Genomic DNA, 72,089 nt, shown 5'->3' on the forward strand with positions numbered 1-72,089 from the left:
AATATCTGTCAATATTTCCATGCTGCTGTTGTCTCCTCTGCCATTCTCTTTGACCTAGTCAGTTTCACTCATTTACCATCATTTTATAGAGTTTTAAGAGGGAATAGAGATAAATGAAAGTGTCTAACCCACCAGTGTATTGGTCAGAGAATATAATTTATTCTAGTTATTTAAAGCAGAAATATTATTTTCAGGATATTCAGTGCTGAGGCAGATTTATTGCAATAGTCCCAATTTTGCATCTTTCCTTAACAATGTGACTTTGTAACTCCTCCTATTCAGGAGTTGAATCTATTTCCATACCCCTTGAATTCTGGCTAGCCTTTTGACTTGCTTTGGCCAATGAAATGTGCTAGAAATGATGTGCCATTTCTAAGCCTGATCCTCAAGGGTCCTTGCACACTTTGTTTTTCCACTTGGAACTCCATGAAAACAATCCAGGCTAGTCTGCTGGCAGATGAAAGCCCACATGGAGCAGTGATGATATGAGACCAGTCAGCCTCTAGCTAACCATCAGCTGATCACAAATACATAAGCAAGCTCAGTCAGGTCAGCGAAGCTCAAGCTAGACCAGTAGAACTGGCCAACTGACCCATGGATTAATGAGCAAAAATAAATGATTATTGTTTTAAGCTTCTGTATTTGGGATGTTTTTTTATACGGCATTATTGTAGCAATAGATGATGATACAAGTAGCTTACATGATTGGGAGAGCTGAATTAGACTCTAGGGCCAAGATTCTTAGGAAGGCAGGTAGGTAGCATCCTTTGATCTGACCATGACATCTGGTTTTTTAAGTGGTCAGAGAATGAATGCTTCCAAATCTGCAGAGTTGGCAATTCTAGAAAAATCTGTGTCCCTGTAGGTGCCTTTGTAGGATGGTAATTTAAGATAATGAATAATCAGTGAAGAAAAGGAAGGCAATTCTTAGATAACAGAATCATCAGCAGTGAAGGTGTTAAAATGAAAGAAATTTTATGATGCTAGATTTTGTTCCGTGTCTTGTTCAGCAGATGTCCAACATATTATTATGATAGCCTGCAGTGGTTTATACCTCACTGAGAATTACTATACTCAACCATAGCCTTATATGGCTAGGAGTCCCTCAGGCGCGCACGACACACACACACACACACACACACACACACACACACACACACACACACACACAGTCTAAGCTGTAGAGCGAATCTAGAGTCTTTCCAAAAGGTGCCCTATGGATTCAAAATGCAGACACTTCTTTGTCAACAAAGGCAATCCGTAGCTATGGGTGTGAGGGCAAATTGCACTTGGCTCAGTGCTGAGTCTTAATCACAGACTCTGTTTATTCTTACTGACATTAATGTACAATATCGGCAATTTTGCTTCTGAAACAGAATTTCTTGATTTTGCCTTTTTTTTTTTTTTAAATTGTGCAATCACAAATCCATTCAAAGGAGGAGAAAGAAGTTAATGCCTATGGAAAAACACCAAAGAAAATGGTTCTCAGACTGATTGCTTTCTGGCAAAGGCTGAGCTCAGGATTTACCAAGGAAACGCCAGGTAAGTGTGAGCCTAGAGGAAGAGCTCAAGAGCTTTACCTAGCCTGGAAATTGAATTTTCAAGTTACCTTGTAAGGTATTTCAGAGAAAATTATGTATGCAAATACAGGCTGAAATGTTAAGAAAATGGTAGTTTCTAAAACTGCTTTACTCTGAAACAATAAGGAAATAGGAGAGAGACAACAGACAGCAAGTAATTTGCCTTTTTGGGAACCAATATTGAGAAAAAGTTAGTTAAATCTTCCCCAAGATTGTCTGGCCTGGATTCAGCTATCTGGGGCGGAACAAAAGAGAAAGTGAAAGGTCCTCTAGATCAGGTGTTTCCCAGGATGGAATTTAAAAGCAGCTCCCTTATCCTGTCTGCTTTTGTCTTAGATCAAACTTTCTGGCACTAGATTTAAAAGCATCTTCAGAATAGGAGGGTGCTCACATTAGCCCCTTCCTTGCTTCCTTCTTTCTATTCATTTCCTGTGGTCTTTGTGTCTGTCCCCCCAAATTGATTGCAATCAGATTTGAAGGCAGGGGCTGTGTCTCAACTCATCTTTGTATATTTTCTTTCAACCTTTGTTGTCTGACAATGTTTTTGTTTATATATAATACATTTTTGTTTGTTAAATAAAATTAAACATAGAGAGGCAAATACATATATCCAATGTTTCAATTGCTGCTGAGGAAATGAAGATTATTAGATTTGTGATGTGATTGACTTCATGTTATTAATAGAATGATTTGTATTTCAAGTGCAAATAAAGTTGCTTTAAAGGACTTTGATATGTATTTCTCTCAAAGAAGGAACAGCCTTAGTGTGATATATATAAATGAAAGTGAATTTAGAAAGGTTCTATGGAAGGAATTAGTTATGTAAAGAGGATAGCCCCTAATGATAGTTACCAATGTCTTAAAGTTTCCATATCGTTATAAGCTGAATAAAATGCTTTTCATCTTTATAGCTACTGCTAATGGTGTTAGATTCATGAGGGGGGAAGTGTCTGTGAATGATCTCACTATAATATATCATTTTTCTTTCTTTTCTTCATCTTTCTTTTACCCTAACTTATGGTATAGTATTACACTCTTCCACACCTTTTTTTTTTTTTAGATCCCACCCTGTTAGGTCTGCTAAGAGGGGACACTAGTGCCTGAATGTACTCTTTTTTCTCTCAATAACACCTTATCAATAACCTTTTACTCCAGGGTGGGCAGTTCAGTGCAGTCTCCACCCCCTCCCCTTTTTTCTTTTTGGTATCCCCAAAGGCAGCCTCATTTTGTCCCTTCAGAGGCACCAGCACCAGCTAAGCAGTGACCCCTTCTCAGAGCTGACCAACTCCATGAGGCCTCTTCAGCAAACCTCAGTGTTCAACTAATTTCAACATTTTCCTTCTGTTCTTCCAGCCTCAGGGGAGGGAGCTGCTTCCTGGAATTACTATCTTTTCTTTCTCCTTTTAGCTTTTAAAGTTCTCCAGGAACTAATTAACCAATAGCTTACATTAAGTTTTCTTTGTTGAAATGCTTCTGGCAGTTTCTGTTTTCCTGGCTGGATCCTGATGAATATGGTACTTAAGACCCGAAGGGGGTCCAACTCCACAGGGGTCCATCCCTGGACCTGCTGGGTCAGAAGGTCTGAAGGAGCAGAGCAGCCTGCACTGGCATGTGGACCTGCTGCAGAGCCGGTTCTTACTCTGGATCCTAAAGAAACCATGATGCATTTAACTAGTCTCCTGCAGATGGATATTTATGCTGTTTCTAACTTTTGTTACTGCAGACAATGCAGCAAATAACCTCAAATAAAGATTTTTCACATATGGGCAAGAATATCTCTAAGATAGTTACAAAAGTGGAATTGCTGAGTTAAAAGGATTGCCCAGCCCTAACCGGTTTGGCTCAGTGGATAGAGCGTCGGCCTGCAGACTGAAAGGTCCCAGGTTCGATTCCGGTCAAGGGCATGTACCTTGGTTGCAGGCACATCCCCAGTGGGGGGTGTGCAGGAGGCAGCTGATCGATGTTTCTCTCTCATCAATATTTCTAACTCTCTATCCCTCTCCCTTCCTCTCTGTAAAAAAGTCAATAAAATGTAAAAAAATAAAAAAATAAAAATAAAAGGATTGCCCAATTACTTTTTTTTTTTGCTTTTTTCCCTCAATTATTCTTCATAGAGGTTGTACCAATCTAGTCTCTTGAAGGCAATAAACAAATTTATTTGTGTGAGAAACAGAGAAATTAACAAATGGATGAGGGAGTCAGGTATAGCAGGCACCCTTGTCCCAGTAAGAGGGCCTTAACTGGTGGAAGAGAGCTCATCTAAGTACAGAGTGAGATGTATCACTTGAGGAACTACTTTCCGGCTTAGACTCCATGGACTTCCCTTTGGAGACAAGGGAGGATAAAATACAAGTGTTAAAGTTCTTTTCAATACTTTGGTACTCACCTAATAGAGGGTAACACAGAAAAGGGAGAGAGGCTTGCCACAGATCACCAACAGGGCTGAGCTGTCTGAGGAGGTTTCATGCTGTGCCCAGGGACACTCAGTACCTAGCAAGTGTGGCTGTGCTGGCCAGCAGCAAGAATGACATCTACAGACGTGTGGCTATCGGAATAACACAGCTATTTGATACAGTTTACGTGGTAGCTATAAGCAAACGGGAGACACTTTCTAGGGACTCCCCAAAACGCTTGGGGTGGAACTTTCTAGGGTACTGGGTCTGTTTCCTGCAGTATCAGAGAGTGTAAGAGCAGGCAAAACAGGCTACAAACTCTCATTTGCTAAGGTTGTCCCTTTTTTTCCATTTCTACATCTTTGTCTCAAAAAACTGGGGTAGGCTTTCATTTAAAAATAAACTAGTCTTCTCCCTATAAGACGTTTTAGCAAATTCAGGTTGTGACTCAGTTATTTTTCCCATCTTCGGTTTGATTTTTCTTGTCGTTTACTCCCTGTTCAGTGGAGCTCTACTACCGCAGTTATCATTGCTCTTGTTTAGTAGACAGGCTACACCCCGCATGCTTGCTTTCACTGATGTCACCATGGCACCACTTGGTCACAAAGCTGTGTTCAACCACAGCTCCGTCTTCCCTGCTCTGTAAGATCTGGGCTGCCTTTTGTTTTATGTTCCACAGTGTCTTGTTTGTGCCATTCTTAATTTACACGGTAGAGATGCTATCATCACCAATTAACATTTTTCAAGGGCCCCCTGCATGCACGGCACATTGGGACTAATTTAATATTCTCTTTGTTGCAGATATAGCAGGTGGATCCTTCAAATGGATTTTTAAGTATCTCAGTGATGATGAAGAACAGAGGCATCACTCAGGATTCGGGTAGACAAGCCTTTGCAGAACATGCTTTAAATAGAGCATCAAGGATTGGTATTAATATTTGAAAGTTTCCTTCGGCCAACAAATGACAAAAGTAAAAGACACTGCATTCGTTGCTCCTGGAAGAAGTCTTACCCCAGTCCATTCAGACATCTGCCCTTCATTTGTGGCATTTCCCTCTTTACTTATTTCAGCCCTTCTGATCTTCAAGGCTGAGTCTAAATATTTCTCCCTGAGGCATTTTCTCATTATCTCTGCCCTTGGGGTGACTCCCTCCTCCGATTCCGATAGCCCTTATCACTTATACCAGTCATTTGGAAATTTACCACATGATGCATTATACTCTTTTTTTAAAAAAAATATATTTTATTGAGTTTTTACAGTGAGGAAAGGAGAGAGATAGTTAGAAACATCGACCAGCTGCCTCCTACACACTCCCCACTGGGGATGTGCCCGCAACCAAGGTACATGCCCTTGACCGGAATCGAACCTGGGACCTTTCAGTCTGCAGGCCAATGCTCTATCCACTGAGCCAAACCGGTTTCGGCGATGCATTATACTCTTATTTAATGAATACTTGTTAATACTCCTCAAGTATATTAGAGAACTGTCTACACCATTTCTTTCTTTCCCATTCTCAGGGTCTGCACGGTGTTCTGTCAATCATAGAATATATTAAAGTCTATTAAAATGAAACCGAATTTTTTAAAAAAAGAGTGGGAGGGGAGACAGTGAGACTCACAAGCATCATTAATGTAAGAGTTATATGTACATTTTTTTTTTTTGAGGGGGTATTGGAGGAGGCAAGAACACCACTGGAAATCAGCAGTTTGTCTTTCAAGATATAATAAATGCTTTTTTTTTTTTTTTTTGCCTTGCCTAAGCTGTATTTATTTTTTGGCCTAGCCCTTTCGATGTGGCAGTTAAGTAGTCTACCATGGCTTTTGGTTAGCAGTGGTTCTCAACCTTGACTGCACATTAGAATCACCTGGGAATCTTTTTTTAAAATCCTGGTTTCTGGGCCCCATCTTCCGGAAATTCTGTTTGTTACTAACGTTGTGGCCCCACGCCATAACAAAGAAACAGAATTTCCGGAGGAAGAGGCCCAGAAATCAGGATTTTAAAAAGATTCCCAGGTGATTCTAATGTGCAGCCAAGGTTGAGAACCACTGGGTTGTAGGAACTGATATTCAGAAGAACAGACCTCATCATTTTCCCTTCAGAAAAACAAACGTTCGGTTCCGTCAAACATTTTGGAATGAAGAACACACCCTTATGCCTTATGACGTCAGGAACCTGGCCCCGCGAGGCCTGCGACTCACGAATCCCACCACCCCCGACACCCATTGTTGCGCGGGAACCGCAATACCCGCAGCCGCGAGCTGTTTCCCAGACGAAGCTCCCGCGGGGCCCCGCCCACCGCGCTCCCGGGAACCTCATTGGCCGGCCCTCCGCCCGCCATCGCGATTAGCCCTCGGGATTTGGCACGGGAGGCGGGAGTCCCCCTTCCGGGCATCGATTGGTGAAATATTCATGACGGCAAGCAGTTTTCCAAGTTTCTATTGGTCCTTAGGCCTCCGAGTGGGCGGGGAAAGGCAGAGCGACGGGGCTCAAGGAGGGAAGCGCGGAATGCGCCGGCGCGTAGTCGGGGACGCCGGGCCGAGGGTTTTGCTAGGAAACCGACTGTTGTTGCCCCGCCCCCTCGGGGCTTTTGGTCCCGTTAACTGTCGGGGTGCGGGGGGCTCCAGTGCCGGGCGACATGCCGGTGCGCTTCAAGGTGAGGCCGAGGTCCGCGGGCCCGAAGGCTGATGGGGGGGAGCCATGGCGGGGCGGGTGCGAGGCGTGGCGGCCTCGCTGGCTTTCTGCGCCGCGCCCCTCGGCCCCTGCGGAACCTGCCAGGCTGGGCGCCTGCCTGCCACAGCCCTGGAGGATGCTCATCTCCTCTTACCGAGCTCCCTCTCCGCTCGCACTCGCTTCCGACTTACCATGTGGTCCAGTTGGATGGTGTTGAGATGGGTTGGGAGGCTCCGTGGAGATGGAGAGCACCTTCGAGTGGGCTTCAGATTGGGACACTGGGGGCCCACCTCCCAGTTTAGCGTTTAACGCCCCTTCCCTTGGAAACTTGAAAGTGCGTCTATCTTTTAAAGGCTTGAGAAATGGGACCTTGACAGGACGACAGGGTGTGAGGATACACATCATTCATAGTCGTGCCTTTGGTTCGTTAAAATGTCTAGGTAGCTGACAGCGTCAAGCACCCTTCAACATAACGGCTTGGCCAAGCTTTCCACAAACCCCGACTGTCTTAGCTTTGTATCTTAAGGGTTTGTATCCAGATGGGGAGGGGGATTTGTCTTTCTTCTATTGACTTGGCAGAATTTTCAAAGGGACTAGGCATAATGCAGACTATTGTGTCCTCCTCGAGACCTTAATTAGGGTAATTATAGTGGTGAGGCTTTAGATTGTCACTGTTATTAGAAAAGAGCTCAGGCTTTGGAATCAGGGTAGCTGTTCTGAGTCTCAGATTCCTGCTAGCATCTGCCTCCAGTGGTTGCGAGGATTAAAGGATATAACGCCTGTGAACTGCTTAGCACAGGGCCGGGTCAATATTAGCTATTGTGAAGGTGCTCTTCTTTGTTTATCAATCTTAAGTCTTGCAAACCTTTTTAGAGGTTCAGAAATGATTTTTACTGATGCCTTCTTTAAAACAACGCTCTTAATGACATTGTACTCCAATTGTACTTTGCATTGCAGGGGCTGAGTGAATACCAGAGGAACTTTCTGTGGAAAAAGTCGTACTTATCAGAGTCCTGTAACGCCTCAGTGGGTCGAAGGCACCCATGGGCTGGACTTAGATCAGATCAATTAGGTAAGTTGGGGGAAACGGATAGTCATTATTACTTGAATAAGCCTTGGGGTAAGTTTGCAAAGTGATTACAAAATTGTGAAGCATTGGATCAGTTGGCCTGGTTGACTTATGCATTTGTTTATATAACAAATATATATATATATTTTTAGGATTTACTATAGGCCAGGACCATTCCTAGCTTCTAGGGAAATAGTCTCTAACTAGACATTCTAACTTCCCTACATTCCTTAAATGTAGGGAAGAGCAGAACAAGTAACTTATTAAAAAAGCTAGGGGATTTCAGGTCGTTTTTAAAAATTGTAGGCGAGCATGACAGATACCTTTGGGGAGGGATGGATTGGAGAAAATATACTTTAGATTCGCTGTTTGAGCTGATATATGAAAACAGAGTAGACAAGCTTGGGGAGAAGTGTTCCCAAGGTATTGAGGAATTGAAGCGTAGATAGATTATGTTGCCCAAGGCTCACAGCTAGTAAATGATGGGACTATGATTTGAAATCAAGTCTGTACTGTTCACAACCATTAGTTCAGAGGCCACATTCTTGTCATCATACATGCTTCCTCCCTTTATACCAAGGAAGTCAGTGCCCTGGGCCAAGGTTTCCCAGAGCCTGGCAGAGGAGAAAAGAGAGGGACTGACTTTATTCTACCTGCTTCCTTAATTCTTCCTCGCTAGAGTATAAAATCTCTGAGAGCAGCACTTTGAGTCTGTCTTCACCACCTTGTTACCACGCAGTACCTGACACACTCTAGTTCTTATTATCACTAATTTCTGAATGAATGAATAAGCCTGAAGTGTGAATCCACATTAGCTGTGTGACCTTGGCAAATTTGGCCTATTTCACCAAGTGAGACTTAGGAAGCACATTGCACAGGACTGCTGGGAGGGATTAAATGAGCTGTTGCCTGTTAAGGGTCAGACCCATATATACAGATGAATGCTTGGTGCCTCATATGTGACATGTGGAAGTGCCTGATGTGTGGCCGGTAAGTTCCTCAAATGTTGGGTGTTTTAAGCCAGGAGAAGGAAAGGCTTATGAGTACGTGCCAGGCCTGGGAAATTAGTAAAATGAGGGTGTTCCCAGGATTAGGTTTGGGAAATAAAGGGAAGAGTTGAATAGAAGGGTGGCTCTTTTAGGGATCCTTTGAAGTGTCGGAATCTTTGCCCAGAGCCTGACTTCAAAGGCTGGATGTCCCTGTTTCTTGTGCAGGGTGATGCTCATAATCCTCTCCAAATGATGAGAAGCTCCACAAATTTGATTAGATAAGAATCCAAAATAAATCTCTCTTACATTGTGGATGCTCCACTGAGGGTCTAGAGGGAAATTGGGTAACCAAATAGTTGCCTCCATGTCCTTTTAACTTAGATGAGGTATGTTTGAGGGTTGAGAGGTAATGAAATGATACTTTGGAGAATGATCTATATGAATAAAAGGGTAATATGCTAATTAGACTAGGAGACCTTCTGGAAGACCTTCCAGACATCCTTCCGGACAAAGCCATGGTGGTGGGGCCAAGGCAGAGGCAGTTAGGGATGATCAGGCTGGCAGGCAGAGTGGTTAGGGGCAATCAGGCAGGTAGGCAGGCAGGTGAGTGGTTAGGAGCCAGCAGTCCCAGATTGTGAGAGGGTGCAGGCCAGGCTGAGGAACACCCCACCTCCCCCCCAACCCCCCAGCACGAATTTTGTGCACCGGGCCACTAGTACATTATAAAAGGAGGAGTGGTCTAGGGAGGCATGTTAATGTTAGGTAAGGGGGAGGGCCTGAGTTGAGAACTCCAGGATGTTCATAAAGGAAAGCGGGAGGTTTGCCAGGAACAACAGTAGTGTTACCTAGGACTGGCTGGGTGTTCTGTTAACAAGTATATTTTTTCCCCATAGTGTATTTTTGCTGGTGCTGGGAGATAAGGGGAGGCCACTTGAAAATCTTCTCCATTTATTTTGTTCTTCTACCAGAAGCGCCTGTCTGTGTTAAAGCAGAGAAAAGTCTAGTGGGCTTCAAACTTCAAGCTTTCATACCCCTAAAAGAACTTAAAAGGTCTTTATATTCCTTCACATTTTTAAGTTGATATTTAATTTTTTTTATTGTAATGTGATAAAGTTTCAAAAAATGTGATTTCTGGTATATTAAATATTGTACATGTATTTGACATATATTTTGTTAAAACTGGAGCTTCCACTTTAGCTCATTCAGTTTATGGTAAATGTTCATCATAGATGTAATTGGTAAAGTTAGTCCTTGGCAAAAATAATCAAAATTATTTTCTGTGAGAAAAAAGAGGTCAAACTTTTCAATCCACATAAATGAGTAATATGCATATATGCATTTCACATGATGACCCTCCACACCTGAATTTTAATTTAAGATAGGCAGATGGAAAAGCTGTGGAACTGGGTGAAATAAGGCGTGGCTCCTTTGTTATTTCTAATCGCTGCCTTCTTTGCTTTGCTGCCAGGGGTTATGTTTTCTTGAATTGTCCCTTTGTTTTCCTTCCCTACCTGTGAGATATTTTTTATTCCCCGAGGCTGGTTGAGAGGTATGTCTGTCTTTTATGAAGCGGGAAAGGGGTGATTACGAAAGGTGTGGTGAGAAATAAAACTATAGATGGCAGATGCATCTCTTAGGAAGATCACTGTCAGGAAGTAACATATGGAAGTTAGGATCTGGAAAATGATTTCCTTAAGCTGCCCATTTCTGTTTACCCTCTCCCCCCACCTTCAGAATATCTATATATGCCTCCAGGCATATGTGCACCCATTTTGAAGACTACTGGTCTAGGGGAGCCTTGAAAGGGTGGGGACTCTGTCTGTGGCCAATGGTCGGAACATCCACGATAGAGGCTAAAGAACTATGTGTTTGTTTGTTTTTTACCTCATGCGGATTTTCTGTCCACCTCCTTCTCCTTCCCTTCCCTTCTAGTCTTATCTTTCTTCCTCACTCTGTACAATCTTCTTTCTATTTAAAGAATGGCACCAAACTGGGGCAGTATCTTAGTGTCTGTCATTCCACCGAGCTCCTCTTACCTCGCAGCAGGTTAAGTTTTTGGACATTTGTTGCCAGACAGAAATATAGAGAAATAGTATCTTAGCTCTTGTTAAAAGGGTTCATTCTCTTTAATTCTCAGGAAATCAAGGCAAATGTAGAACCAAGATCCATCATAATGACACCTCATCCCTTCTCATCTTGGTCTGCTGTGCATAAGAGAAGCTTTGTGAAAAGTTCCACATTTTGACAGTCCCAGGGCCCATTGTTTTGTTAAGTAGCACAGGAAAGAAATTAGAAACGGAGCAGCATGTGCCGCTTGACTTGCCAGGCCATCACGTTGTGGCTCTAGTGACTTGTGTGAGGATAACTTGAACATTGTGACCCCAATTTTAATATTTTCTATGGCCAAACTTTTAATATTTCTTTAAAGCAAAATTAAAGATTTTATGTTGAAAAACTATGCTTGGATTCTCAGCTGAATTTTATATTTCATTTCATCTCTCATAAGTGTTATTAAAAGTTATCTTTGTAACCTTATGCTTTGGTATCTGCTACTTTTGTATACTCTATTTTGTAGGAATCACAAAAGAGCCAAGTTTTATTTCAAAAAGAAGAGTCCCTCAAAATGACCCACAGATTTCAAAATTTCTTGAGTGGAATGGAGCTACCTCAGAGAACAGTGTGGCTGTGTCACCAGAACCTGAAGCCCCAGGAGCACCGGCCTCACACGGGGCAGAACATAAAGATGTTAACCAAGAAAGGGTTCTTGCACTAGAAGCCACCAAGGTTCCCAAGAGAACCACGTGTCACTCTCCAGACTCCAGAGCTGAAAGGGCTTCAGATATCGTGGAAGATAATACGGATGCAGTAATAAACCACATACCAGTTAATGAAAATGTGGAACAGGATAGTTGTACCAAGCTTCTCTCAGAAAAAACAGATAATAGGGTAAGTATATTCACTGTATTTCTTTCAAAAGCATATAATATTTTTGTAGCTTTCATCATTTCAGTATTATTACATTTAATGCTTAAAATTTTTCTGTTGTTTTTTGTCTATAGCAGAGTTAACAAGAGGCTACTGACTTTATTGTGAATTCTGTTCTTCTTTTCTTTAATTCTTTATTGTTTAAAGTATTACATATGTCTCCTTCCCCCCCCTCCCCCCCATTGACCTCTCCTCATCACTCCCAATCCCCAGTACATGCCCTCACCCCGCTAGTGTCTGTGTCCATTGATTATGCTTATATGCATGCATACAAGTTCTTTGGTTGATCTCTTACCCCCCACTTCCACCCTCCCCTGCCTTCTCTATTCTTATTAGCTACTTTGTACTGGTTATACCAAGGTATTTCTTCACTGGGTGGACAGCTTGCTTTGGATTTTATTCATCATATATCAGAACCTGAGTCCTAAGGGAGAGACCAAGTTGAGACAGAGAAGGGGAGTAGGTCATTACCTCTGGCAGGGATGGTGAGCTGACTTCTACCTAGGCTCTTTTCAATTTATTATTGTATACCAGGAAGAAAAAAACAAACAGAATCTCAATTGATGAAATGCAAAAGAAAGGAGAGTTTTGGCTGGATCTCAAAGATCTTGCAGTTCTCTCTTATGTCATAGCTGGCCTGCAGAAGGTCCCTGGGAGCACATAAGCAGAGGCTGCAGGGACCTGTGCAGGCATTTCACTGCCTCCCACGTTTTTCTCCATTGCACTGTGCTGCTTCCCCATTTCATGTCCACTGCTGACTGGAACCACGGAGAGGCACTTAGAAGTGCTGGAGAAGAATCCATGGCTTGTGAAAACCAGGGTGCATAGGGGAATCAAGGAAGGTGATGTGTAAAGCTGGTTAACAGGGGGAAGCGGTGTCCCAGAAGCAATGTGTTGGTGAAGCAAGAGGCTGTTGTTTCTCAGTAAATGGATTTAATTATAAATAATTGGTAGGAAGGAACTGAGAGTTTTTAATCTTTTTCTGGGATGCATAATAATTTCTTGACAGTATTAAAGGAATTTTGAATAGTTTGACAATTTAAAAGGTATATTACCAGTTGAGAAAAGTTGCACAACAATGTGGTTATAATTAATAATGCTGTACTGTAAACTTAATTTGTTAAGGGTGAATTTCATGTTATGTTTTTTTAACCACAGTAAAAAAGAAAAACGTGAATGGAAATTTTTAATGACTTTGGGTGGGATTGTTTTTCCCTAACAGTTGGATAGATTTCTGCAGAAGAAAGCTGGACTGACTGTTTCTCCTTCACAAAGTGCCTTGAGAAATTCTGAATATCAAAGGCAGTTTGTTTGGAAGACCCCTAAAGAAACTGCGCCAGTGTTTGCAGCCAATCAGGTAGTTCAATGGATGTAATATATTTTTGAATACCATCATTTATTCTAATTATGCAGATTTACATAGAACTAATTGCTAAAAGAAATTAGATACTTAAGTAGGCCTGGAGGTAGGTTCTAGAGAAGTGAAAATGAGAGTCTTGCTAAAAATCATTTGATTACTTCTGATTCATACTATATTGTCCTAGGCTACTGATGATCATTGTTGCCAGATGTACTATATATGCGAAGCATGAGACAGGGTAATGAAAACTTTTTTTTCAACTGATAAGTTTTTGCATGCTGTGAGTTCTTTTATTTATTTAAAAATTAACTCGGTTTTATTCTAAAATGTGTTTAGTTGACTAATACTTTTTTTGTCTTCTAAAAAAGGCATAACTGCCTTGGATATTTATTTCAATAAATACAAAATATCTTGATAGTAACAGAAGATATACAATTTTATCTTTTTATTAAATGAACAGTAATAGGAATTCACAGTTAACTACATTTATAAAATTCAAAAGCTATAATGATGACTAAATGATATTAGATTCATTGTATCCTTACACAATTTTAGTATTGGATTACCATTACCAATAAATACTCTTGTTTTACTACTGTCATCCTCTAGACCAGTGTTTCTCAACCTTCCTAATGCCGCAACCCTTTAATACAGTTCCTCATGTTGTGGTGACCCCCAATTTCATTCTTACAAATTGAACATAATTAAAGCATAGTGATTACTCACAAAAACAATATGTAATTATATATGTGTTTCCCGATGGTCTTAGGCGATCCCTGTGAAAGGGTCGTTCGACCCCCAAAGGGGTTGCGACCCACAGGCTGAGAGCCACTGCTCTAGACAGTTCTTAGGCCCTTCACTCTTTTATGTTCTTAAATGTACTCCTAGGCCTAGGTAGGAAATACTTCCATTTAGAATATCCTCAGAGGCTCATGACATCTCAGACTTGTTTCTCCTCATATTTGTGTTTTTCTTTATAAACACATACACACACACACACACACACACACACACACACCTCTTTACACATCCTCACATTCATTTTCTCCTGTATCGCAACATTCACTTTAAACCCCTAAGTACTGAGAGGATAGTTAGATTTAGCTAGGCAAGATCATAAGTTATTTTATGCTAAGATAATATCAGTGATTCTATATATTGTGGAAGTTTTGCGCTTATTTACTTGTTACTCAGTTTTTAAAATACCTGAAATTTATATGATATTTTAGGAACATATAAAATAATATAAAATGATATATACCCTTTATGAACCTAGTAAGTAGGATCAATACTTTTGCTGGCTTACAAGTATTCTTGGATAGTAAGTGTACCCCAAAATTACTTAATACCTAAACATTATAAATTCTTCAGTTTTTATAGAGTATGTCACCTTTAAAATAGAGATGATTCCAATTAAAGTCCCATTAACCACTTTTACATATTTCAATGAGACTATTGTATAGAAATGTTCTTTTTCATAGGATTAGAAATTTAATGTAAATCACTAGCAATACTATAGTAGTTTTATTGCTTTTATTATGAGGGTTTCAAATAATATTGGGGGGAAGCAAATACCCTTTGTTACTTCAAAGCATATCAGTTTCAGGGTCTGTGGACTGAAGAGCTCTTTGAAGAAATGAAATGCTTGCTGATGGGAACCTCTAAAGGAGCTGTTTAGTTCTGTTTTATCAGACTCCTGTTTTCTGAAAGGATGTCTTATATTAATATGTAAAGGAGTAAGCAATATTTGGCAGAAAACTACTTGAGATTATATTGTATCTTAAAAAGATACACTGTTTGGATTCAATTTCTATGAAGATGTACTATTCAGAGTTATAAAGAAATAATATTATTTGAGCTTCTGTCTTTTTCATTTGCTTTCCTTGTAAACAGTAGTAATATACTATAAAATTGAAACCATATTATGAAGTATTAAGATAAAAGGAAACATTTAAAAATAGGAACATAATAATTATGTGACTTTTCCCTTGCCTTAAACTAAAAATAAGCAAAGAAACAAAAACTGAACAAATGAACATACCAGACATTCAAAATATTCAGCATTTTCTATTGCAGGAAGAAAAAAATACATCTTGAGGGGAAAAAGAATGGTAGAGTTGACAATAGAGTTGCCTTGTTAAAACTAATTTCTATGTTCATATTATTAAAATACGAGAGGCCTAGTGCATTAATTCATGCACTGATGGGGTCCCTCAGCCTGGCCTGTACCCTCTTGCAATCCAGGACCCCTCGTAGGATGTTGGACTGCCAGTTTTGGCCCGGTCCCTGCAGGCCAGGCCAAGAGAACCCCACTGGTGCATGAATCCATGCACTGGGCCTCTAGTATGCATATAAGATCTTTGGTTAACTTCTTCCTGCCCTCTCCCCTCCCCTTTTCCCTCTGAGATTCATCAGTCTGTTCCATGTTTCCATGTCTATGCGTTGAGTGTCTGCCCTCTGGTGGTCAGTGCACGTCATAGCTACCAAACTGATGGGAGACTTGGGGGAGAAAAGATAGAAAAGATATGATGCATTATTTTTCTTGGCTTAAGCATTATTTTGATTACAATAGCTATTATTCAGAACATAGTAGTAGTGAATATAGAAAGTTGATCTTTGGATTTTTTCCCAGTTTTATTGAGGTATAATTGACAAAAATGATATATTTATGTGTACAATATAACCATGCACGATTTTGTGTGCACTGGGCCTTTAGTTATATATTAATCCCTTATTAATATATGATTTTTAAATATTTTCTCCCATTTCATAAGGGGTTTTTTTTTGGTCAGTGGTTTCCTTTGATGTATAAAAGCTTTTTAGTTTGATGTAGTCCCATTTTTTTATTTTTAATTGTTTGGTAAGAATTCGGGTTTCTCTGTAATTTAATGTTTAACATGTTATATTCAATTTTCTTTTATATACATAACATACATAATTTTACATAAATGTATAAATGTAATATAGAAATATTATAAAAGATTGATATCCTGAATATGTAAATATATAACAAAGTATACAGGCAAGAACACTTAAAATCATCCCCTCTGAAATGATCACTGAAATAATCATTGTATGTATTTCAATGTGTTTTTAGCCTTGTTCTGGAGATATATATATATATATATATACACACAAGATCATCTATAATAATGAAAACATAATATGCTAATTAGACTGGACAGCCAAGCGACCTTCCGGATGTCCTTACGGATGAAGCCTCAGTGGCAAGGGTCAAGGCAGAGGCAGATAGGGGCAATCAGGCAGGCAGGCGAGCAGTTAAGGATGATCAGGCAGGCAGGCAGAGGTGGTTAGGGGCAATCAGGTAGGCAGGTGAGCAGTTAGGAGTGATCAGGCAGGCAGGCGAACAGTTAACACATTGTTTGCGGGTAGTTGGTGGCGCGGGCCATTTTTGCTAATTTTTTGTGCAAATGGCAACATTCAGTAAAATTACGATAACTTTAGTTTACGTATTTATACGTTACCCGCATTCTACCGTTAGTCTATAAAAAACATATTAATACGTGTCCCGCGCTCTACTACACTGGTAGAATGTATAAATACGTAAAACGTGTAAACACGTTTCCTGCATACAATGTGTTAACTATTGTAACTTGCACTGCTATGAACATAGGGTTACAAATATTCTTTCTAATTGGTGTTTCAGGTCTCTTAGGATATATTTCTAGAAGTGGGATCACTGGGTCAAATGGGAGCTCCATTTTTAATTTTTTTTTTTTAGGAAACTCCATACTGTTTTCCATAATGGCTACACCAATTGCATTTCTACCAGCAGTGTACTAGGATTCCCTTTTCTCCACATCCTTGCTAGCTCTTGTCATTTGTTGATTTGTTGATGGTAGCCATTCTGACAGGTGAAAGGTGATACCTCATTGTCATTTTAATTTTCATCTCTCTGATGATCAGTGACTTTGAGCATTTTTTTCATATGTCTTTTGGCCATCTGTATGTCCTCTTTGGAGAAGTGTCTATTTAGGTCCTTTGCCCATTTTTTAATTGGATTGTCTTCCTTTTGTTAAATTGTATAAGTTCATTATATATTTTGGATTGAACCCTTTATCAGATGTATCATTGCCAAATATGTTCTCCCGTATAGTGGGCTTCCTTTTCATTTTGTTGATGGTTTCTTTTGCTCTGCAGAAGCTTTTTATTTTGATGTAGTCCCAATTGTTTATGTTCTCCTTAGTTTCCCTTGTCCTAGGAGAGGTATCCACAAACATTAGAGATGGCTGAGATTTTGCTGCCTATGTTTTCTTCTAGGATTTTTATGGTTTCATTACTTACATTTAAATCTTTTATCCATTTTGAGTTTATTCTTGTGTATGGTGTAAATTGGTGGTCTAGTTTCATTTTTTTTTGAATATATCTGTCCAATTTCCCCAACACCATTTATTGAAGAGGCTGTATTTACTCCATTGTATATTCTTGCCTCCTTTGTCAAAATTAATTGAGTGTAATGGCTTGGGTTGATTTCTGGCGTCTCTGTTCTGTTCCATGGATCTGTATGCCTGTTCTTGGCCAGTACCAGGCTGTTTTGATTATAGTGCCTTTGTAGTATAACTTGATATCTGCTATTGTGATCCCTCCAACTTTGTTCTCCTTTCTCATGATTGCTGTGGCTATTCAGGGTCCATTTTGGTTTCATATACATTTTCGGAGTATTTGTTCTTGATCTGTGAAACATGCTGTTGGTATTATAGATTGCTTTGGGTAGTATGGATGTTTTAATGATGTTAATTCTACCAACCCATGAACACAGTATATTCTTCCACTTGTTTATATCTTCCTCTAGCTCTTTTTTAAATGTCCTGTGGTTTTCTGAGTACAAGTCTTTTACCTCCTTGGTAAAGTTTATTGCTAATTATTTTAGGAATAAACGTTTTTGTTGCAATGGTAAATGCCATCGATTTCTGGGTGTTAATTTTGTATCCTGCTACATTGCCGAATTCATTTATTACATCTAGTATGTATTAGTAGCTTGGAACACTTAAGCTAAAAATAAGCATTTTGCTTATTTTGCTCATTGTCCAATCAATAAGTTCTTTGGTTGATCTCTTCCCACCCACCCATCCACCCACACCTACCCTCTGACATTTGCCAGTCTGTTCCATGTACCCATGACTCTAGTTCTCTTTTATTCATCAGTTTATTTTGTTCATTAGATTCCACATATGAGTGAGATCACATGGTATTTGTCTTTCTCTGACTGGTTTATTTCACTTAGCATAATAATCTCCAGGTCCATCCATGCTGTCACAAAGGGTAAGAGTTTCTTCTTTTGTACAACTACATAGTATTCCATTGTGTAAAATGTACCACAGCTTTTTTATCCACTCATCTACTGATAGGCACTTGGGCTGTTTCTAGATCTTGGCTATTGTAAATAATGCTCCTATGAACATAGGGGAACATATAGTCTTTCTGATTGGTGTTTCAGGATATCCTATATAATAAAAGGGTAATATGCAAATCGACCAAACGGTGGAATGACCGGTTGCTATGATGCACACTGACCACCAGGAGGCAGACGCTCAATGCAGGCGCTACCCCCTGGTGGTCAGTGCGCTCCCACAGGGGGAGTGCTGCTCAGCTAGAAGCTGGGCTCACTGCTCATGGCTGGCGAGTGCAGTGGTGATAGCGGGAGCCTCTCCTGCCTCCGCGGCAGCACTAAGGATGTCTGACTGACAGCTTAGGCGGGGAGCGGGCCTAAGCCGTCAGCCAGACATCCCCCCGAGGGCTCCCGGACTAAGAGAGGGCACAGGCCGGGCTGAGGGATCCTCTGAGTGCATGAATCTCGTGCACTGGGCCTCTAGCTTAGGATATATTTCCAGAAGTGAGATTGCTGGGTCAAAGATAGTTCTACTTTTAATTTTTTGAGGAAACTTCATACTATTTTCTATAGTAGCTACATCAGTCTGCATTCCCACCTACAGTGCACTAGGGTTCCCTTTTCTTCACATCCTTGCCAGCACTTATTTATTTATTTATGTGTCTATTTTTATGCCTCTTTGCCCATTTTCAAATTGGATTATTTTCTTGCTATTGTATTGAGTTCCTAAATATATTTTGAATATTGACCCCTTACGAGATCTAAGGTTTGCACATATTTTCTTCCATTTCATGCGTTGTCTCTCACTCTGTTGTTTTTCTTTGCTGTACAAAAGCTTTTAACTTGATACAATCTCATTTGTCTGTTTCTGCTTTTGTTGCCCTTTGGATTTTATTTAGACATGTGAAATGAAATTACAGAGCCATATATAATTTGGTCTTTTTTATTTCCTGTGATTCAACTTTATGCGTGAAAATTTTTAACCTATTGAAAAACTGAGTTCTGTATAATTAAACAACAAAAAATTAAACTAAACTAATTTTTGTTTTAAGGTTTTCCACAATAAAAGCAAATTCGTTCCACAATTCAAAGGTAACTCAATAATCCATGAAAGTGAATACAAAAGAAATTTCAAGGGTTTGTCTCCTGTGAAAGAACCAAAATTAAGAAATGATTTGAAAGAAAACGGACATTTTGAAACAGTATCTCCTGAAAAAAAGGTACTTATCAACTCTTTAAACAAAACAAAATCCTCATGTTAGACTCACATTTTTTTTTCACTTACTACTACCTGGCATTTTTGTTATTAGCTAGTTCATTAAGTCATTCGTTTGTTCATTAAATGGCAGATGTTCATTGAGCACTTAGTAGGAACTGGGCATTGGATAGCTACTGAGAATACAATGATAACTATGCTAAGTTCTAAGCAGTTCTTGGGCTGTTGGGGAGACAGAAGTGGAAATAGCGAAATGTAATAGAGTGTGATGAATGCTTCACAAGTACAGCAGGTAAGTCTGCTATGTCTGATATCAAATGATTGACCTTACAGTAATGTGGCTCCACAGGTAACAGCAGTTACAGAAACACGTACTTTAAATTAAATAAAAACAAACACACATACACACTAGTATTTTATTTTATTTTTAAAAATACTTTTACTGATTTTTCAGGGAGAGAGAGGAATGGTGAGGGAGGGAGAGAAACATTGATGTGAGAATGGAACATTGATTGGCTGCCTCCTGCATGCTCTCCATTGGGGATTGAGCCCACAACCCAAGCATGTGCTCTGACCAGGAATTGAACCAGCAGCCTTTTGGTGCACTGGACAATGCCCAACCAATTGAGCCACAGCAGCTCATCATATGTATTTTAAATCAAAGTTTTAGCATGCCAAATTATAGCCAGTGTAAGTCACATGCTTTACCTCAGGATATACAAACACCTGCTTCTCTGTGAAATTATAGCTATTTAAGTTGCAGCATCAGGTTGAAGTTATTGTAAATTATAGGTAAACTAGAGGCCCGATGCATGAAATTTGTGCAAAAGTAGGCCTTCCTTCCCCCGGCTGCCGGCACCGGCTTCCCTCTGGCACCCGGGACCTGGGCTTCCCTCACAGCCCCAGCTTCGTCTGGAAGGATGTCTGGTCTAATTAGCATATTACGCTTTTATTATTATAGATGGGATATAAGTCCTGGATTATGTCTGATATTTTATGGGTTCTAAAAGTAGAAATTATATGACTAACAGTAAAACTTTTGGGGCCTATGTTGTTCTTGGAAAGAAAAAAGAGTGGTTAAGTTATTAAGTAAAGCAGTGTGGTAACTTATTAATTGGGGCCTTATATTTAATTATTACATAATTAAATGTAAATTTAGAGTATCAAGGGAAAATGTAAGATCACTGCTCAAAAGGTAGTAATGAAAAGTTTATTTACTTGGGTATTTATTTGTTAATTAAAATTTTTTTTCTAGCCAAGGAGCTAGAAAATGAAACTATATCCTGAGCTATACTTCAAAAAACTAACCTTATAACCTAGTTTCAAAACTTGTTTGTTGATTTCTTGTGATTTCTATGTTATCTTTAGTAGTTAAAGCTTTCTTCTAAAAACAAAATTGTAATACAGTATTCAAGTAAACTTTATAATATTTATGCTTTTAAATTTTTTCATTTTAGTGTAATAAAACAGACGATTCTTTAAAATTAGAAGCAGAAATGGAATCAAAAGACTTAAGCCAGCTTAAAAAGAAGCCCACTCCTTGGAAACATCAAAGGCTTGGGTACGTATTTTATAAGATAAACTAGAGGCCCAGTGCATGAAATTCGTGCATGGGGTATGTGTGTGTCCTCAGGCCAGCCTGCACCCTCTCCAATCTGGGACCCCTCGAGGGATGTCTGACTGCCCATTTAGGCCCGATGGTGGGATTGGGCCTAAATGGGCAGTCGGACAACCCTCTCACAATCCAGGACTGCTGGCTCCCAACTGCTCGCCTGCCTGCCTGCCTGATTGCCCCTAACCGCTTCTGCCTGCCAGCCTGATCACCCCCTAACCCAGCCGTGGGCAAACTACGGCCTGTGGGCCGGATCCGGCCCATTTGAAATGAGTAAAACTAAAAAAAAAAAAAGACCATACCCTTTTATGTAATGATGTTTACTTTGAATTTATATTAGTTCACACAAACACTCCATCCATGCTTTTGTTCCGGCCCTCCGGTCCAGTTTAAGAACCCATTGTGGCCCTCGAGTCAAAAAGTTTGCCCACCCCTGCCCTAACCACTCCTCTACCAGCCGGATCGACGCCCAACTGCTCCCCTGCTGGCTCGATTGCCCCTTACTGCCCTCCCCTGCAGGCCTGGTCACCCCTAACTGCCTTCCCCTGCAGGCCTGGTCCCCCCAACTGTCCTCCCCTGCAGGTCTGGTTCCCCCCAACTGCCTCCCCTGCAGGCCTGGTCCCCCCAACTGCCTTCCCCTGCTGGTCTGATCACCCACAACTGCCCTCCCCTGCTGGCCATCTTGTGTCCACATGGGGCTGGCCATCTTGTGTGTTGGAGTGACGGCCAATTTGCATATCACCTCTTTATTATATAGGATACTGTAGTATTTAGATGATTGGCATGATGAAATATTTACTCTTATTTCTTTTCTGTTAGGAAGGTGAATTCTGAATATAGAGCAAAATTTCTGAGCCCAACCCAGTATTTATATAAAGCTGGGGCATGGACACAAGTGAAGGAAAATATACCAAATCAGGTGAGTCTACATAAGCTCAGTAAGCCCACATTTTCTTTGTAGATTTAGTAATAGAGACAATATAAAGATGTATGATACAATAATAGCAATAGAAGTATCAGGAACTTAAAGCTGTATGTATTAGGATATAATTTATCAGTGTGTTTACTTTTTAAAAATACCAACTAGCTCCGTAGAGATGAATAATGGATTATTATAGTCTTTAAAGTTAAAAATATTTTTACAGTCCATATTTGGTTGTGTTAATAAAGTCAGTTTATAGAATTGTGGTATGATATATTTGATTATTTTATAACATCCAGACTTCTACCTTTGCAACTGAAGATTAATTTTCTAGTTTAGTTTGTCTGACAGTGGAAGCCGCTATCATTGTTTACCATTACAGTCTGTAAGTACAGGGAGGGAGTGGCCTGTGCTGATAGAGGTTTGAGTTACTAATATGGTGTCAGGATACCCTGACATATGGGGGAAATTCTGAGAATCCTAAAGAAAGGTTTGAGGGAAAGAGTAATCCTTGAATTATTAAGTGCTAGTTTAGTACTAACTTCTTATAGTCAAAGGATAAGCAGCAGAGCTTTTTTGGTTATTGTACAGTTAGCATCTTTTAAACCACATCTTGAGGGTTTTCTGCCTTTTCCATGTGAATTAGCTAAATTAAAACATCAGTAAATACTCCCCCTATCATTGTAGAGAGAAGTAATTTGAATGGGGAATGAATCTTTTATTTAACTCGATACTTAAAACCATGGTTAACAATTGCATGTCATCAGCTTCTGGGGGAAGCATTGGCACTTTGAGTTGCTTGCTGGCTTTTTGCACTGTTAGCTCCCAGATTCATGTTCCAGTGACTTCTATGCTCCGAATGTTGTTTCAGGAGGTTTCTTGATTCCTTCCACTATTGCTGCTCTCAACTTCCCTTCTTGAACATGGCTCAGAGGCAATACAGTCAGTAAGAGACAAAGCTTGAAGCTGTCCCAGATTATTATTGGGGACAAATTTTATATATTCACTCTGGTGAGATCAAGTTAAAAATATGTGCATTGAGCAGTTTATAACCATGCCAGACCTTGGCGAGGAGCTCTATATCGAAGGAGTATGGGGTGGGGAATGAGGAGAAGCTGGAGGCAAAGGCAGGACACAGAATGTGGCCATAGAGGACCAGTGTGGTGTTGGCCATTCTACCTGTTCTGTTTTTTTTTTAATATATTTTTTATTGATTTCATAGAGGAAGGGAGAGAGAGAGAGAGAGAGAGAGAGAGAGAGAGAGAGAGAGAGAGAGATAGATATCAATGATGAGAGAGAATCACTGATGAGCTGCCTCCTGCATGCCCCCTACTGTGGATAGAGACCACAACCCAGGCATGTACCCTTGACCAGAATCAAACCTGGGACCCTTCAGTCCACAGGCCGACACTCTATGCCCTGAGCCAAACCAGCTAGGGCCCACCTGTCCTGTTTTTTTAGGTGCTTCACTAAGTTGGTTCATGAGAAGCTCCTTGTTTTGGAAAAATTATCTTAGTCTCTGAGACTTCTTTAAATTAAGATGAGTTGGTATTTAGACATCAGATCTTAATGGACTAATGGGATCCTTAGGTCTGATAGTCCTTATGCTGCCCTGATAGAAGAGAACATTTTTGTTGTTAATTTAAGAACTGTCTTTTTCAAGGTTTCCTATTATGATACTGTGGTGTGACTTTTGGGGAGGAGTTTGTTTCATTAATTGCCATTAGTGGTGATAAATATTTAAATTAGTGGTATAGTTCGCCTTGACCTTTATTGGCAAAATAATTCAAAAAGTAAATTGAGTTAGAATAAGAATTTTTAGTAAAGAGGTCAGTGACCAATGATGGTGATAAAAGTCTATAACCAGGATATAGACTTTAATGTGGCCACGTTTTATTTAAGTCTTAGGTTTTTTGTTTGTTTGTTTATTTGTTTGTTCTTTTTTTGTTACGGGAAGGCATTTATTGTATGTGAAGTGTCTAAACATAAGGTACTCCTTTATTTTTTCACTCCTAACATTTAATGAAGGAATACTATTCACACTCATCAGTGCACTTGGATGCCAATGACTTTGTTATCTTATAATGTTAACTTATTTTTTGGAATCATATTACAATTTTCTAGTCCATATATCATCTTCATTTTCTTCTATGTTGTTTGAGATATTACTTTTAAAATCTATTTATAGTCTAGTCACGGTATATTGTATTCTAAAGTCCCAAATATCTAGTCATATAACATTAAGGTAGTTGGTTTTATTTGTCCAGTGGTTGTGTATTTCTTCATAATATAAACACTGGCATCTTTTTAAAATGCTCACTTAAAGGATTGTCTTTAATAATAACCAGCAATTGTAATTGTTAGCATGTATCCACAGAATAGCTACTGAATCCATGTTAAATTTTCTTTTTTCTTGATTGTTAGATAATCTAATAATTCAAATTACATTAAAATAATTGAAAAATTTTAAATAATTGCAGTTGACATACAGTATTAGTTTCAGGTGTACAACATAGTGATGAGACATTTGCATACCTTATGAAGTGATCATACATAGTTATTATAATACTAGAGGCCCACTGCACAGATTCGTGTACCGGTGTGGTCCCTAGGCCTGGCCTGTGCCCTTTTGCAATTAAGGACCCCTTGGGGGATGTCAGACTGCCAGTTTCTGCCCGGTCTCCACAGGCAGGCCAAGGGACTCCACTGGTGCAAGAATCCATGCACTGGGCCTCCAGTATGCATATAAGATCTTTGGTTAATCTCTTCCTGCCCTCTCGCCTCCCTCTTTCCTCTGAGATTTATCAGTCTGTTCCATGTTTCCATGCCTGTGCGTTGAGTGTCTGCCCCCTGGTGGTCAGTGCGCATTATAGCTATTGGCCAAACAAACAAATGGTTGCTTAGGTTTTTATATATATACTAGAGGCCCGGTGCACAAAAATTTGTGCACTCGGGGGCTAGGGGGAGGTCCCTCAGCCCGGCCTGTGCCCTCTTGCAGTCTGGGACTCCTCGGGAGATAACGACCTGCTGGCTTAGGCCTGCTCCCAGGTGGCAGAGGGCAGGCCCAATCCCTAGGTGCAGCCCCTGGTCGGGCTCAGAGCAGGGCGGATCGGGAGGTTGCAATGCCACCCTCAGTCACATTCAGGGTAGGGCCGATTGGGGGTTTGGGGCACAGCCCCCTGTCACACTCAAGGCAGGGTCGATGGGGAGGTTGCGGCGCCACCCCCTGTCACGCACAGAGCAGGGCCAATCGGGGTTGGGCCGCTGCCCCCTGTCACTCACAGAGCAGGGCCCATCAGGGGGTTGGAGAGCTCCCTCCTGTCACGCACAGAGCAGGGCCGATAGGGGAGTTGGGGCACCGCCCCCTGTCACACACAGAGCAGGGCCAATGGGGAGGTTATGGCTCTACCCCGTCAAACACAGAGCAGGGCCCGTCGGGGGGCGGGGTTGGGGCACCACCCTCTATCACCCACAGAGCAGGGCTGATCAGGGGGTTGGGGAGCCGCCACTGTCACACTCAGGGTAGGGCCAATGGGGAGGTTATGGCTCTACCCCATCACACACAGAGCAGGGCCCATGGGGGGGTGGGGGGTATTGGGGTGCTGCACCCTGTCACACACAGAGCAGGGCCGATCAGGGGGTTGGGGAGCTCCCCCCTATCAGGCACAGAACAGGGCTGATCAGGGGGTTGGGGTGCCTTCCCCTGTCACGAACAGAGCAGGGCGGATAGGGAGGTTGTGGCCCCGCCCCCTGTCACACACAGAGTCGCAGGGCGATCAGGGGGTTTGGGTGATGCCCCCTGTCACGCTGATCCTGGTGCCGGGCGGCCTCGCGGCTCCGCTGATCCTGGTGCTGGGAGGCATATTACCCTTTTACTATATAGGATAGAGTCCTGGTGCATGGGTGGGGACCGGCTGGTTTGCCCTGAAGGGTGTCCTGGATCAGGGTGGGGGTCCTCACTGGGGTGCCTGGACAGTCTGGGTGAGGGGATGATGGCTGTTTGCAGCTGGTCACACACCCTTCAGGGTGGGGGTCCCTACTGGGGTGCCTGGCCAGTCTAGGTGAGGGGCTGAGGGCTGTTTTCAGGCTGGCGGGTGACTGAAGCTCCTAACTGCTCCTGTTTTTTTTTTTTTTTCTGGGCCAGCTTTAGCTCTGAGGCTTGGCTCCAGCTCTTAGGCCTTGGCTGCTGAAAGCAGGTATCTGGTTTGTTTGGGTTCTATAATCGAAACACTGTTTCAACTCCAGCTCTGAGATCCCAGCTGGCTGAAAGCAGGTTTATGGGGTTTTGTTAGCTTCTATATTTGTAACAATGTTTCAAACTGCAAGCTCAGAGGCCGGCAGCAGCAGGCGGGGAACGTTGGAGTCCTCCGTCACTGAAGCAAGAAAGCCTCATGTTCGCTTCAAGCTGCCTTGCTGCCGGCCGCCATCTTGGCTGGCAGTTAATTTGCATATCACCCTGATTAGCCAATGGGAAGGGTAGCGGAGGTATGGCTAATTACCATGTTTCTCTTTTATTAGATAGGATAGACTAGAGGCCCGGTGCATGAAATTCATGCACGGGAGGAGGAGTCCTTAAGCCCGTCTGCACCCTTTCCAATCCGGGACATCCCTCGCAATCCGGGACCACTGGCTCCTAACCACTCACCTGCCTGCCTCCCTGATCACCCCTAACCATCTCTGCCTGCCAGCCTGATCGCCCCTAACTGCCCTTCCCTGCTGGCCTGATCACCCCTAACCTCCTCTGCCTTGGCCCCTGCCACCATGGTTTTGTTGGGAAGTAGGACCAGACGACTGGAAGTTGTCCAGTTGATCTGGTCTAATTAGCATATAACCCTTTTATTAGTATAGATTACTGACTATATTCCCTATGCTATCCTTTATATCCCTGTGACATTTTATAACTGTCAATTTGTACTTCTTAATCACTTTCACCTTTTTCACCCACCCCTCTCCCATCTCCTGACTATCAGTTTGTTCTCTGGGTAATTTTTTAAAAATATGTCTTTCACAGATAGGACTTTATTTAAGATAAAGTTCCACATTCTATAATTTGACAGACATTGTAAGGACTGCTAGATATAAAGATGATGCCTCACTTTTGGGGGATGATTTTTGGAAAAATAGAGTTTTTCTATTTCCCCCTCCAGTTTTCTAAGTTTGAATTTTCTGCATATAGATTTTAAGTGACTTAGTTAAATTCTTAGTTGGGGAAAATAAATTCAGAAATGAAAACATTCTACTCATAGTGTTTATTATATCATGTAATCTGATGACATTACTTTACCTGGAAAGAGATGTGTGTGTTGTTTCAGTTGAGTTTGGAATGGTTTATTTATATCCTTTTTAGTGCCTATGGTTCTTGGCTGTAAGGATTGTTCTTACTATTGTGTACACACCATCAATTTTTTAAAACTCTTTCTAATAGAATGCCTTAGGAGATATCAACCTCCTAATTTTTGTTGTTGTTAATTTTTCCATTGATTTTTAGAAAGAGTGAAAGGGAGGGGAACAGACAAGAGAGAGAGAAACATCAGTGTGAGAGAGGCATTCATTGGTTGCCTCCCTCATACATCCCAACCTTGGGCCGGGGATCGAGCCTGCAATTGAGGTATGTGCTGTTGACTGGAATCAAACCTGCGACCCTTCAGTCCGAGGGCCAACAGTCTAACTGCTGAACCACACTGGCCAGGGCTCAACCTCCTAATTTTTATTTTAGTTTAGAATTATAGAAGTTTAAAATTATGTATTTGTAGAACATAACATTAACACTAAAATTATTAATAAAGATTGCTGATAAAGTAAATTTGAAACATTGTTTTGAATGTCAGTAACAAATAGAACTGAGTAAACCAAAGTTTTACAGTATTTCTGTATCTCTTCTCCCTTCTTTAAAAAAAATTGATATCAAATAAAACTGGATCACTGTGTCCGTGGAGAGCATATTTATTCATCCTCTCATTTATCAAACAATAAGGTCCTCCCACGTAGATAGAATGCAGCCTTCTTCGCTGTTCCTTTCCACTCCACCCTACACACAATATAGGACTGACAGTCCCCCTTTTGATCCACTCTTTCAGCTTATATCTCATTTGTTTATTATGGCATAAACCATACTAATATTATGATAATAAATTATCATAGAGGAGGTGGTTTACTCCTCTACCAAATTGAGCACATTGAGTACAGGGACTTTCTTGCTTATCTTTGGCTACCAGCCTTTAAGCTCAGGCGGTGCACTTAGGCCACACTCAGGACAGGTTGTGGAAACAATGTTTAAATGCTACATTCTTCCTTACCTCAAGGAGTTCATAGGTTAATGGGAGAGAATGACACTAGCAATTAATTCCTGTAGGATAAAATAAGTACTAATGGGGATGTGCACCAAAGGCTTTAAGAACACAGAGGAGGAATCAGTGTAAGGCCAGCAGATTTTATCATATATTACAATTACTATTTTGTGGGATTAAAAAACTAGTATATATTTAATATATTTTTTTAAAGTTGAGGTTCTGCTGATTCCAAGGAATGCTGAGGAATTTGGGGGAGAAGCCTTGTGACTCTCTCATTGGGGGCTTCTATACTGATAGTAACTATATATAAAACTAAGTTAAAACTTGGGCTTAGGGGGTTGGGACATTTTAGTAGTCATCCAGGGGCAGAGAATTAGGAGTAATAAGTAGGAGTAGCCATGAAACATTTGAAACATGGGGTATGTATTAGAAATAAAATCTGGATTATATTATGTTACATTATAACAAGGTTTTTGTGCATTCAGAATACCTTGGTTAATAATTCGACAGACTTAACTCATGTGTCTCAGTTCTACCTGTTAAATGCAAAAATCACTACAGTGAGTCCTCACTTAATATCATTGATGGGTTCTGTGACTTTAAGCAAAACTATGTATAATGAAGCCAGTTTTATCATATACTAATTGATATAAACAAGAGTTACATTCCTATGGCATCTGATCAATATTATAATGAAACAACGTTGAACGAAACCAAATTGAGAATCTGCTATACTCCAAATTTTCATCAAAGTATAGACGTTGACAAAAATGATAAATGAACATGGGTCAGTTTTTTGGGCAGTGAAGAAAACAATATTTTGAATTATCCTTTAGTAATGTTTCAGGTTTGGTTCACTAAAGCATTTATATGGTTTCTTATGTCATGGCAGATGTTGTCCTTTGACTCTGGCTAATTCGCTAGAGATGCAACATTTTTTCTTTGAATTCCACAGTGTCTTGGTACGGAGTTGAGGATATGTTTCTCCAATGCTAAGTTTTAGTATTTGCTTTTTTTTTTGTCTTTAAGTAAAAGCAAGGCGATTTAATCAGACAGTATCCAGATGGAATGCTAACATTCAACTTTATGATAGAAAAAATTAGGTCATTTTGAGAATAAAGATTATTTTATTTTACTTACTTTAATTTTTATTGATGTAACATTGTTTATAACCTTTAACAGATGATTTTAAATAGGATTTAAAATAAGTTATTACATTATGGGCTTATATTTATGGAAGCCAGTAGGTGGCAGTATGATACATAAAATGAAAGGGTTTCAAAGGAGGGTGAGAGTCTATTTCATATGCAAATATGTTATTGGTATATTAGGGAATTCAGATTGCTTTATAGTTCATCAAAACGTTTTTTGTACTCTGCCACTTTGTTGAATATATTGCAATTACTATTTTGTGGGATTAAAAAACTATTATATATTTAATATATTTTTTTAAAGTTGAGGTTTTGCTGATTCCAAGGAATGCTGAAGAATTTGAGGAGAAGCCTCATGACTCACTGGGGGCTTCTATACTGATAGTAACTATTTATAAAACTAGGAAATTAAAATGAGTGCTTAGGGGGTTGGGGCATTTTAGTAATTGTCCCAGGGTAAGGAAATTGGAATAGTAATTAGGTTACCTGTCATGGACAGCATCTTAGCCATACAATAATGTGGCTGGTTTTTGAAGTTATATTAACATATCTTGGTTACTGAATTAAATGTTACTAAAATACCAGAATATTTGGTTGACAAGTTTGGTACATATATTTAGAAGGAAGAATAATAGGTATTTCATTGATTCCCATTAATATTCATTTATGGTATTAACCTGTCATTAAGTATGTTTCTGTATTTCTCCCCTAGGGTACTCTAAATGCCATGTGGTATGCAGAGGTTCGTTGCTTTTTAAAAAACTATTATAATGCATAGAGTACTTGTGTAATTTCAGTTGAAATAAGAAGTAGGTGTCAATATTTTTCTTAGCTGCTACAGATTTCTCCCTATGTGCTGGCTTGAAATAACTGCATTGTGCTTTAGCTTGACTGTTTTAATTTCTGCTTAAAAATTCACATAATTTGATAAACGTATGTGGCTATTTCTGCCTTCCATTCTCATTCGTCTCTGGTTGTATGTGTGCAATGTCTTTGATATGCCACTTGGTAATGTTTGCAAAGGAGCATTTACAGTAATGCATGATGTCTTAATTCTCCTGCATAGGTTAAAGAACTCCGAGAGAAGGCTGAATTTTACAGGAAACGGGTTCTGGGCACACATTTTTCTCGGGACCATCTGAATCAGATTCTGTCTGATAACAACAGTTGGTGGGATGTCTCCTCGACCACGAGCTCAGAAGGAACCGTTAGCAGTAACATTAGAGCACTAGATCTTGCTGGGTGAGATGTTCTCTGTGTGTGGGTGAAAAAGTATGCTGTAGCTTATGTAGATCATGGAATTTTATAGGTAAATGACATACTACTCAAAATTCATCTTCTACTTAAGTGGAGATATGCCAGCCATATATTATATTTTATTACTTTTAGTTTACTTTCTGAAAAGTAAACCAATACATACTTGCTTTAAACACTTGTGTATAAATAATACATAATGTAAATCTGGAAGACTGGATTTTATAATGTTCCTTGTTAATAATTAAAAATAGAACAGGGATGATTATACAGCAGCTGTAAAAGAACTTTAAAAGTAAGCTATTATTAGTACATATCCATTATCATTTATTAATAAATTTCCATGGTTAATATGGAACTTAGGTCCTACTTCTATGGGAGAATTCTCTGCTGTGTTGGGCTTTATAGTGAAATGATCTAACTTTTTATAAGAGAAATAACACATTAATTTGTAGCAAATAAAATAGTTTTTAGTTGTTACAGTGTATTAATATAGTCACACATACAAATTAAACTATAAATTCTAATTATATGACATCTGATTTTAAGTTCATTACAAAACCTGTTCTTTAATAATGTCTGGAAAAGATTAATCTATCTAAAGTATAAAATTTGAATCAACTTACCAGATCCACAAGTACACTCGAGTTTGTGCACAAACTCTAATTGAGCAAGTTAGAACATGTGGGGTCGGTCCTTGTTTATGTGCATAATGCCAGTTTAGGGGATATGCATGAATTTTGTCAGTAGTGGTGCAGGCATATATATGTGAAGATAGGAGTAAGAGGAGATAAATATATTTTATTTTGAAGTATTTTAATGGCAATTCCAGATCATAACTTTAATATATCTAATCTAATAAAAGAGAAACTTGGTAATTGGCATACGACTGCTACCCTTCCCATTGGCTAATCAGGGCGATATGCAAATTAACTGTCAGCCAAGATGGCGGCCGGCAGCCAGGCAGCTTGAAGCGAACATGAGGCTTGCTTGCTTCAGTGACGGAGGACTCCAACGTTCCCCGCCTGCCGCTGCAGGCCTCTGAGCCTGCAGTTTGAAACATTTTAACAAATATATCTCAGAGCTGGAGTCAGAGCTGGAGTTATACATTGTTTTGAACCGAAACAAACCAGATACCTACTTTCAGCAGTGGAGGTCTAAGAGCTGGAGCCTCAGAGCTAAAGCTGGCCCAGAATTAAAAAAAAGAAAAAGAAAAAAAGGAGCGGTTGGGAGCTTCCGTTACCCGCCAGCCTGAAAACAGCCCTCAGCCCCTCACCCAGACTGGCCAGGCACCCCAGTGGGTACCACCACCCTGAAGGGTGTGTGACCAGCTGCAAACAGCCCTCAGCCCCTCACCCAGGCTGGCCAGGCACCCCAGTGGGGATCCCCACCCTGAAGGGTGTGTGACCAGCTGCAAACAGCCCTCAGCCCCTCACCCAGGCTGGCCAGGCACCCCAGTGGGGACCCCCACCCTGATCCAGGACACCCTTCAGGGCAAACCAGCCAGCCCACCCATGCACCAGGCCTCTATTCTATATAGTAAAAGGGTAATATGCCTCCCAGCACCAGGATCAGCGGAGCCGTGAGGCCTCCCGGCACCGGGATCAGCGTGACGGGGCAGCGCCCAAACCCCCTGATTGCCCTGCAGCTCTGTGTGTGACGGGGTGGGGCCACAACCTCCCTATCCGCCCTGCTCTGTTTGTGACAGGGGAAGGCGCCCCAACCTCCTGATCAGCCCTGCTCTGTGCCTGATACGGGGGAGCTCCCCAACCTCTGATCGCCCTGCGGCTCTGTGTGTGACAGGGTGCGGCGCCCCAACCCACCCCCCCCTCCCCCACGGGCCCTGCTCTGTGACAGGGTAGAGCCATAACCTCCCCATTGGCCCTGCCCTGACTGTGAGAGTGGCGGCTCCCCAACCCCCTGATCAGCCCTGCTCTGTGGGTGATAGAGGGCGGCCCGACAAACCCCCCCCCCCCCACGGGGCCTGCTCTATGTGTGATGGGGTAGAGCCATAACCTCCCCATCGGCCCTGCCCTGAGTGTGACAGTGGCGGCGTCCCAACCCCCTGATCCTCCCTGCTCTGTATGTGACAGGGGGCGGCGCCCCAACTCCCCTATCGGCCCTACTCTCTGAGTGACAGGGGGGAGCTCCTCAACCCCCTGATGGGCCCTGCTCTGTGCGTGACAGGGGGGAGCTCCCCAACCCCCCTGATGGGCCCTGCTCTGTGTGTGACAGGGGGGAGCTCTCCAACCCCCCTGATGGGCCCTGCTCTGTGCGTGACAGGGGGGAGCTCCCCAACCCCCTGATCGACCCTGCTCCGTGCGTGACAGGGTAAGGAGCCCCAACCCCCCTGATGGGCCCTGCTCTGTGTGTGACGGGGGCAGCGCCCCAACCCCCGGATTGGCCCTGCTCTGTGCGTGACAGGGGGTGGCGCTGCAACCTCCCCATCGACCCTGCCTTGAGTGTGGCAGGGGCCAGTGCCCCAACCCCCCAATCAGCCCTACCCTGAGCGTGACTGAGGGTGGCATCGCAACCTCCCAATCCGCCCTGGTCTGTGCATGACAGGGGGCGACCCCCCAATTCCCCAATCGGCCCTGCTCTGAGCCCGACCAGGGGCTGCACCTAGGGATTGGGCCTGCCCTCTGCCACCCCGGAGCAGGCCTAAGCCAGCAGGTCGTTATCTCCCGAGGGGTCCCAGACAGCGAGAGGGCGCAGGCCGGGCTGAGGGACCCCCCTCCCCACCGAGTGCACAAATTTTTGTGCACCGGGCCTCTAGTTATACTATAAAATGAACTCTTAGATTTCCTTCTTCAATATCTGGGCAAGGCAATATCTGTGGGAAATGTATAGTAGTGAATAGTGGAAGGGAATGATGGAGTCATTAAAATTGGTATAACTAGAAAACTCAAACTATTAGAGTTTAAAATAAAACTTTTTTTGTTATGCAGAGATCCTACAAGCCATAAGACTTTGAAGAAATGTTCTACAAAGCGAGAAGAAAAAAGGCCTGTCTCGGAAGAACAGCCCCAGAAAAATACCATGGAGAAACTGGGCATGTCAGATGCTCCCACTGTACCTGTTAGAAGGCGCCTGGCTTGGGATGATGCAGAGGTCACCAATGAAAACATACAGAAACAGTCGAGAGAGGAGGACGATGCAGAGGACAGAGGAAGGGACAAGCAGGTTTATATGGGAGAGTTAGAGAAGTTGGAAGTACATGAAAAATCTAAGGCAGACAACATAAAAGAAGGGTGAGAGTTTTAAATTAATCAATATTTAGCAGCATTGTACACAGTTAATATGTATTTTGTTACTAATTAAGTATAGTGGGCTTTTGGTTTTATGACTAATAAAGATTTTATTTTAATCTCAGGAAGTAGGCATTCTACATGGTTTTTAATTTTATTTGATCAGGTATTTGAGTCATCTGAACTTAGTAATTAATTGAACACTTGAATACTGATCTACTTGGGGAGGAAGTAGTGAGTGTTATTTTCATTTATGTCCTGCTAATTATGATTTGCTAGATTTGTGAATGTGTCTGGAAGAATGACTTTTCTTTATGATTTCAGGAAAATAGCTGATATTCTTAAATATCAGATGGTTATACCAAAAATGAATGAAAAGATAATCCTATATAATAAAAGGCTAATATGCAAGTCGACTGAATGGAACAACAACCAGTCGCTATGACATGCACTGATCACCATGGGGCAGACATTCAATGCAGGAGCTGCCCCCTGGTGGTGAGTGTGCTCCCACAGGGGGAGCACCACTCAGCCAGAAGCTGGGCTCACTGGCAAGTGCAGTGGGAGTGGGCCTAAGCCGGCAGTCGGACATCCCCTGAGGGGTCATTGACTGCGAGAGGGCACAGGCCCAGCTGAGGGACCTCCCCCTCTAGTGTTTTATAAGTTAAAATATTTTGGCAAATAGCTAATTCCTATTGATTTATATGCAGATTTCTTTGGGGAGTGGTTCTCTACCATTGGTACTGGTACTTTTTGTCCATAGTCCAAATCCTTTATTGTTCTTTTAAAATATATATTTCAGAGAGGGAAAGAGAGATAGAAACATCAGTGATGAGAGAGAATCATTGATCAGCTGCCTCCTGAATGCCCTCCACTGGGGATTGAGCCCATAACCCAGATATGTGCCCCAACCCAGAATCGAACCATGACCTCCTGGTTCATAGGTCGACGCTCAACCACTGAGCCATGCCGGCCGAGCTCCCTTATCATTCTTTCCTGAGTTTTGTAGTTAAAATGAGACTTAGGCTCTGATTTAATAAAAGAATTCTCTGCTGTGTTCTTGCTGACTTGCAATGATCTTCCCTCTTTCCCAGTATTTCAGCCACTCTTGCCTGCATGTGGATTTATTTAGTTTTTCAGAAACAAAATGGTCTTATCTTAAAAGTTTTATACTTTATTATTGCACAATGATAGCAGATTTCCTGGAGGAAATGCTTCATAATAGATTATTTTAATTTGTAGGTCAGATTCTTCTTCTGTATCCTCAGGAAAAGGAGGCAGGCTTCCTACTCCGAAGCTGAGAGAACTTGGTGGAATTCAAAGGACTCATCACGATCTTACCACTCCAGCTGTTGGTAATAGGCAAACACTATGCAGCTCTTATTTCACCTGCCTTATCTACATGAAAATTTAGTTTAATTGAAACTTATCATCATCTGCATTTTTCCAGGTGGTGCTGTTTTAGTGTCTCCATCTAAAGTGAAGCCTCCAGTCCCGGAACAGAGGAAAAGAATGTCTTCGCAGGATGGTTTAGAGACTCCAAAGAGTGAATTTAGGAAGGTAACTATTTCTATTTTAGGGGAAAACATCTCTTCAGGAAGTGATTTTTTTAGTCACATGTAATAAATGAATGATAACTTCAGATTTTAGAAATTTTTGTGTAACGTATATGGAGATAATCTGTTAACTATTTTTAGTAAGGCAGAAGCATTGAATTGTTTTTTCTGGTGTTGACATTGTATTTCTGCTATTCACTTTCAAATCTTGTCAGTAGTGACTCAACAGGAAGAGAAGAAAAACAGTTCTGTTTATTGAGTATCTAATGTGTGGCATTTGTGATCCAGCTATATTTTAGCACCAAAGATATAACCTTATTGAACTTACATTCTAGTAGAGGAGACAATAAATAGGATAACTAGGTAAAATACATAGTACGGTAGATGGTGATAAGTACTAAGAAGAAAAATAAAACAGGGCAAGTGAATAAGAAGGGGCCAGGAAAATTCTCACTGAGAGGTTGGCATTTGAGCAGAAGCTGAAGTTGGTGAAGGATTGACCCATATGCATATCTAGGAAGGCATTCTAGGCAAAAGAACAGCAAGTGCAAAATCCTGGAGTTGAGAAGGTAGCTCATTTCTTCAGGAACAGAGAGCAAGAGAGGGAGAGTAGTATGGGTGATGAGTTCAGAGGCATAATGGGCCACTAAATTGTGTAGAGCCTTATAAGTCATAGCAAAGACTTTCAATTTTATTCTTAATGAAATGGGAAGCCTTTGGAGAGGCAGAGGAGTGATATGAGCCAAAATATTCAGGCAAGAATGATGGTCATTGGATTGTAATGGAGGTCATATGATAAAGTCTGATTCTGGATATTCATAGATAGTATAGCTGATAAGATTTGCTGATGTATAAGATATGGGGTGGGAATAATAGAAAAATCAAAGATAACTCAGGATTTTTGCCTGAGCAATAAGGATGGAATTGCTTTTTAACTGAGATGGGGATGACAGTATGAGGAAAAGATTTATCAGGGAAGACCAAGAGGTCTGTTTTGGACATGTTAAAGTTGAGAAGCTTATTAGTCATACAAGTAGACATGTTGAGTAGGGAGTTAATTGAGTTTGGAGTGTAGAGGAGAGGCTGGGCTGCAGATAGATTTGAAGGCTCTTTATCATGTAGGTGGTACAGGTATGTAAGGTCTTGAGACTGGCGAAGGTCATCAAGGACGTGGATTTTAGAGAACAGTAGGTTTATATAGGTCTGAGCCCCAGGCTTTTAATATTGGGAAGTTGAGGAGTAACCAGCAAAGAGACTGAAGAGAAGCAGCCATGAGGTGGTGGGAAACAGAAGACTGTGGTCTCCTGGAGGTGTCGAGGAGGAGGGAGTGCTAATGCTACTGATGGGTCAGTAAGGTATGAACACTGATTATTGGATTTAGCTACCTGAAGGTTATTGGTGACCTTGAGAGAGGGCATTTTTGGTAGTAGTGTGGGACAAAAGCCAAAATGCATGTGAGTTCAAGAGAACAGAGAGGAGAGGAATTGGAGACAGCATCACAGACAATTCTTTCAAGAATTTTTCCCATGAAAAGAGCAGAGTAAGGGAGTGGGAGTTAGAAGTGAGATCAAGAAAGAGGAGATAAGAGCACATTTGTATGTTGATGACAGCAGTTTTTTTTTGTTGTTGTTCTGAATATTTTTTTATTTTATTGATTAAGGTATTACATATGTGTCCTTATCCCCCTATTGCACCCCCCCTCCCCCCAACTCATACCCTCATACCCCCTGGTGTCTGTTTTAAAGAGAGAAAAGATGATGCAGGAGTGAGAGGAAAATTGTTGGAAAGATGTTCTTGACTAGGAGAAAGGGCATAGGACCTGGCAGATATGTGAAAGGGTTAGCCTTAGGCACTGACAGTTCCTTCATTGTTAAAAAAGGGAAGGCAGAACAAATTTTATGGGCACTGCTGATGAAATACAGGAAAATGTGGGAGCTTTTGGAAAGTCCCTTTTGCGTTTGGTGGAAATAAAGCAAGATCTTGATGGAAATGAGGCAGGGGAAGAAAATTTTGGAGGTTGAGGAAAGAATAAGGCATGAAATAGTTTTTTCAGATAGCGGGAGAGTGAGTGGGCCAGGGAAAGTGAAATATTGCAGGGCAGCGTTAGGAACCATTTTTGGTCAGTGGTCACAGATTTGATGTAAGGCCAGTCAGGATGGGTTGTACGTTTTTGTCCAGGCATATTTGGCTTCAGAGATGCAGGATAGGTAGAGAGTTGGATTTAACTGGGGTTCATGTTTTGTCAAGGGAGTGAGACCAAATGAGAAAGGGAGTTAAGGTATATGCAGGACTTGTTGGACTTGGGGTACCCGTGGGGATTAGTTTTAAAGTTAGGAGGTGGTGGTCAGAAGTTGAGATTATGAAGAGGTTGCAGTTCCTAGTAATGACAAAGCTTAACATATAATCATGGGAGTAAGTGGCTAAAGTAAAATAGAGAACATTCAAAGAAGAGGTTGAATTTCTTTAGGGGATTTTTCTGGAGGCTATTCATAAGTTCCAGAGGGCACAGTGGAGAGTTATTAGGTATTGGGGAGAGGTGAGAGAATGGGTCAGAGTCCAGTCCCCCAAACCTGCTCATAGCTGGTACCCATTAAATTGTGTTGAAGGAGTGTAACTGGAGTGACAATATCTAAACTATATCCTTTTACTTACCCATACATGTTACACATATTATTAATAATTAACATTTTTAAGAAAACAAAGGGGAAAAATGATTGCTGCCTCCCAGCAATCAAGGGGGTGGATAATGGGAAATAACTAAATCTAGCTCCTGATACAGCCCCTGGTAGTGCTTGTGGCAGAAAATACACATCCAGGGAGTTCTAATCAAGTGGTTAATAAGAAGTTTGTTGGTTTATTAAAAGAAGCGTGACAGTAGGAATTCAGAGTATTGATAGGAATCTTTTGCCCCCCATGAACTGTCCTGCTACTTCCTCAGGAATCCAGGCTGTCATGTGGAAGGAGTGAGCTTCTAGTTAGCTTTGCCCACAGGGCTCACTACCCTAAGCTAAAATGAGTGACCCTAATCTATATTTGCAGCTGGATTTATATGTATTATTTTAATTTATTATGGAATTAAATTTTTGAATAATTAAATAAAATTAATTAATTAAAATAGAGCAATATTGTCCTTTAACATTTTAATGCCAATATCCTCCTCATCGTATATAGCACAGCTGTAACATTTTAATTATAAGTCCCTCTAAAATAAGCAGGATTCTTATTAACTTGATTAGAACTCCTTTGATGTGAAGTTTCTGCCACCAGCACTACCAGGGGCTATACCAGGAGCTAGATCGGTTATTTCCCATTCTCTACCCCCTTGATTGCTGGGAGGCAGCAATCATTTTATCCCCTTTGTTTTCTTAGAAAAGCTAATTATTAATAATATTTAAAATGTATTAAGTTTTCAATAAATAAATTAATTGAAATCATTCTACATTTCTTTTTACTATAGAAATTAGGGAGAATCCTATATAATAAAAGCCTAATATGCAAATCGACCAAACAGTGGAATGACTGGTGTAACGACCAGTTGCTATGATGCACACTGACCACCAGCTGGTAGACACTCAACACAGGAGCTGCCCCGAGCCCGCAGGCCCCAGACCAGCCAAGGCGGGTGCCAGCGAGGGCCCCCAAATCACCCCGCCGATTGCCCTGCAGAGGGAGGTGACTGGCAGCGGTGGCGGAGGGCAGGGCCGGCGAGCGGGCAGCACCAGGCCAGCCAAGGCAGGTGCCAGGGGGGTCCCCTGATTGCCCCGCCAGTTGCCCCACAGATAGGTGCTGATTGCCGGCCAGGCTGGGGGACCCTACCAGTGCACGCATTTTGTGCACTGGGCCTCTAGTATATTAGAATATCCAGAAAATTTTTCATTTTTAACTTTTAACGACATACTTTGAATTGTGGGAGTATTATGGTACAACAGTAAATTGGGTAACTTATATAGGGATGATCATAATAGGTAGCATTTCCTGAGTGCTTACTTTTTTCTAGGCCCTGTGCTAAATACTTTATGAAACTTTATAATGAACTCTGGGAGATTGGTATTGTTATTCTTCTCATTTTTAGATGATGAAACTGGGGTCACACCAAATGATGTAGTAGAATTTGGGTCCAGGCAATCTATTCCCAGAATCCACATTTTTAACCGCTGAACAATACTGTCTCATAGAACTTTAGAGTAGAATTTTCATGGTATTGTTTTAATCAAGTACCATTTATACATTTTATAAATCATATTAAAAACCCAGTGTCTGGCCCAGCTGGTGTGGTTCAGTGGTTGAACATCAACCTATGAACCAGGAGGTTATGGTTCAGTTCCCGGTCAAGGCACATGCCTGGGTTGCGGGCTCAGTGTGGGGTGTGCAGGAGGTGGCCGATCAATGATTCTCTCTCATCATTGATGTTTCTCTCTCTCCCTCTCCTTCTCCCGCTCCAAAATCAATAAAAATATGTATAAAAAAATGCTGGGGTCCAACCCCAGCAGGTCCAGGGGTCCCCAAAGGTGTGGATGGAGTCAGCGAAGAGGGAAAGACTCAGAGACAGCGTTCAGTTGATCAGCAGCCTAGCCAGGATCTCTAGCCAGGATCTCTGGCCAAGTTCTGGTCTGGATCTCCAGCCAAGTTCTGTTCAGGTTCTCCAGCCAGGTTCAGTCACCAGGTTCTAGTCAGGTTCTCTTGCCATGTTCTATCCAGGTTCTGTAGCCAGGTTCTGTCTCTAGGTTCTTCAGCCATGTTCTCTCGCTAGGTTCTGTCTCTAGGTTCTGTCTCCAGTTTCTGTCCAGGATCTTTTGCCATGTTCTGTCTCTAAGTTCTGTGTCTAGGTTCTGTGTCTAGGTTCTGTGTCCTGTTGTCTTGTTACATCTGTATTTATACCAGTTGATTCCAATCCTATCAATCTCTATTCCAAAGGTTAGGGCGTTTCTTATCTCCATTCCAGGGAGTAAAGATTATGTAGCTTAAGCATGATTGTTCATAGTTAAAGTGATTAATTACCCGCCTGGCACTTAGTTAAGGGGTTTTATTTCCTCCCTAACTTCAGGGGAAAATCCCTTCCTGGGGAAACCACCTTTCTCAGAGAGGTGACCTTGGTTAAAACACATAGTGCCAAGAAGGTGAGCAAACATATTAAGAACAGTATGCCATATATGCCAGCTCCCTTGAAACAGCAAGGATGGACCAGCTCCCGGCAAAAAAACACAAAAACAAAAAACAAACAAACAAAAAATCCCCAGTATCTGTTAGCTCACTTCATTCATTCATTAGGCAAATGTTTCTTATCCATTTATCCACATGAAGTAGCAAAAGTAGACATGTTACATGATCTTATGGAACCTACAGTTCAGTGAGAGAGATTCACATTATTCAAAGAATTCTTCCCTAAAAAGGTAAAGTTAAAGCAAATAAGTTTCAAAGAAGTATACAGTGCTATTCTGGAAGGAATTGACATAGTTTTAGAAGTCAGAAAGCTTCTTGGAAGTCAGGGATGCTTCTTAGAAGTCAATTTAGTTGAGATATAAAGGAAGGGGAAGAGTTAACTAGGCAAAAAGAGTGGGGAGGAGAAGCATAGCATATGCCAAGATCCTATAGAGAGGAACAATTAGGGTTTTAAGAAACAGACCAGTTTAAAGTGTGGCAGGGAGAAGATACGAGATGAGGCTGGAAAAGATAGCAATATTGAGAATTTCTGTTATTATATCAAGAGCAATGGGGAGCCATTGAAATATTTTAAAGAACTTTCTGGCTGCCATGGAAGGTGAAAGTAGGCTGTGGATACCTGTAAAAGGTCATTGCAGTAATTGATGGCTTGAACTAAGGAGGGTTGGCACAGATAGAAGTGGCTGAGACTGAAGAATTGTGTAAGGGGAACGATGTTGAGGCTTGGTGCTGGTTGGATACTAGGGGTGAGAGGGCATTAATGACTTCTGGGTTTCTGGCTTGCCCAAAAGGATTGATGGAGGTTGCTGTGCACTGAGGAAGAGAACTCTGGATAGGAACCACTTTTAGAGAGGGATATCAGGAGTTTCATTTTTATTCACTCGATTCAGTATTTAATGTGCTCTTACTATATGCCAGGCACTGTTCTAGGATCTGGGGATTAATTGATATTCAGAACAAAATCCCTGCCCTTGTGGAGCTTGTGTTTTTATGGGAGAAATAGACAAATTTTATAAAGACAATTTAAGGTGGTAGTAAGTGCTGTGAATGAAATAAAATCACAAATGACTTCCAAGGGGTGGATGAGGCTGCTTTACTTTGGGCCATAAAGACAGGCACCTCTGAGGAGGTGGTGTTTTATCTAAGACCTGACTAATGAGGGGAGGTGCCCATGCAGAGATCTGGGGCACAGATTGTTTTCCAGGTAGAAAGAGCAGCAAGTGTATAGCAGAGTTTTTAAGGAGTGAAAAAGCTGGTATGACCAGAGCCTAGAGAGGGAAGAAGAGAGTAGGGAATAAGGTTGGAAAGGGGAGGCTGGATAACAAGTGGGGATGTTGTTCTGATGGCACTGGGAAGCCATTGGAGGATTTAGAAGCAATAAAGCAAATATAAATCTCTGGTTTACATGGTAAATAAAATCATTCACTGCTCAGTGGAGAATGGACTGTACTGGGGGAGAGTGGAAGCAGTGAGGCCAATAAGGAGACTTTAAGCTCAAAAATAGATCACAAAGTCAGTTAAATTAAACCTGGGAACCCTCTGTGTTTAAAATATTCTACCGATTTTATTCAGGTCTTTTTAACAATAGTAAAACCATTTTCATAGAGACCTCAAATTCTATTTATATGTATAGAAAATGAAAAATATCAAGGAACAGTTTTCCTAAATGATACTTATAGTTAAAAAGGGAAGCAAGAAGATTCGTAGTTTTTATCTTAATCTTGATTTAAAAATATGTTTGTTGGATAAGATCCTAGGCCAGTGTTCGGCAAACTCATTAGTCAACAGAGCCAAATATCAACAGTACTTCTTCAAAATAGACTCGCCCAGGCCAAAAACCGACTTCTGCTCATGGGCCATGAAGTTTCAATCGCACTGTACGTGTGCGCCCGCACGTGGTATTTTGTGGAAGAGCCACACTCCAAGGGGCCAAAGAGCCGCAGTTTGCCGACCAGGGTCCTAGGTCATGTCTACTTTAAAGCAATGAGCTCTTTAATTGCAGAAAATGATGCCTAAGATCAGAAAGCATTGTTTTGAATATTGCATTGATAAACTCAAAGTTAATAGCTAAAGGCAATAATTACAAGGATTAATCAGGAAAGTTTGGAGCTGTATTTGATTTTACTGGTTTACATTCTCTTAAAAAAGTGAAACTACACAGAGACTTTTAGGATAATGATATGTTATCATTGTGGAAAATTAAAAAAAGTGTCAAAATAAAAAAATAATGTCATACTTACTGTTCAGGGACATCCACTTTTGAAATTTTGAATTATTTAGGTAAATAGTGTATTTTTTATCATACTGTAGATAAGGCTTTATAACCTATTTTTCTCACTTAGTAATGTATTATGAACATATCCTATCTAAGAATAGAGAAACATGGTAATTAACTGTAACTTCGCTACCCTTCCCATTGGCTAAGCAGCGAGATATGCAAATTAACTGCCAACCAAGATGGCGGCTGGCAGCCAGGCAGCTGAAGCTAGCAGGAGGCTTGCTTGCTCCAGTGATGGAGGAAGCCAAGGTTCCCCGCCTGCTGCTGCTGGCCTCTGAGCTGCACTCTAAGAAACAATGTTGCAATTATAGAAGCTAAATAAACCCCAGAAACCTGCTTTCAGCCATCAGAGCTGGAGCGAGCAGGACCGCAACAGTGTTACAATTATAGAACCCAAACAAACCCAGATTCCTGCTTTCAGCAGCCGAGGTCTCAGAGCTGGAGCCGAGCCTCAGAGCTAAAGCTGGCTCTCAGCTCCAGTGACAGCCATAGAAGTTAACTAAATCTCAGAATAAAAAAAAAAGAAAAAAAGGAGAGGTTGGGAGCTTCAGTCACCCACCAGCCTGAAAACGGCCCTCAGCCCCTCACCCAGACTGGCCAGGCACCCCAGTGGGGACCCCCACCCTGAAGGGGGTGTGACCAGCTGCAAACAGCCATCAGCCCCTCATCCAGGCTGGCCAGGCACCCAAGCGGGACCCCCACCCTGATCCAGGACACCCTTCAGGGCAAACCAGCCGGCCCCCGCCCGTGCACCAGGCCTCTATCCTATATAGTAAAAGGGTAATATGCAAGCTGACCCTAACAGCAGAAAGACTGGGAATGACTGGTCACTATGACACACACACTGACCACCAGGGGGCAGACTCTCAATGCAGGAGCTGCCCTCTGGTGGTCAGGTTGCTCTCACATGGAAGGAGCTCTGCTCAGCCACAAGCCAGGCTGATGGCTGCCAGTACAGTGGTGGTGGTGGGAGCCTCTCCTGCCTCCTCAGCAGCGCTAAGGATGTCTGACTGCAAGTTAGGCCTGCTCCCCGCTGGCAAGTGGGCATCCCCCGAGGGCTGCTGGGCTGCCAGAGGGATGTCTGATTGCCATCTTAGGCCCAATCCCCTGGGGAGCGGGCCTAAGCCAGCAGGTGGTCATCCCCTGAGGGGTCCCAGACTGTGAGAGGGCACAGGTCAGGCTGAGGGACCCCCCCCCCCCCCGAGTGCACAAATTTTTGTGCACCGGGCCTCTAGTTTCCATATAATTAAATATCATTTATATATAATTTTTAATAATGTGGTATACAGTCTATAGTTATACAGTCGTCGTTTTAACTACATGCTTATTGTTGAAATCTATTTTTTAAAAGTAGATGCCTATGGTTATTTCTTAATTTTTCTATTTTGAAATACATCCTTTACCTAAATTTCTGTTGTCTTCTTGTGTAAATACTAAGTGGTGAAAGGATTCAATATTTTAAGGTTTTAGCTATGTTTTGCCAACTTCCCCAAAAGATTGTGCTCCCAACAACACTGTAGTGTCATTTTTTATATCCTTGCCAGCTCTGGGTATCATAGTTTGTTTTTTCAAAAAGTAATCTTTGTAATTTTGGAGGTAAAAAATTAGTACTTCAATGATTCTCTTTTGAAATATTTGATTATAAGTGGTGAATATGTTTGACATTTATATTTTGTGTGTGTATGAATTGCTTATACATATCCTTTTTCTACTTTTTAGTTAGGTTTATCTCTTCTTACTATTTTTAAAGAAATACTTATGTAGCAATTATAGTAATTCATCAATTGTATGTTATATATTTTCCTCAAATTTGATTTTTCATTTATTTATTTATTTAAATATATTTTATTGATTTCTTTTTAAAAAATTAAATCTTTATTCAGATTATTACAGTTGTTCCTCTTTTTCCCCCCATAGCTCCCCTCCACCTGTTTCTCCCCCGATCCTCCACCCTTCCCCCCCCCCCCACACTGTCCTCATCCATAGGTGCATGATTCTTGTTCAGTCTCTTCCTGCATCCCCCACACCCCTTCCCCCCCCCCCAGAATAGTCAGTCCACTCCCTTTCTATGCCCCTGATTCTATTATAATCACCAGTTTATTCTGTTCATCAGATTATTTATTCACTTCATATTTAGATTTACTTGTTGATAGATGTGTATTTGTTGTTCATAGTTTGTATCTTTATCATTTTCTTCTTCTTCCTCTTCTTAAAGGATACCTTTCAGCATTTCATATAATACTGGTTTAGTGGTGATGAACTCCCTTAGCTTTTCCTTATCTGTGAAGCTCTTTGTCTGATCTTCAATTCTGAATGATAGTTTTGCTGGATAAAGTAATCTTGGTTGTAGGTTTTTGGTATTCATCACTTTGAAAATTTCCTGCCACTCCCTTCTGGCCTGCAAAGTTTCTGTTGAGAAATTAGCTGACAGTCGTATGGATACTCCCTTGTAGGTAACTGACTGTCTTTCTCTTGCTGCTTTTAAGATTCTCTCTTTGTCTTTTGCTCTTGGCATTTTAATTATGATGTGTCTTGGTGTGGTCCCCTTTGGATTCCTTTTGTTTGAGGTTCTCTGTGCTTCCTGGACTTGTAAGTCTATTTCTTTCACCAGGTAGGGGAAGTTTTCTGTCATTATTTCTTCAAATAGGTTTTCAATATCTTGCTCTCTCTCTTCTTCTGGCACCCTTATAATTCGGATGTTGGTACACTTGAAGCTGTCCCAGAGGCTCCTTACACTATCTTCATATTTTTGGATTCTTTTTTCATTTTGCTTTTCCGGTTGGGTGTTTTTTGTTTCTTCGTATTTCAAATCTTTGACTTGATTCTTATGATCCTCTAGTCTGCTGTTGGGAGTCTGTATAATATTCTTTATTTCAGTCAGTGTATGCTTAATTTCTAGTTGGTCCTTTATCACAACCTCGAGGGTCTCATTAGATTTCTTGTAGGTCTCATTAAGTTTATCGGTGGTTTCTAGAAAATTCTTGAAAAACCTTAAAAGTGTGGTTTTGAACTCTATATCCAGTCGTTTGCTTTCCTCCATTTCTGTCATTTGTGTCCTGTTTCTTTGTCTCTGCATTTTTTTTATGCTTTGCTGTGCCGATAGAGTGGCTTTCTGTACTAGGTGTCCTATAGGGCCCAGTGGCTCAGCCTCTCCAGTTACCTGAGGCAGACACTCTTGGTGCACCCCCTTGTGGGCTTTGTGCACAGTCTTGTTGTAGTTAAGCCTTGATTGTTGTAGGTAACACTGGGAGGGATTGACCTCCAGGCCAATTGGCTGTGAGTATCAGCTGTGTCTGCAGTGGGGGAACTTCTGTGCTGGAGACATCCCCCTGGGGCAAGACTTGCTTTAATGGGGCTTTGGTGCTCACTGAATCTGCCCCCTGAGTGTGTCCTTTATGAATCCCAGGAGCTGCAATCTGGATGGTCCCACTCTGACCACCAGGCACACTGGCTCCTGGATCTCTAAGGAGGTGCTAAACTAGCCTCTGCCTGAGACTATCCAGCAGGAGTCAGCTGTGATGCAATGCAAGTTGCCCTGGGGCCTTGGGCCAGCTGCAGTTTGTTAGGTAATTATCAGATTGCAAAGGGCCAGGCCTTTCATATGCAAAAGCCTCTGTGGCTTGGGCAGGGCGGGGTCCCAGGGGATCAACAGGGCAGAGGGAGCAGTTATGGCTGCTCTCAGTCCTGCCCTCAGAGGCCCTGCTTCTCATTGTCCCAGCAATCGCTGCAAGCACCCCCGAGAGAAAGCCGCCCTTGAGTTTTGACCGATGCCAGACAGTCCAGTTTCTCCCGTATGAGTCTGGGTCCCCAGAGACTCACCCGGAACTGGAGCTCAGAGCTTGAGACTCCCTCCCGATTGAAAAAGACAACCGTGTCCTCAGCCGCCAACCCTCTCTGCATGTGCCTCTGTACCTCTGTATTTTACTTCCCCAAGCACCTCCTCTGAGTCTCGGTATGCTTTTCTCTTTGCTTCTAGTTGTAGAATTTCCACTCAGTCAGCCTTCCTATGGTTCTGGATGATGTTCGTTCCGTCTTTTAATTGTATTTTTGAAGTGGTTGTGCGAGGCAGCAATCTCTGGTGTTTACCTATGCCGCCATCTTGGTTTTCCATTTTATTGATTTCTTACAGAGAAGAAGGGAGAAGGATAGAGAGTTAGAAACATCGATCAGTTGCCTCCTGCACGCCCCCTATTGGGGATGTGCCCACAACCAAGGTACATGCCCTTGATTGGAATCGAACTTGGGACCCTTCAGTCTGCAGGCTGACGTTCTATCCACTGAGCCAAACCAGTTAGGGCTTTCTTTTATTTTTTAATGTTTATATATATTTTTTTTCTGTAGCTAAATATGTTTATATTTGTTGTTAGGCTTATAAAACCTTCTCCATATGGATGTTACATAAAGTTTCCCCATATTCTCCTACTGCTTTTATAGTAATACTAGAGGCCCGATGCACAGAGTTCGTGCAAGAGTAGGCCTTCCTTCCCCTGGCTGCTGGCACCGACTTCCCTCTGGCACCCAGGATCCGGGCTTCTCTCGCAGACCTGGCTTCTTCCGGAAGGACGTCTGGCCTAATTAGCATATTATGCTTTTATTATTATAGATATTTTTGTGTGTATTTAAATGTTTTCTACACACACACACACATATGTAAACACACACACACGTGGGTTTTTTTTGTTTGTGTTTTTTTTTGTCATTTAGAAAGAAGGTCATGTGGTAGCTCTGACTTCTCCAGCTGCTGGTATAAAAACAGTTGATCCCCTGCCTTTAAGAGAAGATTCTGAAATTAATATCACCAAATTTGCTGAAGCCACTCTTCCAGTTTCAAAAATTCCAGAATATCTAACAAACAGGTCTGGGCGGTCTCCTTCTCCACCCTGTGCTTCGTCCTACTGGCATCCCTGTCATCGAATTAACGGCTGTCTGAGAGATCCAGAATTTCAGCATAATGGTAATTATTTTGGTTTTAATTTTTTGTCTTTTAAAATGAAAGTCTTACACGTGTAGGTACAAAGGCTATAAGTATATACTAAGTATTAATAAATTATGTTACTTAGTTTTTTAATTAGTGTATTTTCTTTAAATAGGAATTTAATCTGTGGAATAGTTCATTGTACTGTACCCAAGGTTACTTTTGTATAATCGTGAGGTGTGTCTCAAGTTCTTTCCCATACACATACAGGCAATGCACTAGATGCCAATAGCACCCTTTCCTCAGGTGTGACAACCAAAAATGTCTGCATACATTGCTAAATGTTGCCTAGGTATAGAATTCAATGAATTATTTTCCTTTAGTTTTATTGGGCATTGCTCTGCTCTCTTCTAGCTTATACCATTACTGTTGAGAAGTCTGATACTCTCTTTATTTTCCATCTTTTGTATGGGTCTTTTTTATTCCTGGAAGCTTTTTGGGATCATTTCTTTATACCTAATGATCTGAAATTTTACAGTACAGTGGGGCCTTGACTTACGAGTTTAATTCGTTCCGAGACCGACCTCGTTAAGGAGCTCGTTAACTCAAATTACTCTATCAACTCAATGCAAAAAATCGGCCGAGAGACAGCTGTATCTCAAAAAACTTGTTAGTCGGGACACTCGTAAGTCAAGGCCTCACTGTAGTTCTTTTTTCATTCATTTCGCTGATACTCAGTAGGTCTTTTCAGTTCCTCACTTCTGGGACATTTTCATGAATTATTTAGTCAGTGATTTCTTCCCTTCCATTTTCTGTTTCATTTTTTTCTGATACACTGATTATTCAGGTGTTGACCCGGTGACCATGATCTTATTTTCTTACCTTACCTCTCCTATTTGCCATCTCTGTCTTTTTATTTTAATTTAAAAGGGTTACAATTTTTTATCGTTTTCCTTTTCTTCTGAGTTTTTTAAAAGAATTTGGCTATATTTTTAACTTTTAAGAATTTTTTTAACACTGAATTTTTTGTATACAGCATCCTGTTTTTATTTTATAGATCACATGTTTTATCTCTTTCAGAAGATTAATATATATGATGTCAGAGTAGCTTTGATAAGCCTTTAGAGATGAAACCTCCATTTCTCTTCTGGGAGAGGAGTAGTTACCCACCTGTGCAGATTTAAATAAGGACCTGGCAGTCTTTTTTTTTTTTAAGTTTTTATTTTTTAATTATAGTTACTTTTAATATTTTGTATTGGTTTCAGATGTACATTATAGTGGTTAGACAATCATACACTTTACACAGTGTTTCCCCCAATATTTCCAGTATCCAACCAGTTTCCTGGTTCAGTCTTATTCTCACTTCAACTTTCAGTGCTACTCAATACTCCCAAATGCTGAGCCATGAGGAGAACAAAATGATTGCTTCTTGGTTTACCTCCACTGTTGCCTTAAGAATATATTTTTATTGATTTCAGAGAAAAAGGGAGAGGGAGAGAGAGATAGGAACATCAGTGATGAGAATCATTGATCGGCTGCCTCTTGCACGCCCCCTACTGGGGATTGAGCCTGCAACTCAGGCATGTGCCCTTGACCAGAATTGAACCTGGGACCCTTCAGTACCCAGGTGGATGCTCTATTCACTGAACCAAACCTGCTAGGGCTAATAAAATTTTTGATAGGTTACTTTCACTAAGGGTTTGGTATAAATAAGATATACTGTTGGGTAGCTTTGAAAGATAATTTCTTGTGCCTTTTATTTTTTTAAGTGGGAAAAGCAAGGAAGAACAATTTCCAGTTACCGCAGCATGAAGCCTATAATGATGAAGGTATTTCCATAGTCCAATAACAAGATAAAAGTATGAGGTTTATTATATGGCATTTAGTTTATAATAGTATAATTATCTTACAATTCATCAGCACTATATACTTTACAAAGTACTCCCACCAGGTGTTACTTCATTGGATCCTTGAAATATTATGAGGGAGGTGAAGTTATCTCTATTTTACAAATGAGTAAACTGAGACCTAAAGGCCCGGTGAATAGTTTCTAAGGCAAACGGATGATAAAAGATTGAGCCTCAGATCACACTGAGGTCCATACCCTCTCTGTTTCCCCCCGGTGTAGGTGGAATTTGGCCTAGCATTGTATCCATTATTTTTCCAAATGTGATATATTCTTATCAATTTTTCATTCTAAAAAAAATACAATTTTGAAAAATGAGCTTTTTTTTCTGTGTAGTTTTCATGATGACAAATTCATTTGTTTCTAATAGTGGCAGGAGAAATTTTGAATTCTTGATGTGAACAGCTAAAATGACAATTTTAATTTATCCTTAGAAATATGAAATTGCTGAATTTGTAAATTTGGGGTTTGAAAGTAAATTTAAATTAATACTTTATGTATTTTAAGTTCATGTACATTAAAGGTTGTCTTTCCTCTTAGCAAGTTTGGGACGTTTTTTCAGAATTTAGTGAGCTGGAAATTAAGTTATTATGTTTTCAAGTGCAAATATCTGGACAAGTTGAATCCAGTTCTGTTTTCTTTCATTTTTTTTAAAAAAAATTTTTATTGCTTAAAGTATTACAAATCTGTTTTCTTTTTAATGGAAGAACAATGTTTACAAATAATCTTATAATAGATTTGCTTACTCAGAGTGAGGAATTTCAGTAATAATGAAAGGTAGCATATTAAAGTCAAATAATATTTCTACATTAAGTAAGATTATTTTAGAAATGTGATATAAATACCATGTTAAGCTATGGAATTTTGTTTTTAAGAAGTTTTAAAAAGCTTTTCACTCAGAGCAGCTGTACTTTTTAAAGTAGGGCAGGACAGTCTGATGATGAATTGTTTCCAGGTAATACTGAAATCATAAGCCGTGTGTTGAGGTGATGACATTGTGGGATTTCAGGAAGGAGACAGAATGCTTATTTAACATTTAAATGTTTCATTCTGAATATGGTAAACTTGGTAAATTTACTATGAACTGTCTGAAAATATTAGTATCTTATATTTCAATAGAGTACTTTTTTCTGTCAGTCAATATTGACGTTACAAAGCTTTATGCTTTTACTTTTCTGTTACTGTTATAAAACAATATTTTTATAAGAGATATTTTTTGCATTGACTATAATTCTTTTCATTGCAGATGACAGATTATCTGAGATTTCTGCTCGCTCTGCAGCTTCCAGTCTCCGGGCTTTTCAAACTCTGGCACGAGCTCGGAAAAGGAAGGAGAATTTCTGGGGCAAAACATAATTAAACACACCTATTTGAGTTGCTTTTATTTCGGGAACTATTAGCACAATTTTTCTTTATTGCTTTATTCTGTTAAGACTTTTTAAGTATTTGGATTTTTTCCTAACAATGCCTACTTAAGAAGAACTATTTGATTTTCAATAGCCAATTCAATTTACTTGGAAAATTTTGACACAGGTTTACACAAATTTAACTTTTAAAGAATTCTTTTTACATCTATTCCAAATTATAAAGACATAGATTATAAAGTTCTTCACATGTTCTAACTTTTGTTTTAGTGTTATGGATAGTTGGTAGAATTGTGAATTTTACCTATCCAAAAAATATTCTAAGTGAAGTAAAAATTAAGATTCCAGTGTGAAGTATATATTTCCCTAAGATTGCTCCTGTTATCTTTATAATTGTAGATGTCATAAAATGAATATTTTGCTCTTTTATTTTTCTGTAGTGTTTATTTTTTAGTAACTTCCGTATGTGGTTATAATGTTAAGATACTTTTAGATTTAAAATATTAGCTGTACATATCTTTCTTATTTATGTAACAAAGTTTGCTGAGAGAATATGTATATTTTTTATCTTTATGTGTATTCTATTTGTACAAGTACTGGCTTATATTTGAATAATGTCTGAATTTTGAAAAATTATTTGTATAATGGAAAACTAAAACTTTGTAGATATTTCAAAATAAAAATCAAGTATTTCAATTCCCTGTTTATTTCAAGTGTTTGGCTTCTCCAAAATGTTAGTACATAGGACAGATAATTATCTTTTAGAAACATTTTACTCATAATAGGTTAGTCAAATGTTATAGTGCTTTTGCATCAATCCAAATGCAATGAAACCAAGTCCATGATATCTTTGTATAAAAGTAGAAAAATATAGAATTTCCAAGGCAGAATAATTTTTAAAAAATTTAACACAAACTTTTTGACTGAACTTCTTCAGTCATAGGGACATATTCTGACTTTACCTTGTAAATCATGATAAATTTAATTTTCTTAAAATAGAGTTTTTATAACAATACAGAAAAGCTTTATAATAGTACATAAAAGGTACTGAAGATAAAATATACGATTATTTGTGCTTATTGGTTAGAAAACAATCTGTTCTAAATTGCTTTATTTGGTCAAAAGTGCTATACAAAAATCATCGATTCACAGTAAGTTTGTTAAAGATCTTAGCATTATCATGAGGTTATAAAGAACTGTGGACATACAATTATTTGCTTATATTTCACTGACCTTTTAAAATAGTTTGTTGATAAAAAAAAAAGTTATGAAGGCACTAAATATGGAAATAAAAATTATAAGTTAGTGTATAAGTGGATTTTTGAACACAAATCATCTTGGATTCTGTATAAATGTCTACTGAGGCATATTAATTTGGAACTGAGAGATGGTTAGTTGGCTAGGACAGAGTTTTCAATGGCTGACCACTGATTTACAGTAAAGTAAGGAATTATAGCTTAAGCTGTAGACGGTAAAGTCTGGGGTCACACACTGGAATAAATCACTCCACATGAACTTGATCTGTTGGGTGTTGGATGGGTTAGGGTGTGGTTCTCATGAGGTCAAGGTCATTACTCCGTCTTGTACTGCTGACTGCCTCTCAAAAGCCCTACTCAGTGGCCCAGGGGAGAGAGCAATGTTGAGGGATCAATATTGTTTCATCACTCCTACTAAAAGATCAATTCAAAGGACCTGCATTTGAATTGGGTAAGTAGTTTATACTAGAGAAATGGTTCATGAGATTTGTTGGTATTTAGGAGCTGGGATTGTTAATTCAATGTTTTAATCAGTTTTATTAAAATATTCTTTCATGTATAATAAACTGCAATCATTTAAAAAATTATAGCTCAGTGAGTTTGGAAAGAATGTATACATCTGAAACCAACACCAAGAAACATTACATTTCCAGCATCCTAAAAGTTTCCTCATTTCCTTTAGCAGTTAATTTCATTCCTACATATAGTATTATAAAGTGGTGATAACAACTTTTGTCAAAATTGGTATTTCATAAACTGGATTGGGGAGAGAACATCAGAATCACAATGGAAATTTTTCCAAAATGCACACACCTACCACCCCGTTTTTTTATCCCCCCACCTTCACCCTAGATGCTGAGATTCCCATGTGTCTCTGGTTGAGAACCCAGACAAAAATGCACAAGTAATGCATATGGAAACTGCATGTTCATTTTTGCTTTCATCTCTGCATCTCTTTGGGAATCTGAACTCTTAAGAAGGAGGGAAGACACTCTTAGATTAAATGACTAGACCAAGATCTCAGCTGGTAAATCAAATCTAGGTCTTCTTACTTGAAATCTACCCACGTTGCCTACTCTCTAGTGTTAAACTTGCGAGTCCTGCTGTGATTCAGTTCTCTGGTTGATTCATTTGGGAATTAAAATTTTAACTTTGCTTTCTTAGAAGATAAATGAAACACCTACCTTTCTAGTCAGGAAAAAAGAGTATACAGCATATACATATATTGTACAAATGGATTCAACCAGAATGAAATTGAGTTAATAATCAACACAAGTTTGTCCTTACATAGAACAATGTTATAATTGGCTACCCAGGATGGATTTTGTACCTTTGTTGTAGTTGTAGACACTCAGAAAATATTTATCCCCATTTTTGGAAATTTACCAAGGAACAAGTAATCTAAAATGTAAATGACCCTCGAGTCATTTACATTTGGTTTTGGAATAGGTTTTGGTACTTTTACATGTGGTAGCATTGGGCATGTTAGCATACTCAGGGCCCATACTTTGTCAAAATGCCATCATCACTCAGTTTCTGCTGCACAAAGGCTACTTCAGGAAACAGAAGTCTCTGTCATCGGACTAGATATGGTTGTGCCCTGCTGGGTGTGGGTCATGTGGGGGCTCTGAGAAGCCAGTCTGTTCCTCTAGCTTAACTCATGAATTAAAGGCAGGCCAGTGGTATCTTTGGCCCTTTGTTGCTCAACTTCACACTAATGCTGATCCTACACTTGGCATTGACCATATGTGTCTTTCTCCTATGGTGAGTGGACACAGAGACTCACCCCCTTCTTTTCTCTCAAGTTTAGAGCCAAACTTCCTGAAATTGTATTTCATGTTTTATTCCCACCCTGGTCCTACAAGGCCCATCAAGGATAGTGGAGGACAGCTCTCCCATAGGACTACCCCTGCTATAAGGCAGGTAAGAGAAAGAGGACATCCACTTCTCTTCCAAACGCTCCATCTACTAGCTCCATAGGCCATCATTATGCCCCAGATATATCAGAGCATGTTCTTGAAAACTGAGTGAGCGATGAGGACGGGGGGCACGCAGGGTTTTTGGAAGTCAGGGCATGAGGCCAACAGATGTTTGGGAAGTTCACAACCAATCTGAACCACCTGATGGACAATTTAGATAATGTTGGGAAATTGTTCAGTCCTGCCCCTCCCCCCTGCCCCATATATTCTAAACCTAGTAGTGTGCTGAATCTGGTTTTTTTGGGGCCAATTGTAAAATATTCAGAAATTTTGTGAGCAGGATATTAAAACCAGTAGTTTAAAATTTGCCATGGTGGCTGTATTTATACCATGGAAGTGAGCAAATGCTATGGATCAGGGCTGCCTCCCCAGTTACCCTTCCTGGGCATTTACAGCCCCACTGCTGCAGCCATTACTGGTGTTGAGACTTTTCTTTCCGTTCATTTTCTGATAAAACCCACTGCAGAAAAAAGAAAAGAGGCAGCTCAAGATAAGCTACTATTAATTTACTATACTATTCATATATTCCTTGGCTTATAAAGTACTTTGTAAGTACTTTATAGTTTAGTTTCATTTCTTGGCTGAAGTCTATCTAGAAAATAAAAACAAGCCACAAATAGCAGATAATAGACTGTAGAGAGGAACTACCCATGATCCACCCATGGGACTAGCCAGAGATGGAATGCTGTATATGTGATCCCAGGTGATTCTGATATGCAGGTAGTTTGGGAACCATGGCTTTGGGGTTATATTAAGCTTGAACAAACTGGTTAAACTTTGGCGCCTGTGTTCCTCATCTACAAAATTCACAATTCAATGGCTTAAGGTCTGTAAAAGTGTTTCATATAGTCAATGTTATGTAATTCAAAATGTTCCATTGTGTTGAAGGCAAATTATCTTTAAAACAGTGAGAGAAAAAGGTGTGTTTTAGAAAGCAGGAGGCAGTGTTTCCTGAAATCGTGGCATCTCGCATCATAGTCTATGTGTGATGACCTACATTCAGCTCACACAGAGGCCATTTGGGGCAGGAGTGCTGAAATGATCTGTCTGCTTCCGTTATGTGGTAAAGCAAAAAAGTCTGTGACTACAGTATTGTGACTCAGCGACTCCAGAAAGTGGAATCAATTACCTGATAGATGCAAACTGTATAAGTATAACCATGAATCGGAGATCTTATCAGGTATGAGTCAGGCCATGCAGAGATAAAGGACCCACGTTAATTACTGATGAAAGGAAAGATAGTAAGGTTGGTTCCTGGATGAATGTGCAGCCAATATCAAAGATTTCCTACCGTGCTTCAAGTTATTTTTGAAAAAGATGAATTAGAACTTAAAGTTTTATAATTTCAAGAAGAAAAATCTAAACTAAATATAAAATGCCACACATTGTGGAAAAATATAGAAGCTTTATATTCAGACATTATAGTATAGTCATCGTTTGGGCTTATCACTCAGAAAAATTTTGCCCACAATGAGTACCTTTGCATTCGCTGTTCCCGTTAAAAATTATTTAGGTCAAAGCCATTAAGGTTATGGAAAATCCAAAGAAAATTGAAAATTGGTTAGTATGACCATACTCACACTTTTGGTTCCAAAGAACCAATAATGTTAGAAACTTTAATTTGTAGTTTTGCAAGATGAAACATCTGGAGGGCTTTACTAACTAGAGAGTATAATCTGGCATAAACAATAGCCCTACATTAATCATAAATTAATTACTGTGAATGGTAGCTGATGTTAAAAACATCACAGATCCATGCTCTAAGAACATGGCAGTTTCTTCCATTTAGAATTAAAATGTGGGGATCAAGAAAAAAGTTTTCATTCAGATTTTAAAAATTTGAATAAACATAAAAATACAGAATAGTAGAGACTAATATATACCAATATACCAATAGTTCTTTAGTTATTACTGAAATAACATAATAAAAATAAAAATTAAGAGCTAAATACTTGTGATTAGAGAAGCTCCTAGAAAAACATCTGATGATCCTCATTTTATAAATTGTGATTATGTTCATTCATTCACTCATTTATTAAAACTGCATGCAAACTTTGCACAGGTATTTTCTGCCATGCACAACACATTAATCTCAGTGTCTCTTCAGGTAATCATCCACTTAATCCATCACAAATTGCAAAATAAGTTACCAGACATTTAGCAATAGTTTTTTGTTAATTCCATATAAGGAGAAAGATCATTTTTCACTCATGCTTCACGAATTTTCAAATTTTCTATGACAACTATTTTCCATTTCTTCTCTCTGAAGGTCAGCATATCCAGCAAGCGAGTTTTCCTCTTCTTTTCTGGCGTCAGGTTCCCTTTGTTAAACTCCTAGTTCTTAATAATGATAAACCCAAGTCACAGTAAAACAGTGTGTATGGTTTGTGTGTGCGTGTTATGTGTTTACATGTGTGTTAACAACACCAACACACAGCCATGTATCATTTATTGCTGGTGCATTAATTAAAAGAAAACTGTAATAAGTCTTGTAAGCTTCTCCCTCTGCCAAACCCACCTGCTTTAAAAAGTGTTTGCCCTGTCTTTGCCTTCTGGTTTTCCATGGGTCCAAGGCATTGGTTAACTTTAAAACTCGTCTTTTCTGTGCCCTCTGCAAGGTGTCTCAAATCCAGACGTGGTGATGATACAAGATCAAATGTGTTAGAGTATATTATCATATTTTTCTCTGGCTGAATGAGTAAACTTTTACAAGTCTTCCTATAATAGATTTTCTTTAACAATCTTAACAAGGCCACAAAGAAGCTGAGAAAAAGAAATATCCATCAGTGTTTGTTTTAACAGCTTATAAGCTTGAATTTGACCGAGAGTGTTTGAATCTTGATTCTGCCACTTCTTAGCTGTGTGACCCTGGGCAGGTTGCCTAATTACTCTGAGCACCAATTAGGGAGTATGTTAAATAGGAATAATAATAATACCTTGTCTCAAATGGTTATTGTGAGAAATAATTTTAAGCATGTGAAGCACTTAGTACTGGCACATAGAACTCAATAATTGTAATTACTACTATTTCTAGCTTATTTGATAAAATTGCTCTATTTTTAAAAAGGTGAGGGATTCCAGGAGGAATAAAAATTATTTTAACTTAGTATTTTAAGCAAGTGATACAGGAATTTAGGGCAGTGGCCAAATTGCCAGGAGGGCCAACCGTTACAGGCGTATTATGGCGTTGTCATCTTTTTGTCCAGACCTCAAGCATTCTCTCCACTGACTCCATCTTACCACCCATCTGAATGGGACTTGAAAGAGAAGTTAGAGAAAAGACAGAGGATGCTTTTCATATTGAAAACAACTACAGAAAATGCATCTACTCTGGAGATTAATCAGAGAAGTATCCAGTAAAGAGGTGTATTATTAAACTGGCTACCATGCTGGCTAACTGGAGCGTAGTACAGCTGAGAACATTCTGGGAGCTCATATCTCAGCACCAAGGGTTGGGGAGCACTGTCAGTCACTGGCTGAAGGATGCTGGGATGGGGAGGGAAGTGAATAAGCATTAATAGCATAAGTGCCCTGGCAACTGCTGCTGGGAGAAAGGGATGAGAAAGCCTCAGGCAGAGGAGAGCAGGGGCTGTAGTTGGAGGTCAGCAGAGGTGCACTATGAAATCTGGGGGGCAGAGGGAGGGGCACTCCTAGTGTCCGAAGTCAAGTTCTAAAAGTCTAAGGACCATCCCGTATCTACCGGCCTTGTGAAAATGAGTATATATATTTTTAAATATTGTATTAGCTTGTTAGGGCTGTTGTGACAAAGTACCACAGACTGGGTGGCTTAAACAACAAAAAGTTATTTTTTCACATTTTTGGGGGCTAGAAGTCTGAGATCAGCTAGTTTGGGGCAATGGTGTGCTGGAGCTGGCTGCATCTGCTCATGGGAACCAACTGTGGCACCTTCAATATTCTCACTTTGTGAGCTTGAAATTGGCCATGGAGGAAATCTTTATACTGCAGACATTGGAAATTTTAACAAATCAAGACTTCTCCTCTTGGAGAACTGATTGATAAACATTTACCAGCACACCACTGATTTGGGAACTATGAGAAGAAAGGGGATCTCTGTTTCACTCCCTAGGTAGAGTCTAGAGAAGTGGCAACCCTTTGGAAATCTGCCTAGCCCATGTTTGACAAAAAGTAGGAATGACTGCGGCTGATTTCAGTAGAAAGGTTGTAAGACAATTAAGCAGTACCCCAGAATTTCCCATGGCCGCCGATGGCATGAGAGAGCACTCAAATTTATCCTGTGCTTTTGAGAAGGGCTCAGACGTAATTGAAATGGAGCCATGTCTGTGGGCTTTGATGATCACCAATCAGCCAGGAAGATGTATATCTCAGCAGATAAAAGAGTGGTGACAACAGAGGACTTAGTTTCCTCCTTGCCCTCACTGGTGAGCAGGAATGATAGAGAAGTGAGAGAGATTCGTAATTGATTGTGATGACTTGGACTCCATTCTACCACCCATCTGAATGGGACTTGAAAGAAAGTTAAGTCCCATTATAGAGAAAAATGAGTGAAATATTATTTTTTGCACACATGAGTTTGTAGCCTGAGCTTTAGACTCACCACTTGACCTGTTAAGAAAGTCATAAGAGCCCTAACCAGTTTGGCTCAGTGGATAGAGCATCGCCCTGCCGACTGAAGGGTCCCAGGTTCGATTCCAGTCAAGGGCATGTACCTTGGTTGCGGGCACATCCCCAGTAGGGGGCATGCAGGAGGCAGCCTCTCGATGTTTCTCTCTCATCGATGTTTCTAACTCTATCCCTCTCCCTTCCTCTCTGTAAAAAATCAATAAAATATATTTTTTTAAAAAGTCATAAGACCCCGTGGGGTTTCTTTGCACAACTAGTTGAGAACCACTTCTCGAAGCCTTTTAGTTGATAAGGTTCTAAACATTTGGTAAGTAAAAGCAACTCAGTATTTATAAACTTCGGATATCTTTTTGAAAAAATCATTTCCTTGAGTGATGTGGTGGTTTAGCATATAGGCTGTGGAGTTTGACTTTCTGGGTTTAGGTCTTCGTTTTGAAATGTTGATGTCATCTCTTAGGCAAGTTATTGAATAGTTCCATACACATTATTGAATAGCTCCCATGAGTAGTTCCATACACAGTGACTTGTACACAGCAAACTCTAGCTATTATTGGAAGAGAAGTAACAGTAATCAAGGCATTTTATGTGACTTGTCCTTGGCCTACATTATTGAATTTTCAGAACAATCTTTTTTTTTTTTCTAAAAGAGAGCAAGCAAGCTTTTTTTTTTTTTTTAAATATATTTTATTGATTTTTTACAGAGAGGAAGGGAGAGAGATAGTTAGAAACATCGATGAGAGAGAAACATCGATCAGCTGCCTCCTGCACATCTCCTACTGGGGATGTGCCCGCAACCCAGGTACATGCCCTTGACCGGAATCGAACCTGGGACCTTTCAGTCCGCAGGCCGATGCTCTATCCACTGAGACAAACCGGTCTCGGCCAGAACAATCTTATGAATGTTGTCTCCTGCAAGTAAAAATTATTAAGGCTGACACTGTAGAAAACAGTATGGAATTTCCCCCCAAAATTAAAATGGAACTCCCATTTGACCCAGTAATCCCACTTCTAGGAATTTATCCCAAGAAATCAGAAATCCCAATCAAAACGAATATATGCACCCCTATGTTTGTAGCAGCACAAGTAGCTAAGATTTGGAAAGAGCCTAAGTGCCCATCAGTAAATGAGTAGATTGCAAAAAGGTAGTACATCTACAGAATGGAATACTACGCTGCTGTAAAAAAGAAAGAACTTTTACCATTTGCAACAGCATGGATGGAACTGGAGAGCATTATGCTAAGCCAGTTAGAGAAAGACAAATATCACATGATCTCATTCATTTGTGGAATATAATGAACATAAACTGATGAACAAAAATAGAGCCAGAGACATAGAAGCATCAAACAGAGCATCAAACCTCAGAAGGAAGGCAGGGAAGGGAGGAGGGGGTGGGGTAAGAGATCAACCAAAGGACTTGTATGCATGCATATAAGCTTAACCAATGGACACAGAAAATAGGGGATGAGAGGATGTGCTGGGGGGTGGGAGTGGCTGGGGAGAGGTCAATGGCGTGGAGTGGGGGTGGGAAGGAGACATATGTAATACTTTAAATAATAAAGAATTTAAATTAAAAATTATTGAGGCTGAGCAATATTGAAATCCAAACTCAGACTTTAAAATTACAAAACCATGTAGGTTCCTCTCCACTGCAATGAAGAAATAAGTGGACAAGGGGCACCTACATCTCATATCAGTGACAAATTGATAATTAAATTGTTGTTAAACTGCCCTAGCTGGTTTGGTTCAGTGGATAGAGCGTTGGCCTGCAGACCAAAGGGTCCCAGGTTCAATTCCAGTCAAGGGCACATACCTGGGCTGTGGGCTCGGTCCAACGTGCAGGAGGCAGCCAATCAATGATTCCCTCTCATCATTGATGTTGCCATCTCTCTCTTCCTCTCTGAAATCAATACAAATATATTTTAAAAATTGTTGATAAACTAACTGCAAGACATTCTGATTCTAAAGTCATGAGGAGCTACATAAAATCTTTTTGACTTTTGAAATATAAATGAAAAACTAAAAGGTTTTTTTATTAGAGAAGAATATAGAAACCAAGTTTATTCTAAACAAAGAAAGCTCAACCACTCAGTCTAAGAGAGGTGTTACCATAGACCCATGTATTCATTTTTATTTAAAATAAATATCATAAAGCTTACTCTAAATTACATACTACTTTGTTTTTACAAAGAATTCATAAATTAGTGAAGATAGCCACACTAGGTATTGCATATAGCTGTATTTTTGCCATGCCCGGGGAGAGCCCAGCTGGCTGTTCTGTGGAGCCTGAGAATAAGACACCACTACTCGCCTGGTGGCAGCTACATGAATGCCAAAGGAGTGACATCAATAGATACATAGACACACCCAGGCTGAGGGGCTTGTCCTTAAAAGCACAATCCCATACTATTACCCATATCTAACAGGGAAGGTTCCACTTGCTTCTCTGAGACAAGGTCCAAATGAAAGGAGGTCCAAGTTAAATAATTAGGTTGCACCATAAGAAATGGCCGGTTTTTCAGATCCCAAATCAATTTATGTAGTTCAAACTATTGATTAGGTTGGCACTTCAACCCCAGACTAACCCCTCTTCTTCTGCAAAGTAGGACTGGGTTATAATTACGTATCATAATAGGACGAGGTGTCCTTGTTGCTGTAAGCACTTATACTAACGGAGCTTAAGGGTTTTATATATATTAATTCACTTAGTACCACAATAACACTATGAAGCAAGAACTATTATTATTTCCATTTGAAAGGTTTATCAGGTTATGTATATGGTAGCTTTGCGCTTTGTATTAAATGCTCTACATGAGTGAACTTATTACCTATAAGATAAATACTACTGTTTTCTTTATTCTTTAGAGGAGGACCCTGAGGTGAGAGAGGTTCAGAAACTTTCTGAGGTTCTCAAAACTAGTAGAGGGCAGAGGAAGAATTTGCAATGAGACTGATTCAGTTTCAGGCCTCAGAGTATGACCATGAAGCTGTTCTTGTTCATTCTGTTGCCTTTCTGTCCCGCCTCTCCCAATCAAAGCAGCCTCCCCCATCCTCTCTGGTGCTACCACCAGTCTCACTACGGGCGTGATAAACATCCTTGCACACACCTACATTGCAAATGCTTTTTGAAAACTCAGAATTTCCAAACTGCTTGGGAAACTAGGTCAATCAAGGGCACTGATTCCAATAAAGGGCTTACTAAATTTGGCCTCCTTGCAAAACTGTGAAAGGGCCATAGACATACCACTGGAGCGAAGTGTGCTAAATGGGATTCCCAGATAAGCACCAGCCTCTTAGAGCTTGTGATGTCTCAGACGATAACAGATAAACGCCCCTGCACTGGTGTGTCAGTGAAGTGATTTCTCTGGGTAATGGTTCAATTCTTAGTCACAAAGTGTGGTATTTACTGAGTTACCTCTAGGATACAGATATTACTGTTTCCGTAAACAATGGAATGAGATAATTGAAAAAGCAAATTGAAGAACAATGCAACAGCTAAAGCCAAACTGCTCATATCTGTTATATGACTCGTATTAAAAAGATAAGAGACAACAAGTGTTGGTCAGGCCATGCAAAAAAAGGGAACGCTTGTGCACTGTTGCTGGGAATAGAAATTGGTGCAGCCACTATGGGAAACAGTATGGGGGTTCCTCCAAAAGGTTAAATTAGAACTACTATATGATCTAGCAATTTCACTTCTGGGTATATATGTGAGTAAAATGAAATCACTGCCTTGAAGAGATATATTGTACCTCTAAGTTCATTGCAGCATTAGTCACAATAGCCAAGACATAGAAACAACCTGAGTGTCCATAGATGGATGAATGCATAGAGAAAGTGTAGTGTATATATCCAATGGAATATTATTCAGCTAACAAAAAGAAAATCCTGCTTTTTATAATGATTTGAATGAAACTTGAGGGCATCACACTAAGTGAAATAAATCAGAGGAAGACAAATACTGTATGATCTCACATATGTGGAATTTAAAAAAGCCAAACTCATAGAAATAGGAGAAGAATGCTTGCCAGGGGCTCGAGAGTGGGGGAAATGGGAAGATGTTGGCCAAAGGGTACAAACTTTTAGCTGTAAGATTAATAAGTCAGGGGACCTAATGGACAGCACGGTGACTATAGTAATCAATACTGTATTATATACTTGAAAGCTGTTAAGAATGTAGATCTTAAATGTTCTCACCTCAAAAAAAGGTGAAGTGATGAAGATTTTAACTAATCTTACTGTGTAATCATTTCACAATATGTACATGTACAAAACATCACATTGCATACCTTGAACATACATGTGTTATATCTCAATAATGTATCAATAAATCTGGGGGGGGGATGGGAAAGCCAAACTGCTATTTGCACTTGTATTAAAAATATTTTATTTTTTTACCCAACTCTTAACCCCCATCAGCAAAGAAAAAAACAAAGCAAAACTCATAAACACAGACAACAGTATGCTGATTAACAGTATGGTGATAGAAGGAGACTTGACTTGGGAGGGTGAACACACAATACAATATAAAAATAATGTATTACAGAACTGTACACCTGAAACCTATATAATTTTATTAACCAATATCACCCTGATAAATTTAATAAAAATAAAAAAATATAGATCTTTGATAAACTTTTTTTATGATTGATAACTTGACTGGAATATATTTTGAGATTTAATCAATTATTAATAACGTTGAAATGTTTAGTCTTTTTCTAAAAAAAAAAAAAAAAAAAAGATTTCCTGAAGCCAAATGATTCAACTGCTTTTAAAGGCTTAACTGAGTTCAAAGATGTCTACCCTCCATTGAGATTTTCTCCCACACGTGGTTAAACTGCTGTAAGTGGCTTACTCCTCCTTAACGAAGTAGCCTTCTAGACCTGAAACATAAAGAATAAGTTTCTTTGAAAGAGTTGTCACACAAAAAACCATATCTTCAATCCCAGAACTCTGCAATGAGGGCTTCACTCTCTTTAATTTAAATCTGGGTTGACATGAAAAATAAAATGACAGGGAGATCGTGAAATTTTTGGTAGCCTTCCTTCAAAACTGCATTGCTTCTGTTTGATATTTTACTTGACAAGATAGAGGACAACAGGCCCCCTGGAGCGCAGGCCAAATAATATTGATGGTTACTATTTACTAAGTCCTGACTGTGTAGCAGACATTGTGCTAAGTGTCTGTATGTGCATAATTTAACCAGTTACCACCTTTATTTTGCAGTTGAAGAAACGGAGCTTTACAGACACTGAGTAACTAAGCCAAGTTCACACCCTGTAATTAAGTCTGAAATTTAAGCCCAACCGACTTTGCGGACCTCAGCCTTGGGCAGCATGGTATATAGCCTCTCTTAGAAAACGTAACCAGTAAACACTTAGACTGAATCCACCAGATTGTAGAGTTCTGCTTTGTTCAGCATTCCTGCCCAATAGAATCTAGATTCCTTTTCTTGGGTGAGGGATTGCAAGCGCAAACCCAATACTCCCATATCCCGACTTCCCTTCTAATATGGAGTCTTCCTTTGATTGCAGTCTGTGCTTGAAGATCCTTGAACAAGCCCATCCTACAAGCAGGGACTCCTATCTATCTGGCATGTGATAACCCCTCCTACCGTGGGAAAAAGAGGTTGTGAGGGGCTTGGTCAGAAGTTTACCTGAGGATGTGATTTTCATGTGTTGCAATAAGGGAAGAGACAGAAGCATGGGTTATTTTTCATTCTCCATATTTTATTCTGTGTCAATATTATATTTCTTTTTTTATTTTTTAATTCTTTATTGTTTAAAGTATTACATAAGTCTACTTTTCCCCCTACTCCCACCCCCCAGCACATGCCCTCACCCTCTTCTGTCTGTGTCCATTGGTTATGCTCATATGCGTGCATACAAGTCCTTTGGTTGATCTCCTACCCTGCTCCCTCACGCTCCCCACTTTCCCTCTTAGGTTGGATGGTCTTTTCGATGCTTCTATGTCTCTAGCTCTATTTTTGTTCATCAGTTTATGTTGTTCATTATATTCCACAAATGAGTGAGATTATATGGTATTTATCTTTCTTCAACTGGCTTATTTCACTTATCATAATGCTCTCCAGGTCGATCCATGCTGTTGCAAATGGTAAGAGTTCTTTCTTTTTTACAGCAGCATAGTATTCCTTTATGTAGATGTACCACATTTTTTTTAATTCACTCATCTGCTGATGGGCACTTAGGCTGTTTCCAAATCTTAGCTATTGTGTATTGCACTGCTATGAACATAGGGGTACATATACTAGTGTCCTTCCTGATTGGTGTTTCTGATTTCTTGGGATATATTTGTAGAAGTGGGATCACTGGGTCAAATGGGAGTTCCATTTTAATTTTTTGAGGAAACTGCATACTGTTTTCCACAGTGGCTGCACCAGCCTGCATGCATTCCCACCAGCAGTGCACGAGGGTTCCCTTTTCTCCACATCCTCTCCAGCACTTTTTGTTTGTTGATGATAGCCATTCTGACAGGTGTGAGATGGTACCTTATTGTTTTGATTTGCATCTCTCAGATGATTAGTGACTTTGAGCATGTTTTCATATGTCTCTGGGTCTTCTGTATGCCCACTTTTGAAAAGTGTCTATTTAGGTCCTTTCTCCATTTTTTGATTGGATTGTTTATCTTCCTTTTGTTAAGTTGTATGAGTTCCCTGTAAACATTGGATATTAAACCCTTATCAGAGATAACATTGGCAAATATGTTCTCCCATGGAGTGGGCTTTCTTGATGTTTTGTTGATGGTTTATTTTGCTGAGCAGAAGCTTTTTATTTTGATGTAAAGAGAAAGGGAGAGGCAGATTCAGAAACATCAATGATGACAGAGAATCATTGAACCTGCACCTCCCCCACCGGGGATCAAACTTATAACTGGGGCATGTGCCATGACCGGAATTGAACTGTGACCTCTTGGTTCATAGGTTGATGCTCAATCACTGAACCATGCTGGCCGGGCATATTTTTGTAATATGTTATATTATTTATTTATTTTTCTTTTTAGGACACAAAGTTTTCTTCAATTATTTTTTGGGGGTAAGGGATGCCATACTTCTACTCAACTAAGGGAAACATTTTTATTAGCACAGAAGTATTTTTTCCCACTTATCATGCCATGAATTCATAGGGAATGGGTTCCAGCACCTCAGGCTCCTTTCCAGGGGTTCTCACACAGTGTGCTTCTCTCGGTGGAGCAGGCTGACGCTTCCGTTGAACCCAGGTAGCTTTCTCTTTGGCTTCCTTCTTTTTCTGATCATTTTCCTTCACACATTTCAGGAAGTTATCTCAGCTCTTAATGTGCTTAATATGCTCAATATGTACATTAATTCTCTTGGCAAGAATCTTGCCCTTAACTTGCTTGTTCACAACAATGCCCACTGCCATGAGAACACTTGTGGGGCATTCCTTTTTGAGCAGTGTCCATTCCCCTGATGTCCACAATATCACCTTTCTTCTGGATTCACATGTATGTGGCCAAAGGAACAACTCCATGTTTTCTAAAAGGCCTAGAGAATGTACACTACCCAGAGCTAGTGCAGACTGCATAGGCTAAGGACCCAGTCCTGCAAGGCTGCCCCCATTTCAGATGCCAGCTACAAGTAGATGGGTCCCAGGTTACCCAGAACACCCCTCTGTTCATTTTGGCTACAAAAAGAGTTCCCATAATGCCCTTCTCAGATTCAATAATTTGCTATTATGGTTCACAGAACCCAGGGAAACACTTCACTTATTACTAATTTATTGTAAAGAATATTATAAAGGATACAAATGACATGCAGAAGAAGAGGTACATAGGGAGAGGTCTGGAAGGGTCAAGCATGGTAGCTTCTGTCCCTGTGGAGTTTGGGTAATGCCATGCCTTCAGTAGGTGGACACATTCACCAGCTTAAAGTTCTTCAAACCCCTTTGTTTATATGGAGGCTTTATCACATAGGCACCATTGATTAAATCATTGGCCTCTGATGATTAACTCAGTCTCCAGCCCCCCTACACTGCTGGAAGGTCTGAGGGATGAGGTTGAAAGTTTAAACCCTCCGATTCTGCCTTAATCTGGTTTCTCTGGAAACTAGCCCACATCCAGAAGCCATCTTTGAGCCCAACTAAAGGCACCTCATGAGCATACAAAGAAACATTCGTTCTTATCACTTCTGAGATTTCAAGGGTCTTAGAAGCTCTTGTGTCAGGAACCTGGGATAAAAACCAAATAATAAAACAAAAGATGCTCCTGTCACCCCTATTTTTTAGGAAATTATAATGGTTTTCAGTACTCTGTGCCAGGTACCAGGGACCAAATATATATTTCTCATTATATGACAATATCACATCTGGTGATGTTTCTGTATCAATATGTAGAAAGCCTACACTTTTTACTGTTTACATCTGCATAGTATTCTATTTGTGTGGCTATGCCATAGTTTATCCCAACTAGTCCATATTAGTGGGCTTAAGGGGCAATAGGATAATGTTAATGGACATTAAGTTTGTTTGAAGTGTTGTAATTACAAACAGCATTGCAATGAATAAACTGGTACAAATTATGTTTTCCTTACGCAGCTGTATCTGTAGGATGCATTCCTGGAAGTAGGGTTGTCAGGTTGAAGGGCAAATGCATTTTTGATGGTTGCTGTCAAATTTTCCTCCACAGGAGTCTCCACTGCCCTCCAGCAGTGGGCTGTCACACTCTGGGACTGATGCCAATCTAACGGGTGAGGAATGGCTTCCCAATACAGTTCTGGCTTGCAGTTAGTTGTCTTTTCTGTGACTGAGGTTGAGAATCATTTCATGTGTTAAAGGGCATTTATAGACCCATTCTGTGAAAAATGTGTAGTGGGGAGATTACATTGCCTGAGATATGAATTATAAATACTTTTCCTAATTTTTCACTTATCTTCTGACTTGCTCTTGGTGTATCTTTATTATTACTATTATTTTGCCAGTTAGAAGTTTTTTGTTTGTTTTATAGCTGAGTGCATCATTGTTCTCTCTCATAACCTATGAACTTTGAATCACAGAAAATTCTTCCTTACTTCAAAGGAATTCACCTGTATTTTCTTATATTTTTGAAGTTTCTTCTGTTTCCCCCCCGCCATGTTTAAATCTTTGATTTATTTGATTTACAGTATTCTGATGAGTATTATTTTATTTAAAAACTCTTTTTGCATGTGACCCTCTGATTGCCCAAGCCCTGTTTTAGTAAAAAGTCCACCTTTACTCCACTGATTGGAGATGCTACCTTTATCATATGCCAAAGCCCAGTAGGCATCTAGCTCTAATTCTCACTCTGTTCTTTGTTGTTGCTCTATTCATCTAGTGGTACTACACTTCTTCAATTATTGACATGTTATAGCATATTTTAATAATTTGTGACATTTCTTTTAGGGAAGAGAAGAAGACCTCATCTTAGTGCTTCAAATGGGAAAGTTGTTCCTATCAATTATATTGAGTATAAAAGTCTCACCTTTATACACATCAACATATTAGTTAGTACCAGGGTGCCTCCACCACTAACTTCTTGGCAAGGGAGGCAACAGCTGTTGTGTACCTGGAGTTGGATGCTCTTTTACAACTTCTAATTTGTAGGGGTAGGGGAGGGGTGGTATGAGAATTGCATGGGGTTGAGGGTGAGAGGGGAAGTGATCTCCTATTCTACCTGGTACTTGGATGTTTGAACAATTCCTGAAAAAGCAGTACAGAGAATATCTGTTGCTATCCAAAGATATCTAAGTCGAAAGTCTTATGCATGATGCCTGTCTCTTAGAATTCTAAACTTTTTGCTCACTTTCAAAACGATGTTATTATTTTAGAGCCTGGAAAAAAGGGGAAGTACCCCCTGACCTTTGGCTAACAAGCCCCCTAAACCATCTTTTGTCCACCATGTTCTCAAAAAACAGAACCACCGTGTAAGAGACTCTCTAGCATCGTCTTCAGGTAGACACGTGTACACCCAACTTTTCCCAATTCCAAACGATGCTATAGAATGGCGTTTAATGAAGAGAAAATGTATGGGCAGCATAAAACAAATCTGTGAATCTCCCCACGGTGCAGGCAATATGAAGACCGCCGTTGCATTCAGCCACCATGATAATAGCCTATTATGAGCCTGCCGCCTGCTTTACTTTCTGTATGCCTCAGCTTGTTGGATCCTCAAGCAGCCCTGATGAAGGGAGCTCTAAGGGGTTTAGTAATTTACAAGCTGTGCAGGCAGCAGGAGCACAGCGGGGCTGTTTTTGCTTGCATGTGTGAATGTGAGCTGGGCAAGGAGGTGGGTGTGGGGGTAGGAGCGGGCAGGAAACCCTCTGTTTATGATACTACAAATCTCTGAGTCATTTTCTTTCTCAGTAGGTGCCCATGTTATTAATCCCCAGATTATTTGTGGTTTGTTTTTAACATCTCTTGCTTCCCGCGCCCCCCCCCCCACCCGCCCCAGTGGAAATTCTATCTTCTCTCATTTTTCTTCTAGATCCCTATGGCATTTGAAGAAAACTTCAATGGCTGTTCCAGGCAGTGGCAAGCGTCCTCACAAAGCTTGCTCTACATATTGGCCGAAGATCCACTAATCTACGTAGACAACATTGTACAGTTCTAACAGTGGTGGACTCTTCTCTGTGGCTGTCAAAAGTATTTCTTTTATTTATTTATTTCTTAAAAAAAGTAATCGATACTTAGATAAAATCCAAATAGTGCAGAAATATGTACTGTTAAAAGTGAAGGGTTTTTTTGTTTTGTTTTGTTTTGTTTTGGGGGGGGGGGGGAATTCTACCCTGCAGAGAAAACCACTGAACAGTATAGTGATCCTCAATTTTTTTTCCAAAGAGTATGCTGCCTGAATTGTTCTTATTTTACAAAAATGGAGTCATGCTCTATATACTGTTTTGCAATATTCTTTACTTAGGAAGCCTACTAGCCCCTCCATATACTGAAATCCCTGTTGTTAGTGATGTGGCCAAATACTTTTGCTTCCTCCCATTTCCACTCTCCTATTTTGGGCTCCATAGTGTAGGGAAAATGTACACTGAAGTAAGAGTGAGGTCTTGGGTTTCTAGCCATAATTCTGCCACTAGCTAGCTGTGGGCTGTAGACAAATTGTTCAGTCTCTTTGGCCTTGGATCTTTTTCTTTGTAAAGTTAGGGGGTTGAGCACATGATGTCAAAGGTCCCTCCCAGCTCTAACAGACCAGGGCTATGGGAACAATTTGTATTGAGCACCTACTATGGTCCATGCATTGTCCTTGGCACTGTAGAAGCAGGAATAAACACAAGAAAACCCTACCTTTATACAGCTTACCTTTCTTTTTTCTTTTTAAAATTTTTTTAATTATTATTTTTATTGATTTCAGAGAGGAAGGGAGAGGGAGAGATAGAAACATCAATGATGAGAGAGAATCATTGATTGGCTGCCTCCTGCACGCCCCCTACTGGGGATCGAGCCCACAACCCAGGCATGGGTTCTTGACTGGAACCCAACCCAGGACCCTTCTGTCCGCAGGCAGATGCTCTATTCACTGAGCCAAACCATCTAGGGCTAGAGCTTATAGTTCAATGTTGACTGTCTTCCCTTCTGAAGAGCAAACCCAAGTTTCCTCAAATGATGCCTCCCCTCCTTTCATTTCTTCATCCCCCACCCCAATTATTCTCCAACTCATACCAATGATACTCTTGCTTCAATCGCCCCCACAAATGTGCTCCAACAAATGCCAACAATTACCTTATGTTCACCACCTATGGGGGATCCTTATTCAGTCTTTGTTTTACTTGAGCACTATGTGGACTGTGAAACTGTTTTTTGTTCTCTCCTTTTACTAGCAACTGATTTCTTTTGAGAATGACTATTTCTTCTTTTGAATATATATTAAATCCTCATTATTTGCAGATTCTATATTTGAGAATTCACATGCTTAAACATTTTTGTAACCTCCCAGTCAATACGCAGTGAATGTTGGTCATTTGCAGGCATGTGCAGAGTAATGAAATTTTGAGTTGTCCTACGTGCTGATTCTCAGCAGAGGTCGAGCAAGGTGAGGGACTCTCTGCCTCCTTTCAGCTCTCACACTGTAAACTGGTTTCCTTTTTGTGGCCTACTTAGTGTCACATTTTTTTGCATATTTGTAGCTTTCCATCGATGACTTCGCTATTTCAAATGCCCCCCACCCCTCCCCCAGCGAACTGCTGAAGTGCTGTCTGGTGTTCCTCCTAAGTGCAAAAAGGCTGTGATATGCTTAATGGAGAAAACGTGTGTTGCATAAGCTTTGTTCAGGCATGAGTTACAGTGCTGTTGGTTCTGAGATCAAGGTTAATGAATCAAAATATATATTAAGTAAGATATCTTTAGGCAGAAACACACATAAAACAAGGCTATGATTGATAAGTTGATAAAAATGATATGACCAGAGGCTTACAAGAAGCCAATCCTGTAGTTTCCCTGGGAGCAATGGTTTAGTATTTGCGAATTCATGTTAATGGAGACTTTATAGAACACAGTTACAGCCCTCTATGGAAAACAATATGGAAGTTCTTAAAAAGTTAACAATGTAACTACCATATGATCTAGAAGCCCCATTGGTATATATCTGAAGGAAATTAAATCACCATTGCCAACTCCCACCCTCCATGTCCATTGCAGCATTATTCACAATAGACAAGAGATTGTGGAGATGACCTAAGTGTCCATCAGTGGATGAACAGATAAAGAACATGTGACACACACACATGCTAAATATTATTCAGCCATAAAAAGAAGAAAATCCTGCCTTTTGTGACACATGGATGGAACTGAGGGTATTCAACATGCTAAGTGAGATAAGTCAGACGGAGAAAGACAAATACTGTATGATCTCACTGGTATGTGGAACCCTAAAAAGCCGAACTCATCGAAATAGTAGAATGGTGGTTGCCAGAGGCTGGGGGTGGGGGTGGGAAGATGTTGAGGGTACAAACGAATCAGATGAATAAGTTCTGGGGATCTAATGCACAA

The 72,089-nt window shown here is 40.3% G+C and overlaps 1 protein-coding gene across 2 annotated transcripts; it reads left to right on the plus strand.

The window, feature by feature from the left end:
* The first annotated feature begins 6,480 nt into the window (after positions 1-6,480).
* On the plus strand, positions 6,481-51,843 carry MDM1 (Mdm1 nuclear protein). Of its 2 annotated transcripts, XM_036301190.1 has the most exons (15): positions 6,481-6,627; positions 7,602-7,716; positions 11,278-11,648; positions 12,910-13,044; positions 19,450-19,617; positions 21,071-21,174; positions 22,045-22,144; positions 30,301-30,330; positions 30,655-30,830; positions 33,791-34,093; positions 35,333-35,445; positions 35,541-35,650; positions 47,789-48,038; positions 49,769-49,828; positions 51,152-51,843. In XM_036301190.1, exons 1-15 carry the CDS (start codon positions 6,610-6,612, stop codon positions 51,259-51,261), a joined length of 2,163 nt encoding a protein of 720 aa, XP_036157083.1. In that variant the 5' UTR covers positions 6,481-6,609; the 3' UTR covers positions 51,262-51,843. The 2 variants fall into 2 exon arrangements, with proteins under 2 accessions (XP_036157083.1, XP_036157084.1); XM_036301191.1 differs by lacking the exon at positions 30,301-30,330.
* The last annotated feature ends 20,246 nt before the right edge of the window (positions 51,844-72,089 follow it).

Source organism: Myotis myotis, unplaced genomic scaffold (assembly GCF_014108235.1).
Source record: "Myotis myotis isolate mMyoMyo1 unplaced genomic scaffold, mMyoMyo1.p scaffold_m19_p_3, whole genome shotgun sequence".
Classification (NCBI taxonomy): Eukaryota; Metazoa; Chordata; class Mammalia; order Chiroptera; family Vespertilionidae; genus Myotis; species Myotis myotis.

What these genes read in the sequence shown, in the direction of transcription:
- MDM1 (XM_036301190.1), top strand. An exon ending in TGGAAACATCAAAGGCTTGG is followed by an intron (nt 21,175 to 22,044) that starts GTACGTATTTTA and finishes CTTTTCTGTTAG; the next exon opens with GAAGGTGAATTCTGAATATA. An exon ending in AGGAAAATATACCAAATCAG is followed by an intron (nt 22,145 to 30,300) that starts GTGAGTCTACAT and finishes TTTCTCCCCTAG; the next exon opens with GGTACTCTAAATGCCATGTG.